The 64,686-nt window shown below is 40.9% G+C and overlaps 3 protein-coding genes across 6 annotated transcripts in view; all 3 read left to right on the forward strand.

The window, feature by feature from the left end:
- Positions 1-12,203: 12,203 nt before the first annotated feature.
- On the forward strand, positions 12,204-27,800 carry LOC115142453 (uncharacterized). The gene is made up of 8 exons (XM_029681931.2): positions 12,204-12,311; positions 19,863-19,945; positions 20,149-20,499; positions 21,229-21,549; positions 23,079-23,204; positions 23,696-23,728; positions 24,894-24,940; positions 26,484-27,800. Exons 2-8 carry the CDS (start codon positions 19,873-19,875, stop codon positions 26,487-26,489), a joined length of 957 nt encoding a protein of 318 aa, XP_029537791.1. The 5' UTR covers positions 12,204-12,311; positions 19,863-19,872; the 3' UTR covers positions 26,490-27,800.
- Positions 27,801-27,889: 89 nt separating this feature from the next.
- On the forward strand, positions 27,890-49,464 carry LOC115142454 (hemicentin-1-like). 3 transcript variants are annotated; one of them, XM_029681934.2, is made up of 8 exons: positions 27,890-30,751; positions 36,076-36,158; positions 36,394-36,723; positions 39,041-39,361; positions 40,425-40,547; positions 41,908-41,940; positions 45,805-45,869; positions 46,703-49,464. In XM_029681934.2, exons 2-8 carry the CDS (start codon positions 36,086-36,088, stop codon positions 46,706-46,708), a joined length of 951 nt encoding a protein of 316 aa, XP_029537794.1. In that variant the 5' UTR covers positions 27,890-30,751; positions 36,076-36,085; the 3' UTR covers positions 46,709-49,464. The 3 variants fall into 3 exon arrangements, with proteins under 3 accessions (XP_029537794.1, XP_029537795.1, XP_064857589.1); XM_029681935.2 differs by lacking the exon at positions 41,908-41,940; XM_065001517.1 differs by lacking the exons at positions 41,908-41,940; positions 45,805-45,869.
- A 14,384-nt stretch (positions 49,465-63,848) lies between these two features.
- The window catches only part of LOC115142455 (uncharacterized), a 7,108-nt gene continuing 6,270 nt past the window's right edge, over positions 63,849-64,686 (forward strand). The window contains exon 1 of one of the 2 annotated variants that reach the window (XM_029681937.2): positions 63,849-63,919. The gene's annotated coding sequence lies outside the window, so the exon portion shown is untranslated. The remainder of the gene's footprint in view (positions 63,920-64,686) is intronic. The other variant, XM_029681936.2, reaches the window with a different exon arrangement.

The raw sequence follows: 64,686 nt of genomic DNA on the forward strand, positions 1-64,686 counted from the left end.
TATTTCACTTGACTGATTTCTTTATATGAACTGTAACTCAGTCAAATCTTTATCCTGAACAAAAATATGAATATTTATATGGAAACTAAATTTCACACGTTTTGCCAAAATTTGGTACATTAAGTAAAGTATCCAGAGTTCTTGTTCAAACTGCTCAAAAACCTTTGGTTCACTGTCTACTCAAACGCGCCAATTACGTTAAAATGAATTCACATGTTGAAGTACTGTTCTGCAGATGTTGAACGGTCAGCTGGGCTACATGACCGTTACCTTTTCATCTGAATACATGCAGGTTTGTTTATCACTGTAAAAGTCTCCATTAATATTTGCACAAATTAAAATGAACATTAATAAAGTCAATTTTGACGATACACGGCTGTTGGGGATTAATCAGAATAGTTGGGTAACATAGATAAAACATCTTATTTTTATTGCATGCTTATGTGAGATATGTCATTAGAATGTATATTTTTGGATAATACTGTTGGCCGGTTGCAGTTATCTGTTCTCTGTCAGGGTTTCATATCCTTGGGCCTCAGATTGGAGAGGTCAAGCTTGTCTTCATGTGTAAACATATCTTTTAAACCATGTGAAGGGATGATTGAGGGGGAACCAATTATCTCTTGGCTCCACAATGTCTGTGTGCCAGTCACTGTGTCTCCGTGAGCTTGTCAAGAATGGGAGTGTCTAAAATGACAATTGATATATATCCTAATGTCTTGGTACTATGTTGTACCAAGAACGAGAAGTAGAACCTCGTTTTAGGAGAGCAAACTGAACGATAATTTATAGCTAATGCTGTCTGGCTATGGAATACTCCTCTCTCAAGTAAAGTCTTCCTTTGTAATGTTCCTAAGATCTGTTATTCGTCATGTGAGTTGAGATGGGTGTGTCTTGGCTATAAATGATACCAAGAACTGTTTTGTAAGGACTCTCAGATAATTCATTGATAGACACTGAATTGATCTGAGAGTCACAGGGTTGTGATGGAGCTCATATAATTAAAGATGGACTTTATGATAACTCTGATTTGTGTGTGGTTTGCTCTCATGATTTGGTAAATACAGGAAAAGTCGCTTTATTTTTTGCTGGGAATAAGGCAGTTGGCTGTGTAGTTAGTCGAAAACACAATACTTTACAATGACCATTTAATAATACTATGTATTAACCTTTTACTGCATTGGGCTAAATCAGGGTAACAGAGTGTTTATTGGTAATATTAAACAAATCTACTATGAAAGAAACATATACACCTCACACATGGTTATGAAATCTCTACCATGTCAGATATAGAGTTGAAATGTATTACATTTTTAGTTTACATCCCAATATTACACTTTACAGCGCATTCGAAACGTATTCAGAGCCCTTGACTTTTTCCACATTTGTTACCTTACAGCCTTATTCTAAAATGTATTAAATTGTTTTCCCCCCTTAATCTACACACCATACACCATAATGACAAAGCAAAAACAGTTTTTTTTTTAGAAATGTTTGAAAATGTATAAAAAATAAATAAAACTGACATCACATTAACATAAGTATTTAGACCCTTTACTCAGTACTTTGTTGAAGCACTTCTGGCAGTGATTACAGCCTTGAGTCTTCTTGGGTATGACGCTACAAGCTTGGCACACCTGTATTTGGGGAGGTTCTCCAATTCTTCTCTGCAGATCCTCTCAAGCTCTGTCAGGTTGGATGGGGTGCGTCGCTGCACAGATATTTTCAGGTCTCCTCAGAGATGCTCTATTGGTTTCAAGTCCGGGCTCTGGCTGGGACACTCAAGGACATTCAGAGATTTGTCCTGAAGCCACTCCTGCATTGGCTGTGTGCTTTGGGTCATTGTCCAGTTGGAATGTGAACCGTCACCCCAGTCTGTGTTCCCGAGAGCTCTGAAGCAGGTTTTCATCAAGGATTTCGTTGTTCGTCTTTCCCTCGATCCTAACTAGTCTCCCAGTCCCCGGCGCTGAAAAACATCCCCACAGCATGATGCTCCCACCACCATCTCCTGACCCCTCCAGTCTCAGCCTCCAGTATTTATGCTGCAGTAGTTTGTGTCGAGGGGCTAGGGTCAGTTTGTTATATCTAGAGTACTTCTGCTGTCTTATCCGGTGTCTTGTGTGAATTTAAGTATGCTCTCTCTAATTCTCTTTCTTTCTCTCGGAGGACCTGAGCCCTAGGACCAGGTGTTCCCAGTCCACCTGGCCGTGCTGCTGCTCCAGTTTCAACTGTTCTGCCTGCGGCTATGGAACCCTGACCTGTTCATCGGACGTGCTACCTGTCCCCGACCTGCTGTTTTCAACTCTCTAGAGACAGCAGGAGCGGTAGAGATACTCTTAATGATCGGCTATGAAAAGCCAACTGACATTTACTCCTGAGGTGCTGACTTGCTGCACCCTCGACAACTACTGTGATTATTATTATTTGACCATGCTGGTCATTTATGAACATTTGAACATCTTGGCCATGTTCTGTTATAATCTCCACCCGGCACAGCCAGAAGAGGACTGGCCACCCCTCTTAGCCTGGTTCCTCTAGGTTTCTTCCTAGGTTTTGGCCTTTCTAGGGAATTTTTCCTAGCCACAGTGCTTCTACACCTGCATTGCTTGCTGTTTGGAGTTTTAGGCTGGGTTTCTGTACAGCACTTTGAGATATCAGCTGATGTAAGAAGGGCTTTATAAATAAAAATTATTTGATTTGACCATGCTTCACCATAGGGATTGTGCCAGGTTTCCTCCAGACGTGACGCTTGGCATTCAGGCCAAAGAGTTCAATCTTGTTTTCATCAGACCAGAGAATCTTGTTTCTCATGGTCTGAGAGTCTTTAGGTGCCTTTTGGCAAACTCCAAGCAGGCTGTCATGGGCTTTTTACTGAGGAGTGGCTTCCGTCTGGCCAGTACCATAAAGGCCGGATTGGTGAAGCACTGCAGAGATGGTTGTCCTTCTGACAGGTTTTTCCATCTCCACAGTGTAACTCTAGAGCTCTGTCAGAGTGACCATCGGGTTCTTGGTCACCTCCCTTACCAAGGCCTTTCTCCCCTGACTGCTCAGTTTGGTCAAGCGGCCAGCTGTAGGAAGAGTGTTGGTGGTTTCAAACATCTTTGATTTAAGAATGACGGAGGCCACTGTGTTCTTAGGGACTTTCAATGCTGAAGAAATGTTTTGATACCCTTCCCCAGATCTATGCCTTGACACAATCACGTCTCGGAGCTCTGCAGACAATTCCTTTGACCTCATGGCTTTTTTTTTGCTCTGACATGCACTGTCAACTATGGAACCTTATATAGACAGGTATGTGCCTTTCCAAATAATGTCCAATCAATTGAATTTACCACAGGTGGACTCCAATCAAGATGTAGAAACATCTCAAGGATGATCAATGGAAACAGGATGACACCTGAGCTCAATGTCGAGTCTCATAGCAAAGGGGCTGAATACATATTTATGTTTTCATATATATAAATAAAATGTGCAACACTTTCTAAAAACCTGTTTCCACTTTGTCATTTTGGGGTATTGAGTGTAGATTGATGAGAAATTATTTATTTAACCAATCTTAGCATAAGGCTGTAAAGTAACAAAATGTGCAAAAGGGGAAGGGGTCTGAATACTTTCCAAATGCACTGTTGAGAATAACACAAATTTGAATTTCCACAAAATTTGCTGCGTCAGTGTCTTTAGATATTTTTGTCAGATGTTACTACGGAATACTTTAGCATAATTACAACCATTTCCTAAGTGTCAAAGGTTTTTATTGACAATTGCATGAAATTGATGCAAAGAGTCAATATTAGCAGTGTTGACCCTTTTTCAAGACCTCTACAATCCGCCCTGGCATGCTGTCAATTAACTTCTGGGCCACATCCTGACTGATGGCTGCCAAATTCTTGCATAATCAATGCTTGGAGTTTGTCAGAATTTGTTGGGTTTTGTTTGTCCACCCGCCTCTTGAGGATTGAGCACAAATTGTCAATGGGATTAAGGTCTGGGGAGTTTCCTGACCATGGACCCAAAATATCAATGTTTTGTTCCCAGAGCCACTTAGTTATCACTTTTGCCTTATGGCAAGGTGCTTCATCATTCTGGAAAAGGCATTGTTCGCCACCAAACTGTTCTTGGATGGTTGGGAGAAGTTGCTCTCTGAGGATGTGTTGGTACCATTCTTTATTCATGTCTGTGTTCTTAGGCAAAATTGTGAGTGAGCCCACTCCCTTGGCTGAGAAGCAACCCCACACATGAATGGTCTCAGGATGTTTTACTGTTGGCATGACAGGACTGATGGTAGCGTTCACCTTGTCTTCTCCGGACAAGCTTTTTTCCAGATGCCCCAAACAATCGTAAAGGGGATTCAGAAAAAACTACTTTACCCCAGTCCTCAGCAGTCCAATCCCTGTACCTTTTGCAGAATATCTGTCTGTCCCTGATGTTTTACCTGGAGAGAAGTGGCTTCTTTGCTGCCCTTCTTGACACCAGGCCATCCTCCAAAAGTATTCGCCTCACTGTGCATGCTGATGCACTCACACCTGCCTGCTGCCATTCCTGAGCAAGCTCTGTACTGGTGGTGCCCCGGTCCCAGAGCTGAATCAACTTTAGGAGACGGTCCTGGCGCTTGCTGGACTTTCTTGGGCACCCTGAAGCCTTCTTCACAACAATTGAACCGCTCTCCTTGAAGTTCTTGATGATCCGATAAATGGTTGATTTAGGTGCAATCTTACTGGCAGAAATATCCTTGCCTGTGAAATCCTTCTTGTGCAAAGCAATGATGACGGCATGTGTTTCCTTGCAGGTAACCATGCTTGACAGAGGAAGAACAATGATTCCAAACACCACCCTCCTTTTGAAGCTTCCAGTCTGTTATTCGAACTCAATCAGCATGACTAAGTGATCTCCAGCCTTGTCCTCGTCAACACTCACACCTGTGTTAACAAGAGAATCACTGACATGATGTCAGCTGGTCCTTTTGTGGCAGGGCTGAAATGCAGTGGAAATGGTTTTTGGGGATTCAGTTCATTTGCATGGCAAAGAGGGACTTTGAAATTATTTGCAATTCATTTGATCACTCTGCATATACTCCATAATGTTATGAAAATTGCCATCATACAAACTTGAGGCAGCAGACTTTGTGAAAATGTATATTTGGGTCATTCTTAACTTTTGGCCACGACTGTATACACACACACACATCACAGAAGACTGAAATATTTAAAAAACGTTTTGACATAAACACCAGATTTTCATTGTTTGTAATAAATTGTTTAATTATGAAATTATGAAAAATATGTATAATATTTCACCCAAGAGGTCACTAGATGGCGATTTGGTTATTTGACTGCAGGAAAGGGATTTATTAACTGCAAAATGCCCTGGGTGCGACTGAATATTTTCCATGTCGTGCAAGTGCTCCATTGGTACCAAGGGAAAGGGGTGGTGTTGCATTGCACTATTTCTTTCCAGTCAGAATGTCAATCACGGGAGCACGTGATGCCGCGGAGCTGAGCAGACGTTGACAAACCGAGCTCTTCAAAGTGATTCTATTTTTACCTAAATAACAACGTTGAAGCCGCTGGAAATCGGACGCGCCCACAGAACATCAGGGCCGAAACCCCAGCCAGATGAGCCCCCACGAGCCGTCCTGATCAGGTTCCTCCGTTTCCAAGACAGAGAGAAGATACTGCAACTCGCAAGAGCCAAAGGGGACATCACCATCGATGGAAAGAGGGTCAGCCTTTTCCCAGATATGAGCGCGGATCTCGCCAGACGCCGCAAGCAGTTCAGACTTGCCGCCAAAGCACTGAAGGAGAAGAACCTCACCGGCTACCTCATCCACCCTGCGCCGATGAAAGTTCAGTACAAAGGCCGAAGCCATCTCTTCAACACACCGGGAGAAGTGCACACTTTTCTCAAAGAACTGAGCAACGTCTGAGCCAGGATGGTCTCTCTGGGGGATAAAATGCAGTTCGTTTGTTTTCACTTATCCGGATTGAACTGCTGGTATCTCCCGGTCACTTTAATTGATTTGTACATTTTCAACTAACCGTATCTTCCCGGGGTGAGTTCTATTACATTTACAGGAGAGTATATTTTGGTTTAGTCCATATCTACTGGGCGAAGCAATAAGTGGGTTTAGGCCCACTGCTTTCCCCCTCATTTATGTTAATCTTTCGAAAAGAGACTCAAGCATCCCTTACCGTGGGCAGTAAATATTCAGCCATAAATATCTATTCACAACGTTTGTTTTCAATTTAGAGAGCTCGCAGGTTTTAGTTTACGCCAAGGTTTAGCTTGTAAGAGCAAGATGGAAAGCGAGCAGCAACGTATCTCTACAAGTGTATTCATGTTTGATTGTTGGGATTGTTGTTTTAGTCTGACAATCGGGGTGGGTGGAATTTTTATTATTTTTTTCTTCCTTTTTTCTATGTTTATTGTTTCCTTCCTACAGAGACACACAGGTCACTTTTGTGCTCAAACCAAAGTTGAAACATTTCCTAATTATCTGCATATGATAGATTTCTATTCAGTTACATATTTGAAACCCAACCTATGCTTAATCCACTAAAATATGTCACATTCAACGTAAAAGGTCTTAACAGCCCGATTAAAAAGGAAAAGAGTCTATACATACCTTAAGAAATTAAAGGCTGACATTGTGTTTTTACAAGAAACACATCTTACAGCCAGTGAACACAAGAAATTGAAGAGGGAATGGGTAGGACAAGTTTTTGCTTCCTCTTAACTCCAAAGCAAGAGGAACTGCAATTTTGATAAGTAGACACATCCCCTTCTGCGTCAACAACACCATCTCTGATCCCTCTGGCAGGTTTGTTTTGGTGCAGGGGCATATGTTTTCAGAGTCTTGGACCCTATTGAATATTTATGCTCCTAACTTCGATGACCATATGTTTATTCAGAATGTCTTCCTTCAGGTTGCTCAAACACCACCAGGATGGCTACTGGTTGGAGGAGATTTTAATTTTTGCTTAGATACAGTTCTTGATAGGTCTTCTGATAAACCCTCACTTCTTACCAAAGCCGGCAAGCTCACCATGTCATTCATGAAAGATCTCAATTTACTAGACATCTGGAGACAGTTGCACCCACAGGATAGGGACTACTCTTTTTATTCACACCCACACAAGACACACACACGCATAGATAACTTTTTACTTTCGACACAACTGTTTCATAGAGTGTTAAATGTCGAGTATCTCCCCAGATTGCTTAGTGACAATTCTCCTCTGGTATTATCAATCTTCATTCCTACCAAGGTAAATGGAGCATATAGATGGAGACTAAATTCTACACTTCTAAAGCAACCTGAATTTTGTTCATTCATCAAAGAGCAGATCAATATTTTTACTTTGACAAACAAACCCTCTGCTCCTGACAGCTTCATTCTTTGGGACACATTGAAGGCCTATCTGAGGGGACAGATTATTTCCTATACTAAAGGGCTGAAGAAAAAACACGGTGCGGAACTGAGTGCCCTTGAATCTGAAATCTATGAGCTAGAGAAAACCTACCAAAGAGGCCCGACTAAAGATCTATACAGGCTTTTGGTAAATAAAACACTTAAATATAATATTCTGAACAAATATCAAGCTGAGAGGGCCATCACTAAATCAAAACAGCGTTATTATGAGCTTGGAGAGAAAGCTCACAAAGTATTGGCATGGCAACTGAAAGCAGAGGAAAGTAAGAGGACAATTAATGCCATAGAAATATCTTTCGACCCTACTGAAATTAATAATACTTAAGAAATACTATGAAGACCTCTACACTTCACAATCAAGCGATGATCTATCAGAGATAGACTCCTTTCTCTCCTCTCTCAACCTCCCATGCCTGTCAGGGGAAGACAGTGAGCGCCTGAGTGAACACTTCTCAGTTCCTGAATTGTTGGAGGCCATTAAATCCTTACCTTCTAATAAATCTCCTGGGGAGGATGGCTTCCCTCCAGAGTTCTATAAAGAATTTAGGGAGCTGTTGGTCCCCTACCTTATGGAGGTACTTAAAAAAGCCAGAGAAGACAACTGCTTTCCAGAGTCCTTCTCTCAAGCAGTGATTACTGTAATCCACAAGAAAGGGAAAAACCCGCTAAAGTGCGCCTCCTATAGACCAATCTCTCTCCTTAACACAGATTGTAAACTGGTCACCAAGATGCTATCTAAGAGACTGGAGTCATGTCTTCCCCTGTTGGTCAACCCAGATTAGACTGGCTTCATAATTAATAGATTGTCCTCCAATAATCTCAGAAGGTTCTTTGATATAATTCACCTTGCTAACAAAAACAAAATACCTAGTGTCGCAGTCTCCCTCGACGCTGAAAAGGCCTTTGTAGGGTTGAATGGCCATACCTCTTTCGCGTCTTGGAAAAGTTCGGTTTAGGTACCGTGTTTGTAAATTTGATAAAATCACTCTACAAATCTCCTAAAGCTAGGATTGCTACCAATGGGATTACTTTCTCCCCTTTCCCTCTTTATAGGGGGAACAGACAAGGTTGTCCAATTAGCCCCCACCTCTTTGCCCTCGCCATCGAACCGTTGGCTGAGGCTATTAGACCGTGCCCTGACATACATGGCTTTGAGGTGGGCCCCCATACCCATAAATTATCACTCTTTGCGGACGACCTTATCTTATTTCTAACAAACCCAGAACACTCCCTCTCTCACTTGCAGATCCTACTACAGTGTTATAGTTCTTTCTCTGGATATAAGGTCAATCTTGATAAAAGCGAAATCTTACTGTTGTCTGTCTTTGACCATCATACCATCAAGCACAAGTTTCCTTTCAGATGGTCGCCTATGGGCTTCACATATTTGAGCATAATGGTGGATGGTAATCTGAACAACCTCTATAAACTCAATCTGGCCAGTTTGTTGCAAAAGGTGGAGGTTGATCTTTGTAAATGGATGGACTTACCTCTCACTCTACTGGGTAGAATCAATGTAATTAAAATGAATGTCCTGCCCAGGTTTCTATATCTGTTTCAATCTCTCCCTATCCCTGTTCCCGCAGCATTTTTTTCCTCTCTCGACAAGCTGACCAGACGGTTTATCTGGCACGGCAAAACCCCTAGGGTTGGCCTGGATAAACTGACCCTTGATTACAGTCAAGGGGGCTTAAACCTCCCCAATTTTAGAATGTACTACTGGGCTGCACAGTCTAGGTTTCTGGCTCAGAGGTTTGACAATGGTCCCTCTCCCTCATGGTTGAACATTGAAAAGCTTGAGGTAAATGATGACACCGGGGCAGATTTGTTTTACAAATGGGACAGAAAATCTATAAAAACCATCACAGACAACCCTTTAATCATACATTCTGTCCTGGCATGGTGCAAACTGCATGAGCTGTTTGGACGAGGGGGATTCCTTTCCCCTAAAACCCCTTTATGGAACAATAGATTGATCCCTATGTTTTTCCAGAATAGTAACTTTAGACCATGGTCTGATAAGGGGATCACTCTTCTGGAACATTGTTACGAGGAGGGAGTTCTTATGTCTTTTGATCAGCTGAAACAGAAATACCACTTGCCTAACAGGGACTTCTTTAGCTACCTACAACTACGAAACTTTATTAGGGTGACTCTCAAGGGACAATGGAACCTACCTAAGATGTCACCTATTGTACAACTCTGCCACGCAGACCAACCACTGTTCAAGACCATTTCCCGTGTTTACAATGCTCTTATGTCAGGACTAACACTGCCTGGGCTAGATAAACCCCGACTTAGATGGGAGAAAGATCTGGGTATTGATCTTGATGAGGATCTATGGAGTGACCTATGCAGGGATGGTGTTACATCCACATTGAACTCCAGATACAGACTGATCCAGTTTAATTTAATCCATCAGCTCTATATCACCCCATCTAGACTGCACAAGTTCTCCTCCCTATGTTTAAGATGTGGCTCAGATGAAGGAACATTCCTCCATTCCACTTGGCAGTGTTCAAAACTACACGGTTTCTGGCGATACCATATCCTCAATTCACGGGGTTGCATTCCCTTTAGACCCGGAGGTCTGTATGTCTGACTATATGGAGAATCTCCCCGCACATCTCATTGATTGAATCTATATATAATCCTCACATAATGTTTCACACGTAATGTATAATATGTAGCCTACGGCAGGTGATCCAATGTCTCATTATTGTTTTGTTTTGTTTATATAATTATAATTTATTTTTGTTAGGCTCGTCTGTTACTGTCACTTTGTCCTATCGTTGTCTAATATCTTTTCACTTTTGTTTTGAATGTTCTTAATTGGAAAATGCAAAAATAAAATACTTTAAAAAAAAATGTCAATCACATTTTACGCACAATTGTAGCGGTATTTATTAGAGGGGTAAAGATAAAGATTTTGTTCTGGCGCCAGGCAGGTATTAACCATGCCGAAAGGAAAATAGTAGAATAGAGAGAGTACCACTACCAGACCCACACACCTCAGCAGAAGAGACTGCCTAGAGTGTAGCCTGTTTACCAGATAGCCAGTGTAGGGAAAAGAGAATACACACCCTATAAAACCCACATCACAGCACAGGGGTAACCCCACCAAGAATACCTCATATAATAATAATAATAATAGCAGAGAAATTGAACAGCAACTTCATACAGGAAAGAACCCAGTGACCAACAGAGGATTTGCAGTAATATGTATTATCTTCCAGTAGAGGAGTGCAGAGTGCATGAATGTGGGGGATGTTCATAGACACAACAAAAGGCCTTAAAAATGTCCACAATCTTCTCGGCCACATGTCGTTAGTACACCCCACCTCAATACAGTTCAAATAACAATACACAACTTGCAAACAACCTCCCTTTTAACTAAAATGCCCAACCAAATACTTCTGGCAGGGCAATATTAGTCCAGCTCTAATGAACTTCAATGGGAAGCGCATTTGAAAAATAGAAAGTCTGTTACAGGGTAAAGCACTGGAACGATAGAGGAAAGAGAGAAAGAGAACAAGCGAGATATTAGCTGTGGTCTTCAGGCATGCCGGTGTACTGTCTGACCAACCGATGGTTTGTTGTATGTCAAAGCTTCGCAACAATGTTGCTACTAATCCATGTGATCCATAACCCGCGCGGTCCAAACGATAACAACCACGACCTAGAGCGGGCACACCGATGATTGAGTTAAATACTTTATCAACCACACACGCTGAAAATAAACAAGGACATCTGCAGCATAGCACACACAATCAAACTGTCGCGCCAACCAAGAGCTCCTCCCCAAAGAGCTGAAAGAGCTGTCTTTGTTTCCTCCTTCCTAATTTACTGCCGATGCGCTCTTAAAGTGGCAGCGCACGGTGAAGGCTCCGTGCAGGATTTCGCCACACAGTGGATAACCTTTTGAACGGGGCTATGGTCTTTATTGTAGCAGAGACTACAATTAGTTAGTTTCAACCAATGACTGGGAAAGTTTCTACCTAGATATTTGTTCAATGAATAGAAAAGGTCATATACAGTGCCTTCAGGAAGTATGCATACCCCTTACTTGTTCCACATTTTGTTGTGTTACAGCCTGATTTCAAAATCAGGTCCATTCATTGTCTTTTTGGTAAGCAACTCCAGTGTAGATTTTGCCTTGTGTTTTAGATTATTGCCATTCTGAAAGCAGAGTGAACCATGTTTTCCTCTACGATTTTGCCTGTGCTTAGCGCCAATCCATAAAAAAAATTATCCTGAAAAACTCTCCGGCCCTTAATGACTACAAACATACCCATAACATGATAAAGCCATCCCTATGCTTGAAAATATGGAGAGTGGTACTAAGTAATGTGATGTATTGGATTTGCCCAAAGATAACACTGTATTCAAGACAAAAAGTGAATTGCTTTGCCACATTTTTTGCAGTATTACTTTGGTGCCTTGTTGCAAACAGGATTCATGTTTTGGAATATTTTGTATTCTGTACAGGCTTCCTTCTTTTCACTCAGACAATTAGGTTAATATTGTGGAGATGAACTACAATGTTGTTAATCCATCCTCAGTTAAACAGTATCAGTGCACACAGAGTGAGTCCATGCAACTTATTATGTGACTTGTTAAGCACATTTTTACTCCTGGATGTATTTAAGCTTGCCTTAACAAAGGGGTTGAACACTTATTGACTCAAGACAATTCAGCTTTTCATTTTTTATTAATTTGTCAACATTTCGAAAAATATCAATAGTCATGTACAATAATTGAGACGTCACCCTAATAATAGCGAAACCGAAAGTAGCCAAACAGCCTGTTGCCGGACGAGTTTGCGATCGTTATCAGATCTTTCGACACCTTCTAAACGTCAACAGCCTGTACTGTTTGCGAGGTAAGATTTTTACGTTTTCCGTGTCTGTAGACTATGTTATGTTTTTCTGAATAAATATTATTAATTGTTGCTCATTGATCTTGTTTTATACATTTGAAAAATAAATGTTAGTGTCTTCGAGACACAATTATTTGTATGTGCAACTTTTTAAAAGTTGACCCTGAGAAAAACTAGGTTGCCTGCATGCGGGTTGTTGTGAGTTATATGCAACTGACAGTGGCTACTCAAAACCATTATGGGTAACGTTAGGCTATGTTTCACGAGGGGTAGATTTGTGAGGTACCGTTACTAGTAATGTTTCTTTGCTTAGGGCTACCCTCAAAATACATGGTGGACTTTCCCTAGTCGAACAGGCTACACCACCTCTTATCTATTTGCATAGTAAAAGAGAAAGTTCGGAGTCCCTTTGTGTTATCATACATTTTAGCGCTTTCTCCACATGTCAAGTATACTATATGGAATTGCTTGTTCGTTTTTGTCCCCAAACCACAACCAGGTGAAATGCCGAGTCCATAAACTGAATTATAGTTATAGAACTTCCTTCTCCTTTACTTCCCCTTTATCTGAGCTCTACTGGGATTCTACTGCTAAATGTATTAATTAACTGGTTGATTTACTCCAGATAAAACATGTTTTCTATTAACATTACACGCATACAATGTCTCATTTATTAAAAAAGGAATTGATAATTGCATCACAACCATCTTTTGTCTGCCGAAGAAATAGTTGAAACAGGCATGTTGACAATCCAGGTGGTAGGTGACAAATAGATAGCTTAATAGGGGACAGTTGCCTATGTGAGGCTCTTATTCACACGGAACTGAGTTAAGACCAATGGTTGACTTGGGATGGAAGAAGTGCAGGAGCTGTCTTTTTACAAGTCGGTCCATTAGACTATGTTCACTGAAATTCACAAATGACATTATGCTATAGAGACCTCTGATCATTCACTGTTCACTGTTTATACACATTTCCCATGATTTCTCCATGAATTTGAACCAAATTTCCAAGACTATTATTATAGCCTACATGAAAAAGTAAGAAATATTGACGCTGGAACGCTGCTGTGTCTGATCCCATGTAGACCTACCACCTCCTGCCGTTGTGCCCTTGATCAAGGCACTTAGCCCCCCACATAGAACTGCACTGTCAATCACATGTCAACATGTGGTTAACCCTCCATCTGGAGAGCTCCTGGCTTTTTCAACATTACACCCAAATACTTTTGTCTTTATAAAATAATTCCCTCATTCAATAAATCAGGGATCAAATGGATAAGGCAGGCTACTTCAAAGGTATCTAACTAGACATGTTTATATATACGGCATCAATATTCATGTTTCGGGGGAAATCTATGCACAGCAAGTAATTTGTCAATTAGGCTATTCTTCAAATATTGTTTTACGTTGTCGCAATTACATGTCTACTGTTTATTAATAGAGGAGAATTCCCATTTTCCAACAGTGCAGATCTATTTAGGCTCTTTAGTGCGGGTGGAAAGGCAACAACGGAATTAATGCTTAGATAGCTATAGTTAACTAGCGAGATAACTGCTACAAGTTATGTTTTAAATTGGTGATCTAGTTCATCTGTCATTATGTTATACCTGCTGCTGAAATGTCTCGCTCTCTCTCCTCGGGCAATGGACCACTCACACTGGCACACACACAGCACCATAGACATGCACTGAAGGGTCAATCCGATAATGGCTGATATGTTGTTTTTTAATTGATTGATCATATTTAAATGTGTGCTTTCATGAATTACGTTAACAACAATTATGAAACAAATTTCCATGACTTTACAAACAGTGGCGGAACTAGAGTTTTCTACATGGTGTGGCCAAGGCTGTTTCAGGAGGTCCATAGACCATGACAGAAAATGTGTGTGTAACCCTAACCTGGCGTCTAAGGAGCATGAATGAATCCTATGATTTCTGGTTAGAGGTAGAAGTAATAATTCACTTCACCCAGAGTTCTTCAATGTGGCAGATAGTGTGGTCCAAAAGGGTTACTTCACTAGAATTCTTTAACATACTATGAATAGTCAGTGTCTCTACCTCAGAACTGCAGCTCAATTTCTTTCTTTCTTTCTTTCTTTCTTTCTTTCTTTCTTTCTCTCTGTCTCTGTCTCTCTCTCTGTCTCTCTCTCTGTCTCTCTGTCTCTCTCTCTCTCTCTCTCTCTCTCTCTCTCTCTCTCTCTCTCTCTCTCTATCTCTCTCTCTCACACACACCACACACTGTACTCACATACTGGAGAGACTTGGGCCACTCTGTTTTCATTAATATATAATATGGGCTTATAAGTGTTAAAACCTCTTCGAGCTACCCCCTACTTTTTTCAATTTCTGCCTGAAGACATACCCAAATCTAACTTCCTGGAGCTCAGGCACAGAACCAAGGATATGCATATTCTTGGTACCATTTGAAAGAAAACACTCTGAAGTTTGTCTAAATGTGAATTGAATGTAGGAGAATATAACACAATAGATCTGGTTTAGATAATACAATGAAAAAAAACATGTTTTTTTATTTTTATTGTTGTATCATCATCTTTAAAATGAACAAGACAAAACAAACATTCAGATAGGATGATCGGGGCAATTTCAGTGAAAAACATAAGAGGGCAACAGTACTTGTGCAAAGTTTCAGAATGATAACTTCCAAAATGAGTGTGCAACATTTATCATGAAGTCACCCAGGTGTCCCACACAAGTAGCCCAAATGTACCCAAGTGGCCAAATTGGTGAAGTTATACATTTTGAATGGAATAACTATATACATGTTACTGTAATTTAATTATACCAATGTGTTTTCATTAATTGAATTCCCTTCATCTATTTTATGAGAATTTGTAAGATTCTTGTTTGCATAAAATAGACGGAGACCAGTCTTATCAATAATAGGTAACAGAATTTATTCTCGGAGCGCGCTGCCACGTTACCACGAGCAACAGTTTATATACAATAACATGACATCATTTCATTGCTTAACAGAATCCCCTCCTCTCGACCGGGACAAAGGGAACTTTAAAAGTTAATTCTGACCCCCCTAGCACATACACAGGACACACAACACAACTGAATTAACTTTTGACCCCTCAACATTATCGATCACCACTTAGCTGACAGAACCTAGGAATGCACTCACTGTCTTATCTAAAACAACCCAGAGCTAAGTTTCGTCGGTTCAACCATAGGTTAACTACCTTATCTGTTTACTTAATCCACAACCCATTTCTTTCTTCCTAGTTGGAATGGTGTTCATTAACTTTAATTACTCCTTGTCTGTGTCACGCAATCCCTTCTTATGAACTCATATTGTTAATCAGATATAATAAAACAGAGTATAAGTTTACTTAGTTACAGTTCCATTTAAAATGATTTGTTCAGTAATTTAATCATAATTTTCCTAACAATACAAAATACCAAAATGGTATTCTAACACCCCCCCCCCCAAAAAAAAATTTTGAGAAAAAACATGGGGAAAAAATACACATTTACAAAATAACACTTTCAATACTTGGAAGACCCTCAGTCCTCTACACAATATTATGCTGCTGATGCCAGGTGCCATAACACATCCATGCCTGAAGAAATACATTTGGGCAGATGAACACCACTTGTGGCAGGAGCTGGATGAACCAGCTTCAGTGGGGATGGACACCTTGACACTGGGGGCTCCCGTTCGGAGTCAGTGTCACTGTGAAAGAAAATAGTTTCACATATGAGCCCTGTATCAACAGGTATAATAAACAGATATATGTAGAGTACAGGGAACATAAGGTTGAATATATTATTATAGACCTGCTAGATCTACTGTCTCTATTATATTATGACAGACCAGCTGTATCTACTGTCTCCATTTCATTTTGGCCATTGTTGTGGACCTGCCATCCCCTCAACAGCCTCAAATAGGCTATTTCATTTCACAAATAATATTTTATATTATTCATTTCAAACAACGGCATTAGCATGAGAAGAACTTACCAGTCCAAAACAATGTCCTCTCCATTCAAAAAATATTCCTCCATTTGGGAATCGTTAAATTAATCGGACTCAATCAATTTCTTCCACAATTGTGTGTACATCTGTATATCTAGACTTAGATTTAGCTTTTCCTGACTTAGTCGCCATACTGAGTGATATATAAACAGCGGAATATGCGCTTTACCAAAACAATGCTTTGCGCAACATGCATTGCTCCTTCCGGTATGAATCTTCAATGGCGAATGAACCTCTTTACGCCGGAGTTTACTACATGGGTTGGTCTTCCAACACATAAACATTACATATTGCCGTTTACCTCAGCTCATTGGCTATCTACCCAGCTAGATTTCAAGACGATCAGTGGTCATTGGGTTGAAAGACAGTCAATCAACGAAACAGCGGGCAAATCATTGGTACACAATGATGTCATTACTTGTTGTTTTCAAATCGGTTTCTTTCAGTCAATACGTCCCGCGAAATTACCCATCAGGTTTGGTTGTGTTACAAACAAACCAGTTGATTGCAATGAAACCAAACATGAATGGAAAAGTCACGTTCTGTGTGTGTATTTACCTCGAATGTGTCGTCGAAAATTGAATGAGACGGAATTCACGACAAGCGGTTCACAAAATATTTCATGTTAGGCTATAAAAATGGATTTTATCAAACAAAAAAACATTCATTTTGTAACAATGAGCATTGGGATTGCAAACAGAGGAAGATCGTCAAAGATAAACAATTTATTTTATTGCCGTTTGTGATTTTGTTACGCCTGTGCTGGTTGAAATAGTTGTTTTTTTATGGGGCTCTATCCTCAGATAATCGCATCGTAATCTTTCGCAGTAAATCCTTTTTTAAATCTGACAACGCAGTTGGATTAGCAAGATTATAGGCTTTCGAAACATGTGAGACACTTGTATTTTCATGAATGTTTAATATGACTATTTATGTAGCGATCAACGTATGTTGTCGAATTTCATCCCGCTACCGGGTTCCGTGCGCAGAGAGGTTAAACATCCAAAATATTTTGAGAAAATAAAGCACCAAGGAGATAAGATAGCATTTGTGTTAAATAAATTGCATAGTTTATTTACAAAAAAACACACTGCAATTTGACATACCAGGTATCAAGCAGAAATGGACTTGAAAAATGAAAATAATTTTGGTTTCCATCAATATTACAAACGTGCAGTATCATATTTATGCTAATATATATTATGTTAACTAATATCAAAGACACGTTTTGGAATTGGCCTAATCAGGACCAAATGAAATCTCTGTGACATGATACCCTTTGGATTTATCATTTTAGAATGTCAGTGTACTAGCTAGTACACAGTGCAGGATTTAATCATGACCAGAGGGACCACCTAAGTGCCAAATTATCCTAGGTAGATTTAAAACAGCATCATTTTGCGTTTCTGGTGAGAACTGGCAAAATGTTTCACAAACTTATCCATGTTGAGGGAGCGTGCCCTCCTTGACTCAACACTGATAATTCCGAGGTTGACTTAACCCAGTGGTCACCAAACTACGGCCCGCGGGCCCAGCCCTTGCTGGGTCAAGAGAGCTTGATTGGAGCATGTCAGAAAGACATTTGGCATCACCAAGCACTTTACAAAAGGAAACCAAAAGCCCTATGACATGTAAATCGATCTGAGAAAGAAGGCCCCTTGCCTCCAGTGATCTATCATTACTATTTTCAAGTGTGATATCCTGTAGCACTCTCAGAACTGCTGGAAGCCTGTCCCTCAGATTACGGCATGTCATGTATCTGCATGCCCACCTTACATCTGTAATTATCTGTAGTTCCTTGGGCTGCTGCTGTGGATAAAGCTCTTTCTGAACTGCAAGCCACTTGAGATGAACGTACGAGCCAAATACATAGTTCTAAACTTCTGCAGGAGAGCAAAAACTAACTGCCTCAGGCACTGATTTTACAGCATTTACAAGAACCAAATGTAAACAATGTGCATTACAATGCACACAAAATGCAAATCTTGCACTGTTTTTAATCCGTGCAGACACACCAGAATGCTTTCCGCTCGTGATGGATGCACCGTCGTAGCCTTGACCCACAAGATCATTTCTGTAGTCCAGACCATGTTTTTCAAGGCAATCAATTATCATTTTTATGAGACCTGCTGCATCTAAGCTTTCAGCTGACTGAAAGTGTAAAAAGCTTTTGTGGATGGCCCCGTTGTAATAGTACCTCACAACTAAAGACATTTTTTTATTTTTTTATTCAAATCTTTGGTTTCATCTGCAGTTACACTAAAAGCGTCACTTTGTTTTACTTCTATTATTACTTCCCTTTGTACCATCTCAGCTCAGCCCTCAGGAACTTCCTTCTGGATTTGGTGGCTTGTGTATTTAGCATTGCCACATGCATTCATCCTTTTCTCTATGAGAGGGTCATGCTTTGCTATTTCTTCTAAGATTGTCAAAACATGACCCTTGTTGTGAGAGTCATCAGACTCTCGATGACCTCTCTGCGCTATGTTTTGAGTGGCAGTTAATAGGAGCACATCTGCAGTTGTTTTAATGTAAGTACAGTTTTCCTCCACTTTCTTTTTACGGCCCTCATTTATGACATCTAACATTGATGAGTTGCTGTCAATAGCCCTTTTATGCTGATTCCAAGCATACATAGCATTGATATGATGCTCTGCCTTCGAATGGAGCTTAAACCCAGGATCTTTAAACAGGGCCTTTTTCCAGTTACAAAGACCTGACTGTGATGTGAAGCCAGATTCAGGTGCATTGGGCAAAGAAAAACTGCCTACAGGCAAAACGATAAATAAAATCTTGATTTACAGAATATTCAATCCACGAATTGTCCTAAAACCAGGAGCTGTTGAAAGCCCTTTTCCTAGTACCATGCTGAGTTCTGGGAAATGTTTTCAAACACGACTGTACAGGACCCTCTTCTCTGGATCTTGAAATGTCTGAAATACACGTTAAATAATGTCTCATGTCTCGATGGAAATGTATAATTAAGGGAGCCACAAGATGAGATACTAACAGCTGCTAGCTAAAATGCGTAGTTTAAAGTATAGGCCTGGTCTACCGTTGGATCCTTTTTTGGGACAACATATCTGGTGTTTGATGCAGTAGGGAGGGGCTCGATGACACCTCCTAGCAGCTCTGGTTCACTGTCCTGCTCAGAGCCAGAGGTCTCTGTGTCATCCCTTGATACATCTATTACATTAAAAGAACACAAGATAAATGCCACAGCCATCAAAACAAGAACACATATGAATCAACAACCAACATTTTAAAGTCAGGCTTAATCTGACAAAATTATCTATTACAAGCTGAATTTAAACTTACATTCTGATGACTGACTGCCTGGTAGATGCTCTGCCCTGGTGGTGGTATGCTGGGTCCTTGTGAAGACTCTGACTAGCCTCAGCGAGGGAGCTGCTTCCTTTTGCTTTTTTTGCAGTCCGGGGTCATGTTATGTGATAGACAGTGTATAAAGCTACCTCATGCGGTCTATAGACTTACCCCATACTGTTGTGACAAGTTTTGTCATTGTACATTTCTCTCTTCCTACTCAGGAATCCAAAGATGACTTCAGCTACGTCCTTGCTGTTTTTTGCGATCCATTTAGCCTGTATCAGCACTGGAAATTCCTCTGAGTGTAAGTAGTGCCATGAATGCCATAATAATGTTTATATACAAAAATAGCTTTCAGCTGGTTACCTTTCTCTGTGGTTTGGGAGAACTGTATATTGTTTTTTTCCAAAAATTCAATAAGATTGGCCACATGATAAAACTGACTACTATAACATTAATTCTCTCTTGTATTAATGTCATTTTTTTTCTCTGGTATTTTACTAACAGCATTTGTCAAACTGGAGTGTAAAACAGAATACCATGGGGTTTATGGTCAGCAGTTAATTCTAGGGTGCATTGTCAAAACTGTGGTGGATGTGGTGGATGTGACCATCATAACGGTGACCTGGAAGAGAATGGGAGCTGCTGCGAAAGCTGATGCTAATTTGTTGGAATACCATAAAGAGAAAAGGGAGCTAACCCCTGGGTTTAAATTTGCTGAGCCATCCTGGAACAAGACGAATATGAATGTGTCCTTGTTGTTGACAAATACCAAGATGGCCGACAAGGGGGAGTATGAATGCATGGTGACCACAGATGTTGGGATTGCCACAGCTACAATCAGCCTCAGTGTCACAGGTGAGTCGTAGACTGTCAACAGTTCAACCAAGTGTGATTTTAGGAAAATATACACATTTTTCAACACAGGTTCATGAAAGGAGCAAACTAAATATGTGAGATATTCAGCCAAGCTTGGAGGGCAATAGAAGAATAGACAACATGTTTTTTAAATGTGTCTCGGCTCATAGGTTATGATGCCCATACACTGAAAATGCTTTGGAAGGAAGTTCTATTCAACTTTCAATGTTGTCACACACACACACACACACACACACACACACACACACACACACACACACACACACACACACACACACACACACACACACACACACAAACAAACAGGCAAGGATGTACTAGAGGAGTTCAGATCTATTTGTAAGTGTGTGATTGGACAGCACAGCAGGAGCTTTGTTAACTTTTTGTTTTTGTTTCCACTGGTGCTCAAATGGCACCAGTGGAAATTTCCACAACTAGCCTCCACATTTTCTTTCTGCCCATGGTATGTAATCACAGTGTACACAGACCAAATTAGAACATGTCATAGAGATAGAAGAAAGGTAATTCCAGTTTATTAAAATCACTCCTACGGTAATCTCATTCCAAGTTATAACCATTGGATTGACGTTGAAAAGGTGCAAAGTCCGTCTAGACAATGTTTACCTACTGACGTTGTTTAACTAACTACTAGCGTATATCAACCGCATGTATAATATATTTTTCCCTTCCTCTCTCTCTCTCTTCCAGCTAAGTACAAGACTCCAACCATGAGCTCCCTCCCTGAGACCAACATCAAAGAGAACACAGATGTGACCATTTTCTGCAACTCTACAGGCGGGCACCAGACAGGGTTGATCTGGTGGTTTGACGAGTTCGGCAGCAATTGGACGCGCAGTGCTGAACTGGTGGCCAAAGAGACAGACGATGGACTGTTCAGCCTCTCCAGTAAATTCACAGTGCTGAAGGCCACATCCAGTTACACAAACTACACGTGCAAAGTGCTCAATGTCAATGGTGCCGAGGAGGGGATGGCATCATTTGTGATCCAGTTTGCGTCGCGAGACTTAGGTACGTGCTGCCGTGCCTGCTACCTATGGGTATGAATATGTTGGTGATGTCACCCTTTGTAAAAGCAGGGTCAAGTCCAAAACCTGCCAGTCTCTCGTAATTCCCTCATCCTGACCCTGATAATTGTAAAACAATTCAGCCTTAATCTAGTCTACTTTATCAACATAGGCCTTTTAACGACATCTTTATCACATTTCTGAACGCAATAAAAGTCAGCCTTATAATGAGAGAACAACATGTCACTGAGGAGTGGAGTACATCAGGCCGTAACATGCTCCCAAATCTGACTGAACATCTTCCTTGAAAATGGAAAAAATAAAAATGCTTGTCTTGATTTGGGTAAGAAACGATAGATCGCAATAGTAATGGCATCTTTTTGTAGGCACTAACTCCCCCAATGGTTTGTTGGACGAAACCTATGGGGAAATGAATGGAGTTTTTGTAGAGTTTTTGGATAAACGCCAAAAATAAGGTCTGTGATAAGCATAGGCTTAGGAGATCTTATATGTTTTGTTCTACGAGAGAATCTTCATCAGTTAGCATAACTTTTTGTGAATTTTGAAGCCTTTATGTAATTTAATAAAGCACATAAAGGCTTCATAAATCATAAAGGTCATGTTAACTGACTGATAGTATCTCATAGAACAAAATGTATAAAATCTCCAAAACCTTTGTTAACCTCTGACCTTATTTTCGGCATTTATCTCAAAACCATATTCTTTCCCCATTCTTTTTCACCATAGGAATGGCTGAACGAACCAAGAGTAACTCCTTTTACGGTCCTCCAGCTGTTGTTCTTGCATCTAATGCCAAAACAAATTGTTCTTAGCAATGGGAAGTAAAGTAGCCCATTCTTGCACTCAATGACCAAAAGGGCCCTCTCTGGCCTCATGGGTGGAATGTTATTTTCCTTTCTTTCTTTGTTTTTTAAATAAATCCGGTGTCTCTATGTCAAAAGGGTTTTGTTATATTTCAGTCTTCAAGATTTGTTTAAGACTAATAATCTCTCTGTGTGACCTTGATTTAGCCCACTGCAGTAAAAGGTTATTAAGATGCATGCAGATTTGAACAGAGCTCAAGTCTGTGTGTGTGAAATGCCCTGATACTGACATTGACCCAAGCACAACTAACCTTTTTGTCAGCGATTGGGTGCAGAGTGAAAGTGGAGTCAGGCGCAGGACACAGGTATGGAGTAATCCAACTGAATTTACTCAAAGAATAAAGCAAAATTCCTAAATGGAACATAAAACAAAACTCTAACACGAACACAACCACTAACGACATAAACAATCACGGACAGAACAGAAGGAGGGAATGTAAAACAGGTGTGTATGTAATCAGACAAAACAAAACGAAACAGAAAAATGGATCGGTAGTGACTAGAAAGCCGGTGACGTCGACCGCCGAACACCACCCGAACAAGGGGAAGGGCCGACTTCGGCGGAAGTCGTGACACTTTTTCTCTTGACTTCATATGAATTGCCTATTTATTTTGTAACTCCTAATTTCTGTCCATTTTGTCTGTCCAGGTATTAAAAGTGACCACTTGGATATGGTCTCCACCACCAAATGGCTAGCCCCGGTTGCAGTCATAGGCTCTCTGATCATTGGACTCCTTGCTGCACTGCTGTTCTTTAAGAGGCACTCTGCCCAACGTAAGTGCATTAATTGTCATACTCATGTATCTGATCATGTACTTGTTTGTCATGCTAGCTGGTGCTAGATTAACCTGTACAGTGGCCCTGCCTCTGCCAAGCCTGCATGCTCTGGCAGTCATCCATTTTGGCCTTGCATGGGGGATTACACAGCCTGTAATGTTGTCTGGTAACTCAGCCAATCAATTAATAAGGGATCATAGCTTTCACCTGGATTCACCTGGTCAGTCTATTTCATGGAAAGAGCAGGTGTCCTTGATGTTTTGTATACTCAGTGTATAATATTGTAATAAAACTATAATCTGTTAATGGATTAAGCATTAACCTCACTTGTAGGCTATTTATTGTTCATCTATTAATGGATTAAGCATTAACCTCACTTGTAGGCTATTTATTGTTCATCAGCATCGCTTTTGGTTTAATGATGATCTTTTTGATTTAATTTGTTTTAAGCTAAATTGTAATAGTAGGTTTTATGTCCATTTTGACAGGAGCTCGAAGACAGTCCACCTTCCCATTAATGAGTATGTCCTTCAATATTCAGTATATGTCATTTTAATTTGTCACTTTGAGTTTATGGTTTCCCATCTTTCCTAGACAGTTCACAGAAGTCACTGTAAAAGCAATACATATACTTTATAATGACCTACATCATATTTTGAATATTTGATCCAAATTTGAACTCAACAAGTGAAAATGATTACATTTTCCAAGGCAAAAACAACACTCCGTAATGCATTCACATAGCCTGAGTGCCAGTCTGTTTGGGCTATCATGCCAACCCCTTGTCACTCATTGTTATGCCTAACATCTTTGTCTTGACAATGAGATATGGAGTTGGCAAGAGTAGTACAAACAGATATTTGACCAGGCTAGCATTCACATGATTTTGGTTTGTGAAACTAGCCACTCAGCCTTGGACAGTAAAACTGTGAAACTGTGGCCACTCACCCGGGAACACGTCTGTCTGTTCTCACCCTTCCAAATCTCCTCACTAACCACATCCTCTATCAGTTCCTCTTTACTGTTGCTTCAGAGGGAGATACTTTCTTTACATTGTCTGATATGCTGTACATACAGTATCTGTCCTATCAGTCCAGGGCATGTGTTGGGGCCTCCAGGGGCAAAAATGGGCCTGTGTGTTAGACATTATTGCCTGAACTGGTCCCAGTTCGTCCCGGTATCTGTCCCTGTATAATATCTGATATGCTGTACACACAGTATCTGACTTAGCTATCCTATTAAACATGATTACTAGGGTGATTGAATTTAGGTCAAAGGGTAGTGTTTCTTCCCTCACAAGTGGAGTAGAAAATGGAGGCCGGATGATTACTAATTGTTTACCAAACCACTGGGCGATGATGATGGCTCTGCTTTACCATTGTTCTCATGGGGAAATCTTAAGAATTGAGTTACCCCTTTTCAAATTAAGGTAGTTAAGCTGCATGGCTATAGTGAAGGAAGATTATTTCTTTGGGTCATACTATTATGTAATGCTGGGTGAAATATGGGCCTACCTGCACTGAGAGGAAAGACTTGCTGTCTTGACTAACTTTTCTCTTTCTGCCCAACTCTTAATTCTACTGAACTTTGGAGAAGACAATGCTCCTCTGGAGATTTAAACGTTAGATGACATTCCTCCACAATATGTCACAGATTAGCTTCTCACTTAGTATTTTTCTTTTTTAGGTGGCCACCAACAGATACCAGGCATGATCAATATGTTGAGGCAGGAGGTACTGTATCCACGTGTTCAATCTACAATTAATATATTTATATTGTAAATCTAATGAATATACAGTGGGGCAAAAAAAGATTTAGTCAGCCACCAATTGTGCAAGTTCTCCCACTTAAAAAGATGAGAGAGGCCTGTAATTTTCATCATAGGTACACTTAAACTATGACAGACAAAATGAGAAAAAAAATCCAGAAAATCACATTGTAGGATTTTTTAATGAATTTATTCGCAAATTATGGTGGAAAATTAAGTATTTGGTCACCTACAAACAAGCAAGATTTCTGTCTCTCACAGACCTGTAACTTCTTCTTTAAGAGGCTCCTCTGTCCTCCACTCGTTACCTGTAATAATGGCACCTGTTTGAACTTGTTATCAGTATAAAAGACACCTGTCCACAACCTCAAACAGTCACACTCCAAACTCCACTATGGCCAAGACCAAAGAGCTGTCAATGGACACCAGAAACAAATTTGTAGACCTGCACCAGACTGGGAAGACTGAATTGGTTTGAAGAAATCAACTGTGGGAGCAATTATTAGGAAATGGTAGACCTACAAGACCACTGATAATCTCCCTCGTTCTGGGGCGTCACGCAAGATCTCACCCCGTGGGGTCAAAATGATCACAAGAACGGTGAGCAAAAATCCCAGAACCACACGGGGGGACCTAGTGAATGACCTGCAGAGAGCTGGGACCAAAGTAACAAAGCCTACCATCAGCAAGGGCATTGAAGATGAAACGTGGCTGGGTCTTTCAGCATGACAATGATCCCAAACACACCGCCCGGGCAACGAAGGAGTGGCTTCGTAAGAAGCATTTCAAGGTCCTGGAGTGGCCTAGCCAGTCTCCAGATCTCAACCCCATAGAAAATCTTTGGAGGGAGTTGAAAGTCCATGTTGCCCAGCAACAGCCCCAAAACATCACTGCTCTAGAGGAGATCTGCATGGAGGAATCGGCCAAAATACCAGCAACAGTGTGTGAAAACCTTGTGAAGACTTACAGAAAACGTTTGACCTCTGTCATTGCCAACAAAGGGTATATAACAAAGTATTGAGATATTGACCAAATACTTATTTTCCACCATAATTTGGAAATAAATTCATTAAAAATCCTACAATGTGATTTTCTGGATTTTTTTTCTCATTTTGTCTGTCATAGTTCAAGTGTACCTATGATGAAAATTACAGGCCTCTCTCATCTTTTTAAGTGGGGGAACTTGCACAATTGGTGGCTGACTAAATACTTTTTTGCCCCACTGTATCTATCTAAAACATATTGTATCAACATCTACTGTATTTATAATAGCTCTCTTGCTATTCAGCATCATAGCTTCATAGGGGACATGTTTTTAATTTTTTATGATTGATTATCTTTTAGTTAACCTTGTAGTTATCTTGTAGTTTACATGCTGCTCGTGCTCCTTGTAATGATTAGTGAAGTGTCTCCTGTTTTTACTTTCTATTATTTTGTAACAATATTCTCCTTCTCTCTCTCTCGCCTTCTCTCTTTTGCTCTCTCTCCCTCTGTCTCCCTGTTGCCAGGTCTAAACAGCGACAGGAGCTGATTAGTTAACTGGCAGTCTCTGGAAGGGGCTGTTTCCTTGACGATCAATAAGGAGCTTGTCACCTTCACTGTCCTTTGATGGACTGTTTCCTGTTAAGTGTTCGGTGACAGTCACTTTGGCACTCAGGTCATTCTGATTTGAGGCATTTGTTTCTTCCTAATCTACTGAGGATGCCAGCCTTTAAGCACTGTGGTTGATTACAAATGGTATAACTCTTTAACAGCCTATGTTTAAAAGCCTAACATAAATGGTTATATACAGAGTTGCCATGGTGTAGGTAAACTGTAGATTCTACCAGCATGATTGTTAAAACTCAGGTCTGCTAAGAGCAAATTTGAATACTGTGAAAATTCTTTGCAACTTCTGGTGCAGGTTTACAGGCTGTTCCTGCTTTAAGTTAGTTTTAACAGTGGTCAAGTAGGCTACTGTGGCTATTTGATCATAATGTAGGCCTACCAGAGTGGCCTACCATAATAAACAATGGAGAAAATGCATCCCATAACATTATAACATGGAAATAGCTGTTCTGTCATTCAGCCAACAGTAGCAGCCAATGTGCGGTGTTCAATGTAAGTCTACATTCCATGAGACTTTTGAAAAAAACATGTAGGACTTGACATGAACCTGTTTATCCACTTGTCCTTCAAACAAGGAGGTGATTGAAAATGTTGTTGTGTTGTTTGATGCAAGAAACCACTTGCATCATTATTCCCATACCATACCCCCCCCCCCCCATTTCTGACTACAAATGATCAATAACTGGGCTAATAACTCACTAACTAGTGAACAAATGTGCACAAGTCGCTACATATAGTTCTTGCTTTGATCTACTCACAACCGCTCATGCTGTAAAAACAGTCCAGTTCAAAGTGAATGGCACAGATCTATATATGGCAATGGTCTATTTGTATATAGGCCTACTGCAGCTCTGATTGGTTATGGCACACTGGTCTGTGTAGAGTACAAGTCTGCTAAACTAAACTAAAACTAAATTCGCCTCTGAGGTTTCGCAAGACTGTACAGTGCAATACGACATGTTTCATTTGACCAAAGATGTGTTGATCATCAGGTTTCAATAGATACTGCTGTGCCTGCCACTGTCCTCCCTGGGCTTTCATTCTGCTACAATGTGTATGAGAAGAAATGTTATGCTAAATAGTACATTACTTTTGACTAGAAGGAATAGGGTGCCATTTTGAATTCATCCTTTGACTTGACTTTGTGTAATATCTGGAACTTATTGTAACATTAAAGCAACCTTGTTACCAACAGCCAGCCTGTTGCTTCAACAGTGCTACCGCAGCAGTTTCTTTTGTTTTGTCCTTCCTCTTTCTGCTGCTGGAAAATGCAGATCTATGTCTATGTCTTGCCCAGGCCCGCCTCCATGAAGTCAGTTTAATGGAACGTAACAGTAAACATGAAAACCGATGGACTAGAGTCAATTATTAATCAGAGAGAATTGGTATCAGTTTCAAGGTAACGTAGACATCTTCACCTGGTGGTTGATTATGATCATTTTGGAAAAACATTTCAAAACATTTTGTGTTTTGCAAGGGGCAGCAATTGTCTTATATTTACATAGTGATCGTTTCAGTTCACATTTTTACTGCTATCATGTTGCTGGTGATGGCGTTACATATCGACTGAGAAATCTGTTGTTGTATTGAGGTAACTTGAGGTGAATGCCGTCCACAGCAAGACTACACCTCCCACAATTCCTTCCAACCCTTCTGCAGTATCTGTTCCTTCTTGCTTAAGTGCATACTTGGCAGTTGGCACTGTAGATACAGATATGATTGACCTATCTCTATGCCAGCCTGCATGGAACTAGTCAGGGCTCTTTCATCTTTTTTTGTTGTTGTTGATTTTTGCTCAGCTCTACTATGGTGGCTTGAGATGTTTGTGTGTAAATAAATAAATATATATTTGCCAATTCTAACAAAATGAAGACATGTTCAGCTCTACTATGGTGGCTTGAGATGTTTGTGTGTAAATAAATAAATATATATTTGCCAATTCTAACAAAATGAAGACATGTTCAGCTCTACTATGGTGGCTTGAGATGTTTGTGTGTAAATAAATAAATATATATTTGCCAATTCTAACAAAATGAAGACATGTTCAGCTCTACTATGGTGGCTTGAGATGTTTGTGTGTAAATAAATAAATACATATTTGCCAATTCTAACAAAATTAAGACATGTTCAGCTCTACTATGGTGGCTTGAGATGTTTGTGTGTAAATAAATAAATATATATTTGCCAATTCTAACAAAATGAAGACATGTTATTTCGTAGTGTAAGAGGCCAAGATGAGAGAGGACTCCTGTCTGTATATGAAGTGATTGTCAAGTGATTTGATAATAGGTACAAAAAAAAGACAATATAATATTGTAATAAAACTATAATCTATTAATGCATCAACTGCACTTGTAGGCTATTTATTGTTCATCTATTAATGGATTAAGCATTAACCTCACTTGTAGGCTATTTATTGTTCATCAGCATCGCTTTTGGTTTAATGATGATCTTTTTGATTTAATTTGTTTTAAGCTAAATTGTAATAGTAGGTTTTGTGTCCATTTTGACAGGAGCTCGAAGGCAGTCCTGTATGTCCTTCAATATTCAGTATATGTCATTTTAATTTGTCACTTTGAGTTTATGGTTTCCCATCTTTCCTAGACAGTTCACAGAAGTCACTGTAAAAGCAATACAATACATGTCTGCTTGAGGCCTATGTACCTTACCCCATATGTACCTTACCCCATATGTACCTCACCCCATATGTACCTTACCCCATATGTACCTTACCCCATATGTAACTTAATCCATATGTACCTTACCCCATATGTAACTTACCCCATATGTAACTTACCCCATATGTACCTTACCCCATATGTACCTTACCCCATATGTACCTTGCCCCATATGTACCTTGCCCCATATGTACCTTACCCCATATGTACCTTACCCCATATGTACCTTACCCCATATGTAACTTACCCCATATGTAACTTACCCCATATGTACCTTACCCCATATGTAACTTACCCCATATGTACCTTACCCCATATGTACCTTCCCATATGTACCTTACCCCATATGTACCTTACCCCATATGTACCTTACCCTGTTTTGTATGTTTTTATATGTGACTTTGTTTATTATTAATGATATCATTGCGATGAAAGCTTTTTTACTTTGTCCAGATAAAACATGTATCTGGGTATATTTCGCACTGTGAAATTCCTGTTCAAATGGCGCACCTTGATACTGTTCATTAAACACAGGGCAGTGAGAAAGATGTTACACAGAAGGTTTTGTAAATATTTTCAATTGTTGTTTTTAAATACTACAATCTTTAAACAAATGAAAATCATAATTGATGGGGAGGCTAATCTGCATTCTTTCATGTTCTAAGATGTAAACTGTTTTCATAAGTTTTAAGGAACCAAAAGCTGGAAACCCATTGTGAGGAAAATGTATGTAATTACTGCACAAAGAAAGAAAAGAATCTTCATCATTATTTATTACATAAGTAGTTACAGTACCTGAAGACTGTATTTTTTTGCCCAGCGACAGTTCATTAGTACACAGTAGCAAAACAATTCCCAATCGGCTTTCATTTGGTCCCTTGTGAATACAACCCTGGATTGATTGAATTGAAGTTAGACATGTGACACTGAACAGAAGCAACATGTCCACTAGAGGGAATTCTCTCCTCTCATTCAAATTCTGATGCAAAGCGTGAGAAGAGATAATGGCTGAGTTTGATTAACATTGAGAAAAATCGACATCTGGAAGGTGAATAACATGAACACAACATGATGTAACTTTGATATGCTTTTTTAACATGCCTGTTGTAATGTGAATGCAGTGAAGTTAATTTACAGTTGGATATGTTGTTGTGGTTCTATAACAATACAATCCATCTAAACTCTCCACTCTACTCTCAACTCTCCACTTACCATATTTTTTGACTAACACAATAAACCATTGCAATTATAATAACATATATATAGCATTTGATTCGATTAAGAATTCTAAATTAGACTGCAGTAATACATGAAGGTGTGGTTGACTGTGAGGGACTGTGATGTCAGATGTATCGTATTTCCTGTTCTTTATAAGTAGATGTCAGACAGAGACAGACAGCAGTACACAGCCAGCTGTGGTGATATGATGTCACTGCTGAGGAGTTTGCTGTTGTTCTACTTCTCATTCAACGAATTGACCGCAGCAGCAGGTAAGGCAAGCTGTTTATTCCCAGCCAATCAAGATTGATTCTGTGTTAAATCATGTTAACTCATTAAAGTGAGGGTTCTGAGTCCTGCAAATGTTTCCTTTTGTGTGTCCAACATTTTGGAGTTTTCTCCACATGTCAAGTATACTATATGGATTTTTGTTGTTGTCTCAAACCACAACCAAGTTAGCGTGGTACTACATCCTATCCCTTGATCATTGCCTGCAGTTTTGCATCTGTAAGCCTATTTCATGCATCTTTCTGTAAAAGGTCCTTTCAGTAGTCCTCACAAGGGAGGAAAAAATGGCTTATTCTCCCATTGCAGCTGTTTATCCCTATTCTTCAGCTACATTGACTCCAGAAGCAACAAGTACAGTGCCTTGCGAAAGTATTCGGCCCCCTTGAACTTTGCGACCTTTTGCCACATTTCAGGCTTTAAACATAAAGATATAAAACTGTATTTTTTTGTGAAGAATCAACAACAAGTGGGACACAATCATGAAGTGGAACGATATTTATTGGATATTTAAACTTTTTTAACAAATCAAAAACTGAAAAATTGGGCGTGCAAAATTATTCAGCCCCCTTAAGTTAATACTTTGTAGCGCCACCTTTTGCTGCGATTACAGCTGTAAGTCACTTGGGGTATGTCTCTATCAGTTTTGCACATCGAGAGACTGAACATTTTTCCCAATCCTCCTTGCAAAACAGCTCGAGCTCAGTGAGGTTGGATGGAGAACATTTGTGAACAGCAGTTTTCAGTTCTTTCCACAGATTCTCGATTGGGATTCAGGTCTGGACTTTGACTTGGCCATTCTAACACCCGGATATGTTTATTTTTGAAACATTCCATTGTAGATTTTGCTTTATGTTTTGGATCATTGTCTTGTTGGAAGACAAATCTCCGTCCCAGTCTCAGGTCTTTTGCAGACTCCATCAGGTTTTCTTCCAGAATGGTCCTGTATTTGGCTCCATCCATCTTCCCATCACTTTTAACCATCTTCCCTGTCCCTGCTGAAGAAAAGCAGGCCCAAACCATGATGCTGCCACCACCATGTTTGACAGTGGGGATGGTGTGTTCAGGGTGATGAGCTGTGTTGCTTTTACGCCAAACATAACGTTTTGCATTGTTACCAAATTTCAATTTTGGTTTCATCTGACCAGAGCACCTTCTTCCACATGTTTGGTGTGTCTCCCAGGTGGCTTGTGGCAAACTTTAAACAACACTTTTTATGGATATCTTTAAGAAATGGCTTTCTTCTTGCCACTCTTCCATAAAGGCCAGATTTGTGCAATATACGACTGATTGTTGTCCTATGGACAGAGTCTCCCACCTCAGCTGTAGATCTCTGCAGTTCATCCAGAGTGATCATGGGCCTCTTGGCTGCATCTCTGATCAGTCTTCTCCTTGTATGAGCTGAAAGTTTAGAGGGACGACCAGGTCTTGGTAGATTTGCAGTGGTCTGATACTCCTTCCATTTCAATATTATCGCTTGCACAGTGCTCCTTGGGATGTTTAAAGCTTGGGAAATCTTTTTGTATCCAAATCCGGCTTTAAACTTCTTCACAACAGTATCTCGGACCTGCCTAGTGTGTTCCTTATTCTTCATGATGCTCTCTGCGCTTTTAACGGACCTCTGAGACTATCACAGTGCAGGTGCATTTATACGGAGACTTGATTACACACAGGTGGATTGTATTTATCATCATTAGTCATTTAGGTCAACATTGGATCATTCAGAGATCCTCACTGAACTTCTGGAGAGAGTTTGCTGCACTGAAAGTAAAGGGGCTGAATAATTTTGCACGCCCAATTTTTCAGTTTTTGATTTGTTAAAAAAGTTTGAAATATCCAATAAATGTCGTTCCACTTCATGCTTGTGTCCCACTTGTTGTTGATTCTTCACAAAAAAATACAGTTTTATATCTTTATGTTTGAAGCCTGAAATGTGGCAAAAGGTCGCAAAGTTCAAGGGGGCCGAATACTTTCGCAAGGCACTGTATATTGTGGGTGAGAATAACTCCAACAGCTTTAGTGGCCACTTGAATTAATTTAACAGTGCTGTCATCTCCCACACATGGTTTCCTTAAAAACAGAGTTTCCTTCAGTGTGAAAAAAAAGCCTTTCACACTTGACTTCTCCCTCCCTTACTAGCTCTAACTTTGCTGATAGCGATATGCGATATGTGGTTGACCCACCTAGCTAGAATACATTACCAAAGTATGTGGACGCCTGCTCGTCAAACATCTCATTCCAAAATCATGAGCATTAATATGGAGTTGGTCCCCCCTTTGCAGCTATAACAGCCTCCACTCTTCTGGGAAGGCTCTCCAGCAATATTGGAACATTGTTGTGGGGACTTGCTTCCATTCAGCCACAAGAGCATTAGTGAGGTCGGGCACTGATGTTGGGCGATTAGGCATTGCTTGCAGTCGACATTCCAATTCATCCCAAAGGTGTTCAATGGGGTTGACGTCAGGGCTCTGTGCAGGCCAGTCAAGTTCTTCCACACCGATCTCAACAAACCATTTCTGTTATGACCTCGCTTTGTGTATGGGGGCATTGTCATGCTGAAACAGGAAAAGACCTTCCGCAAACTGTTGCCACAAAGTTGGAAGCACAGAATCGTCTAGAATGTCATTGTGTGCTGTAGCATTAAGATTTCCCTTCACTGGAACTAAGGGGCCTATCCCGAACCATGAAAAACAACCCCAGAACATTATTCCTCCTCCAACAAACGTCATAGTTGGCACTATGCATTAATTCAGGTAGCGTTCTCCTGGCATTCGCCAAACCCAGATTCGTCCGTCAGACTGCCAGATTGTGAAGCATGATTTATCACTCCAGAGAGCGCGTTTCCACTGCTCCAGAGTCCAATGCCGGTGAGCTTTACACCACTCCAGCCACAGCTTGGCATTGTGCATGGTGATCTTAGGCTTGTGTGCGGCTGCTTGGCCATGGAAACCCATTTCATGAAGTTCCTGACAAACAGTTATTGTGCTGACGTTGCTTCCAGATGCAGTTTGGAACTCGGTAGTGAGTGTTGCAACCAAGGACAGACGATTTTGTGTGTCCTACCACTTCGCGGCTGAGCCGTTGCTGCTCCTAGACGTTTCCACTTCACAATAACAGCACTTACAGTTGACCGGTGCAGCTGTAGCAGGGCAGAAATTGGATGAACTGACTTATTGGAAAGGTGGCATTCTATGACGGTGCCAAGTTGAAAGTCACTGGGTTCTTCAGTAAGGTCATTCTACTGCCAATGTTTGTCTATGGAGATTGCATGGGTGTGTGTTAAATTTTATACACCTGTCTTCAACGGGTGTGGCTGAAATAGCCGAATCCACTCATTTGAAGGAGTGTCCACATACTTTTGTACATGTAGTGCATCTTAAGATGAACACTTAAGTCGCTTTGGATAAGTGTGTCTGCTAAATGACTCAAATGTAAATGCTCTTTTGTCTATTTGCATAATGTTCACATTTTATTGTGTTTGCCTGCCAAAGAAATAGTTAAAATGGGTATTTTGACAATCCAGGTGGGAGGTGACAAATAGATAGGCAACTGCCCCCTATTAAGCTATGTTAGGCCCTCATTCACTATGCACTTACACTGAACAAAAATATAAATGCAACATGTAAAGTGTTGGTCCCATGTCTCATGAGCTGAAATAAAGATCCCAGAAATGTTCCATGCGCACAATATTTTCTCAAATGTGCACAAATTTGTTTACATCCCTGTTAATGAGTATTTCTCTTTTGCCAAGATAATCCATCCACCTGAGAGGTGTGGCATATCAAGAAGCTGGTTAAACAGCATGATCATTACACAGGTGCACCTTGTGATGGGTACACTAAAAGGCCACTTTAAAATGTGCAGTTTTGTCATACCACACAATGCCACAGATGTCTCAAGTTTTGAGGGAGCGTGCAATTGGCATGCTGCCTGCAGGAATGTCCACCAGAGCTGTTGCCAGAGAATTTATTGTTAATTTCTATACCATATTTTTATTTTATTTCACCTTTATTTAACCAGGTAGGCTAGTTGAGAACAAGTTCTCATTTACAACTGTGACCTGGCCAAGATAAAGCATAGCAGTGTGAACAGACAACAACACAGAGTTACACATGGAGTAAACAATAAACAAGTCTATAACACAGTGGAAAGAAAAAAATAGTCTATATACATTGTGTGCAAAAGGCATGAGGAGGTAGGCGGATAATTACAATTTTGCAGATTAACACTGGAGTGATAAATGATCAGATGGTCATGTGCAGGTAGAGATACTGGTGTGCAAAAGAGCAGAAAAGGAAATAAATATAAACAGTATGGGGATGAGGTAGGTAAATTGGGTGGGCTATTTACCGATGGACTATGTACAGCTGCAGCGATCGGTTAGCTGCTCAGATAGCAGATGTTTGAAGTTGGTGAGGGAGATGAAAGTCTCCAACTTCAACGATTTTTGCAATTCGTTCCAGTCACAGGCAGCAGAGAACTGGAAGGAAAGGCGGCCAAATGAGGTGTTGGCTTTAGGGATGATCAGTGAGATACACCTGCAGGAGTGCGTGCTACAGGTGGGTGTTGCCATCGTGACCAGTGAACTGAGATAAGGCGGAGCTTTACCTAGCATGGACTTGTAGATGACCTGGAGCCAGTGGGTCTGGCGACGAATATGTAGCGAGGGCCAGCCGACTAGAGCATACAAGTCGCAGTGGTGGGTGGTATAAGGTGCTTTAGTAACAAAACGGATGGCACTGTGATAAACTGCATCCAGTTTGCTGAGTAGAGTATTGCAAGCTATTTTGTAGATGACATTGCCGAAGTCGAGGATCGGTAGGATAGTCAGTTTTACTAGGGTAAGTTTGGCGGCTTGAGTGAAGGAGGCTTTGTTGCGGAATAGAAAGCTGACTCTAGATTTGATTTTAGATTGGAGATGTTTGATATGAGTCTGGAAGGAGAGTTTAGCCAGACACCCAGGTACTTATAGATGTCCACATAAACCACCTCCAGCGTCCTTTTAGGGAATTTGGCAGTACGTCCAATAGTGGCGGTGGGGTTATGGTATGGGCAGGCATAAGCTACGGACAATGAACACAATTGCATTTTAACGATGGCAATTTGAATGCACAGAAATACTGTGAGGCCCTTTTATTTTTAAATGTATCTGTGACCAACAGATGCATCTGTATTACCAGTCATGTTAAATCCATAGATTAGGGCCTAATGAGTGATAGGCAGTCTATAGACCTACCTCACGCAGTCTAGAGACTTATCTCAAACTGCTGTGACAAGTGTTGTCATTGTACATTTCTCTCTTCCTACTCAGGAATCCAAAGATGACTTCAGCTACCAGTTTTCTGTTTTTTGCGATCCATTTAGCCTATATCAGCACTGGAAATTCTTCTGAGAGTATGTTGTGCCATAAATTCCATAATAATTATTACAAAATGTTATATACATAAATACAACAATTTATTTATTGTTTTCAGCAGATTATTAACATTGTGGTTTGGAAGAACTGTATATTATTTTTTACTAAAAGTTCAATAAGATTGGTGACATTATGATAAACCTGACTACTATAACAGTAATTATCTTCTGTATTTATGTGGTCTTTTTCTCTGAAATGATATTTTACTTACAGCATTTGTCAAACTGGAGTGTGAAGAAGAATACCATGGGGTTTATGGTCAGCAGTCATTGCTGGAGTGTATTGTCAAAGCTGTTCAGAACGTGACCATCTTGACGGTGACCTGGAAGAGGGTGGGAGGTGATGCACCTTTGTTGGAATACCATAAACATGCAAATGCCTCAACCCTCGGGTTTAAATTTGCTGAGCCATCCTGGAACAAGGATAATATGAATGTGTCCTTGTGGTTGACAAATACCAAGATGGCCGACAAGGGGGAGTATGAATGCATGGTGAGAACAGACAGTGGTGATGCTACAGCTACAATCAGCCTCAGTGTCACAGGTGAGTCCTATACTGTCTACAGTTCAACCAAATGTGATTATAAAAGCACCTTTCAACACAGGTCCATGAAAGGAAAAAACTGGAACATGTGAGATATTCAGCCACACTTTAAGGGCAATAGAAGAATACAATACAATACAACACTTAATTTTTTAAAATGCGTCTCAGCTCATAGCCTTCATCAGGGTGTTATGATGCCCACATGTTGAAATTAAGTTCTATTCAACTTCCATTGTTGTCACACACACACACACACACACACCTGCCCATACAGGTATGATAAAAGGTTGATAAGGATGTTTAATCTGAAATGTGTTCAGGGGGAGTTCAGATCTATTGTGAGGGAGAGAGAGATTGGACAGCACAGCAGGAGCCAGAGTTACTTGACAGTGCTCAAATGGCACAGAGTAGTACCAGTGGGAATGTCCACAACTAGCCTCCATAATGCCATTCTACCCACATCACGCAATCAATGTTTACAAATAATGTACACAGACTCAATTAGAACATGTGAGTGAAGAAAGGTAATTCCAGTTGATTAAAATCACTCCTCCAGTAATCTCATTCCAAGTTATAACCCTTTGATGGGTGTTGAAAAGGTGCCAAGTCTGTCTTAAGGATGTTTACCCGCTGACGTTGTTGCGAACTGCACCCACATGTACAGTTGAAGTCAGATGTTTACATACACTTAGGGTGGAGTCATTAAAAATAGTTTTCAACCACTCCACACATTTCTTGTTAACAAACTATAGTTTTGGCAAGTTGGTTACGACATCTACTTTGTGCATGACACAAGTCATTTTTCCAACAATTGTTTACAGACAGATTATTTCACTTATAATTCACTGTATCACAATTCCAGTGGGTCAGACGTTTACATACACTAAGTTGACTGTGCCTTTAAACAGCTTGGAAAATTCCAGGAAATGATGTCATGGCATTAGAAGCTTCTGATAGGCTCAAATTGACATCATTTGAGTCAATTAGAGGTGTACCTGTGGATGCATTTCAAGGCCTACCTTCAAACTCAGTGCCTCTTTGCTTGACATCATAGGAAAATCAAAAGAAATCAGCCAAGACCTCAGACCTCCACAAGTCTGGTTCATCCTTGGGAGCAATTTCCAAACACTTGACGGTACCACGATCATCTGTACAAACAATCGTACTCAAGTATAAACACAATGGGACCATGCAGCCGTCATACCGCTCAGGAAGGAGACTCGTTCTGTCTCCTAGAGATGAATGTATTTTGGTGCGAAAAGTGAAAATCAATCCCAGAACAACAGTAAAGGACCTTGTGAAGATGCTGGAGGAAACAGGTACAAAAGTATCTATATCCACAGTAAAACGAGTCCTATCTCAACATAACCTGAAAGGCCGCTCAGCAAGGAAGATGCCACTGCTCCAAAACCGCCATTAAAAAAGCCAGACTACGGTTTGCAACTGCACATGGGGACAAAGATCAATATTTTTGGAGAAATGTCCTCTGGTCTGATGAAACATAAATAGAACTGTTTGGCCATAATGACCATTGTTATGTTTGGAGGAAAAAGGTGGTGGCTTGCAAGCCGAAGAACACCATCCCAACCGTGAAGCACGGGGGTGGCAGCATCATGTTGTGAGGGTGCATTGCTGCAGGAGGGACTGGTGCACTTCACAAAATAGATGGCTTCATGAGGATGGAATATTATGTGGATAGATTGAAGTAATATCTCAAGACATCAGTCAGGAAGTTAAAGCTTGGTTGCCAATGGGTCTTCCAAATGAACAATGACCCCAAGCATACTTCCAAAGTTGTTGCAAAATGGCTTAAGGACAACAAAGTCAAGGTATTGGAGTGGCCATCACAAAGCCCTGACCTCAATCCTATAGAAAATGTGTGGGCAGGACTGAAAAAGTGTGTGCGAGCAAGGAGGCCGACAAACCTGACTCAGTTACACCAGCTCTGTCAGAAGGAATAGGCCAGAATTCACCCAACTTATTGTGGGAAGTTTGTGGAAGGCTTCCTGAAATGTTTGACCCAAGTTAAACAATTTAAAGGCAATGCTACCAAATACTAATTGAGGGTATGTAAACTTCTGACCCACTGGGAATGTGATGATAGAAATAAAAGCTGAAATGAATCATTCTCTCTACTATTATTCTGACATTTCACATAATAAAGTGGTGATCCTAACAGACATAAGATAGGTAATTTCTACTATTATTAAATGTCAGGAATTGTGAAAAACTGAGTTTTAAATGTATTTGGCTAAGGTGTATGAACTTTCAACTTCAACTGTATGTAATATAATGTATCTTTCTCTCTCTCGTCCAGCTATGTACAAATCACCAACCATGAGTTCCAGTCCTGAGAACTGCATAAAACAGAACACAGACGTGACCATTTTCTGCAACTCTACAGGCGGGCACCAGAAAGGGTTGATCTGGTGGTTTGACGAGTTTGGCGCAAACTGCACAGGCAGTGCTGAACTCGTGGCCAAAAAGACAGACGACACACTGTTTAGCCTCTCCAGTAAACTGACAGTTCTGAAGGCTACATACAGTGGTTCCACAAACTACTCATGCACAGTGCACAACACCAATGGAGTCCAGGAGGGGAAGGCATCATTTGAGATCCCGTTTGTATGTTCAGCAGGTATGTTCTGCCATCGTGGTCGGTATACACAGTGTCTATGAATGTTTGTGATGTCATCCTTTTTGAAAGCTGGGCCAAATCCAAAACATGCCAGTCTCCCTTATTCGCTCATCCTAACCCTGATCATTGTAAACAGTTCAGCCTCAATCTAGCCTACTTTTATTAGCATAGGCCTTTTTAACAACGTCTTTATCATGTGTGAGCACAATAAATCAGCCTCATAATGAGAGAACATGTCACTGAGGGGTGGAGTACATCAGGCCATAACATGCTCCCAAATCTGACTGAACATCTTCCTTGAAATTGAAAAAAAGAAAATGAATGTCTTGGTTTGGCTAAGAAACATTCCATTGCATGTTTCAGTATGATCCCAGAAGATCTTCAATGTTTGCTTAACCCAGTCTGCGTGTCATCTGGTGAGCCTAGAAGAAATAGTGGAGTTGTAAAATACCTGCACTAGTTGCAAATTAGAGCTCATCGTCTCCAAAATGTCTCTAATGCTCCATCTTATCACGATTCAGTGCAGTCATAATACCTTCTTACCAGAACATTCCTTCTCTGCAGTTGTTTCTCACATCTTGCAGCCATTTTGAATGTTTTTTCTGACCTGCCTGGCTGGGAATTTCCAAACACAAATTATCCATCTGATGCGAAAACGAATTAGTCTTAGCAATTGGGAGTAAATTAAGATTATATTTAGATTAGAAAAGAGCTCTAGTCTGTTTATTTTAAGATATATCAAAATAATCAAATATTACTCTGCAGGAAATTAAGTTGACCTGATGCTGACTTTGACCAATCATAATTGCCCTTTTCCTCTGGATTTGATATTTTAGAATAATATTGGAACTTCTTTTTAGTTGAAATGACATTGAACTTCGGTTGCCTGAATCCAGGTCTGCTGGATTAGATTTGTAAAAAATAATCTGATTTAATTTGTTCTCAATCATGGACTTTGTGCATCTATGTCTGGTCACAGAGTAGCACTACCTGTATTTAATTCAAATATCTGTGAATTTCCTATTTAATTTGCTAATTGTTTATTTTCCACCTGCATTTGAAGGTTCAAAAGATGATTTTGCTTCTGACTCCACTACCCAGTGGCTTGCCCCAGTTGTGGTCATAGGATCTCTGGTCATTGGACTCCTTGCTGCGCTGCTGATATTTAAGAGGCGCTCTGTCCAACGTAAGTACATGAATTGTCATACAGTACAGACTGATGACAGCTCTCAGACGGTGCTTACATGGGCCTGGCTGATATGTGTGATCTCTCTGTGTGTGTAACTCCTCCATGGACAGATATCATTGCATGAAGCTTTGTTGAGTATCATGGATCTCTGCTTGGCGTGCTAAATTAACCTGTATAGTGGGTCTGCATGTTTTAGCAGTTGGCAGCCACCCATTTTGGCTCTGAATAGGGATGATTACCTTAAAGTTACACTGCCAAGAACCTCAGTAGTCAAACAACATAGTGAAAATACCCCAGGCTCAGCCAGTCGTCATGTACAGTAGTTAAACATCAGACATCTTTACTATATGATCAGTGGCTTTCAGCCATGTGTGGCATAGGCTTATATTAACCATGAAAAACAGTGTATTTGATGCTCGAAGTCAATATTAATGGATTCAGCATGAACTGCACTAGTAGGCTATTTATTGTTCATCAACATCACTTTTGATTGACTTATTAGCTTTTTTATGTATACTGTACAAAAATATAAACGCAACATGCAACAATTTCAACCATTTTACTGAGTTACAGTTCATATAAGGAAATCAGTCAACTTAAATAAATAAATTAGACCCTAATCTATGGATTTCACATGACTGGGCAGGGGTGCATCAATGGGTGAGCCTGGGAGGGCATAGGTCCACCCACTTTGGAGCCAGGATAGGCTAATTCATTTTTCCCCACGAAAGGGCTTTATTACAGACAGAAATACTTCTCAGTTTCATCAGCTGTCCGGTTGGTTGGTCTCAAATGATCCCGCAGGTGAAGATGCCGGATGTGGAGGTCCTGGGCTGGCGTGGTCACATGTGGTCTGCGGTTGTGTGGCCGGTTGGACGTAATTCTCTAAAACGACATTGGAGGCGGGTTATGGTAGAGAAGTGAACATTAAATTATATGGCAACACCTCTGATGGACGTTCCTGCAGTGAACATGCCAAATGCACACTCACTCAAAACTTGAGACATCTGTGGCATTGTGATGTGTGACAAAATTGCACATTTTCGTGGCCTTTTATTGTCCCCGGCACAAGATGCACCTGTGTAACGATGCTGTTTAATCAGCTTCTTGACAAGCCACACATCTCAGGTGGATGGATTATTTTTGCAAAGTATAAATGCTCACTAACAGGGATGCATTTGTGCACAAAATTTGAGAGAAATATGTTTTTTGTGCATGTGGAACATTTCTGGGATTTTTAATTCAGGACATTAAACATAGGACCAAGACTTTACATGTTGCATTTGTATTTTTGTTCAGTATAGTTTGTTTTAAGCTAAATTGTAATAGTAGGTTTTATGTCATTTATTTTTCACAGGGGCTCGAAGGCAGTCCACCTTCCCATTAATGAGTAAGTCCTTCAATATTCAGTATTTATAAAAAATGGTTTCCCATCTTTCCTAGACAGTTCACATAATTCCCTGTAAAAGCAATACACATACTTTATAATGACCAGCATCTTCATTTGGAAAACTTGATAATTATAACTCAACAAATAAAAATGATTACATTTTCCAAGGCAAAAACAACACTCCGTAATGCATTCACATAGCCTGAGTGCCAGTCTGTTTGGGCTATCATGCCAACCCCTTGTCACTCATTGTTATGCCTAACATCTTTGTCTTGACAATGAGATATGGAGTTGGCAAGAGTAGTACAAACAGATATTTGACCAGGCTAGCATTCACATGCTTTTGGTTTGTGAAACTAGCCACTCAGCCGGAACACTGTTCTCTCCCTTTGAATTGAATGACTTATTTGATTGAATGTAGGTCAAAGGGTAGTGTTTCTTCCGTCACAAGTGGAGTAGAAAATAGAGGCCGGATGATTACTAATTGTTTACCAAACCAGTTGGCGATGATGATGGCTCCGCTTTTGTATTGTTCTCATGGGGAAATCTTAAGAAATGACTCACCCCTGTTCTAATTTCGGTAGTTTAGCTGCATGGCTGTGGTGAAGGGAGATGATTTATTTGGGTCATACTAAACTCAGCAAAAAAAGAAAACGCCCTCTCACTGTCAACTGTTTATTTTCAGCAAACCTAACATGTGTAAATATTTGTATGAACATAAGATTTAACAACTGAGAAATAAACTGAACGAATTCCACAGACATGTGACTAACATACATTTAATAATGTGTCCCTGAACAAAAAGGGCGTCAAAATCAAAAGTAACAGTCAGTATCTGGTGTGGCCACCAGCTGCATGAAGTACTGCAGTGCATGGCCTTCTCATGGACTGAACCAGATTTGCCAGTTCTTGCTGTGAGATGTTACCCCATTCTTCCACCAAGGCACCTGCAAGTTCCCGGACATTTCTGGGGGGAATGGCCCTAGCCCTCAATGTCCGATCCAACAGGTCCCAGATGTGCTCAATGGGATTGAGATCCGGGCTCTTTGCTGGCCATGGCAGAACACTGACATTCCTGTCTTGCAGGAAATCACGTACAGAATGAGCAGTATGGCTGGTGGCATTGTCATGCTGGAGGGTCATGTCAGGATGAGCCTGCAGGAAGGGTACCACATGAGGGAGGAGGATGTCTTCCCTGTAACGCACAGCGCTGAGATTTCCTGCAATGACGAGCTCAGTCCGAAGATGCTGTGACATGATGGACCCTCCACCTCCAAATCGATCCCGCTCCAGAGTACAGGCCTCGGTGTAACGCTCATTCCTTCAACGATAACCGCGAATCCGACCATCACTCCTGGTGAGACAAAACTGTGATTCGTCAGTGAAGCGCACTTTTTGCCAGTCCTGTCTGGTCCAGGGACGGTGGGTTTGTGCCCGTAGGCAACGATGTTGCCGGTGATGTCTGGTGAGGACCTGCCTTACAACAGGCCTACAAGCCCTCAGTCCAGCCTCTTTCAGCCTATTGCGGACAGTCTGAGCACTGATGGAGGGATTGTGTGTTCCTGGTGTAACGTAGGCAGTTGTTGCCATCCTGTACTTGTCCCGCAGGTGCGATGTTTGGATGTACCGATCCTGTGCAGGTGTTTTTACACGTGGTCTGCCACTGTTAGAACGATCAGCTGTCCGTCCTGTCTCCCTGTACTGCTGTCTCACGGTACGGACATTGCACTTTATTGCCCTGGCCACATCTGCAGTCCTCATACCTCCTTGCAGCATGCCTAAGGCACGTTCACGCAGATGAGCAGGGACCCTGGGCATCTTTTTTTGGTGTTTTTCAGATTCAGTAGAAAGGCCTCTTTAGTGTCCTAGGATTTCATAACTGTGACCTTAATTGCCTACCGTCTGTAAGCTGTTAGTGTCTTTGCCACCGTTCTACAGGTGCATGTTTATTGTTTATGGTTCATTGAACAAGCATGGGAAACAGTGTTTAAACCCTTAACAATGAAGATCTGTGAAGTTATTTGAATTTTACAAATTATCTTTGAATTACAGTTTTTTTTTTGCAGAGTTTATTTTGTACTGCTGGGTGAAATATGGGCCTGTCTGCACTGTGAGGGAAGACCTTCTGTCTTGCAAGTAGGGCTGGGCGATCAAGTTTTTTCGATATATTCGAGTTTGTTTTAACGTGATATGGAAATTGTCTATCGCAAGAATTGAGGTTCTGTTATAATGTTGTAACGTTTGACAAATGCAGCTTCTCACTGTCTCTTCGCTGTCAGGCCAATGTCGAATCATGTGCCAACGCGTGCACAGAGGTTATCCACCAATCACAACTGTAGACAGCCTTTCACAAATTGTAACCACGCTGACAAAGTGTAGCGGCGGTAAGAGTTCCACCAAAATGGAAAGTGGGGAAACCAACTCAGCCTCTCGTGAGGATGAAATCATCCCCGAAAAAGGCTGCAATGTTTTTTCAATAATATGGAAGTGGTTTGGGTTGAAGAGGTCTGTTGTTCAGCAAACGAATGTCTTGTGCAAAATGTGTCGAAAGACAATTGCTACGAAAAGCAGCAGTACAACCAACCCCTTCCATCACCTGCAACTGAAACACGCGGTGGAATGGGAGGAATTCGTGAGACTATGCAATGGCGATTCCAGTCGCCCAATTTCCAAAATGTCAGCTAAAAGACAAACTACCATAGTCGCTTCCTTTTCAAACGTAATCCCTTATGACAAAAGTTTGAGGTGGAAGGAGATAACGGATGCAGTGACCTATTACATAGCGAAAGATATGGTCCCAATCTTTACAGTAGAAAAGCCAGCATTTAAAAATCTGCTAGGTACAGGTGACCACAAATCAGCTGCCAAGCCGCAAGTATTTCACAGAAGAAGCCCTGCGGCGATTATACACTGCTACCCACGAAAGAGTCGCAGAGAACTTGGCTAGTGTTTCTTATTTTTCCTCCACAGCCGATCTATGGTCGAGCAGAACGTCAGAGCCATGCCTAAATTTGACAGTCGACTACATAAATGAAGACTGGAAATTGTAAAACGTCTGCCTACAGACGTCTTACATTCCCGATGATCATACGGGTGAAGTACTAGCCCAGGATCTCAAAGACTCTGGCATTGTGGAAGATGAGTGAAGACCAACATGTGTGCATGACAACTGACAGCGGGAGCAACATGATAAAAGCATTGTGCTTGAACAACTGGACCCGCCTGCAGTGCTTTGGGCACAGGCTTCACCTCACCATTGGTAAGTGTGACATTGGATAATTAAAGTGCATTCAAAAAAAGTTATGTTCAGGCCAACTGTAGGCTAATGTGTTAGTAGTTGTCATTCTGCCAATCCAATAGCAAATTAACCACAGGCTGTTCTAATTATAACAGCAAATTAACTCAATTAATGCATTTTCAATCAAAATGATTATATAAATGACATATTCAAACAGCGAGCGGTCAAACATTCCTAAACGATAGAATAGACGTGTGGATGTGTGTTCATTTGTTTTGCACAAGTAGGCCTTGAGGCCTTGTATATTTTTTATTTTAATAAAGAAAATTCTGTTTAGAATTAAGTCTTGTCCTTTTTTAATTTGTTTATAGAAAAACAAGAAATCGAGGTGTGTGTGTGTATATATATATATCGTGAATCGTCCAAACCTGGAGCCATTACTTTTAGGCCATATCGCCCAACCCTACTTGGAAGTCTCTTGACTAACTTTAAAAAACAATTCTGCCCTGCTGTTATTTTCACTGAAATTTGAAGGAGGCAATGCTCCTCTGGAGATTGAAACGTTACATGACATTCGTCCACCATATGTCACAGATCAGCTTCTGACTTGTCCTTGTCGGTTATAGGTCACAGTGGCCACCCAACTGACAGGCACCGCGATGATGAGGCAGAAGGAAACGCTATCCTTACTGTATGTTGTATCTACATCTAATATGTCTATATCTCTATTGTACATCTAAAATGAATACATCTAAAACATATTGTATCTACTTGTATTTATAATAGCTCTCTTTCTATTCAGCATCATAGCTTCATAGGGGACATGTGTTTTTTTATGACTGTAGTTTACATGTGTTTTTTATGACTGTAGTTTACATGTGTTTTTATGACTGTAGTTTACATGTGTTTTTTATGACTGTAGTTTACATGTGTTTTTTTATGACTGTAGTTTACATGTGTTTTTTTATAGTTTACATGTGTTTTTATGACTGTTTACATGTGTTTTTATGACTGTAGTTTTGGGTTTTTATGACTGTTTATGGGTTTTTATGACTTAGTTTACATGGGTTTTTATGACTGTAGTTTACATGTGTTTTTTATGACTGTAGTTTACATGTGTTTTTATGACTGTAGTTTACATGTGTTTTTTATGACTGTAGTTTACATGTGTTTTTTATGACTGTAGTTTACATGTGTTTTTTATGACTGTAGTTTACATGTGTTTTTTATGACTGTAGTTTACATGTGTTTTTTTATGACTGTAGTTTACATGTGTTTTTTATGACTGTAGTTTACATGTGTTTTTTATGACTGTAGTTTACATGTGTTTTTTATGACTGTAGTTTACATGTGTTTTTTATGACTGTAGTTTACATGTGTTTTTTATGACTGTAGTTTACATGCTGGCCGTGTTCCTTATAATGATTATTGAAAAGTCTCTCCTGTTTTTTACTTTCTATTATTGTTAACAATATGCTCTTTCTCGTTTTCTCTCTTTCTCTCTCCCTCTCTCTGTCTCTCCAGGTCTAAATAGTGACAGTACACATGACCAGCATTCCAGTCTTTAGTAACTGATTCGTTAACTGGCAGTCTCTGGAAGGGACTGTTTCCTTGACGATCAATAAGGGGCTTGTCACTATCCTTTGATGGACTGTTTCCTGTTAAGTGTCCAATGACAGTCACTTTGGCACTCGGGTCGTTCTAATGGAGGCATTTGTTTCTTCACAATCTACTGCTGATGGCAGCCTTTAAAGTCTGTGGTTGATTACAAATGATATGTTTCTATACAGGGTTGCCATGGTGTCACTATACTCTAGATTCTACCACTGTAGAACATTGGTATACTGTAATACCAGGTAATCTAATCACTGTACACAATATACTACAAGATGCATGGTTTAACATTCCACATTTCCTCTACTGTAGATTCTACCATATTGGTTGTTATTACTATACTGTAACACCATACCATCTAATCACTGTTACACGCCGTTCTATACTAAGGTTGTGCAAACATTCAATTTGAACACTGCACTTTTCTGAAAACATGTAGTTAAACTGGTTACACTTCTGAAAGAGGGTTTCACAAGACTGCACAACAACCACTCTTATAACCAAAAGCCAGCCGGTTGCTCCTACCACAGATTTATTTTTAGGCCTTCCTTTTTCCTTGTCTTGCTCGATCTGCTAGTGTAAAATGCAGATTTATATCTTGCTCAGAGCACACGTCCAGGAAATGCAATGGAATGAAACTGTAAACATGTTGATCATCAGGTTTCAAGAGATACTCCTGCATCTGCCAGTATTCTCCCTGGGCTTTGATTCTGCTACAATATCTCTGGGGAGAATGTGGCGCCCAATTTCCTATATAGTGCACTACTTTTGACCAGAGGGAATAGGGTGCCATTTGGAATGCAACCTTTGACTTGACTTTGTGTTTGATCATTTTTGGCACTGAATGTAATTTATAACCATTATCAGAAGTCAGCCTGTCACTCCTCCCACAGCTGTTTGTTTGTGGCCTCTAAATAGTGACAGTACACATGACCAGCATTCCAGTCTTTAGTAACTTCCTCTGTCTCCTTTCTTGTCTGGCGCCATCTGCTGGTGTAAAAAAGAGGCTGCTACTGTCTTAATACTGTAGTTATAGAATGACTGTTTCAATTCCCATTATGTTTTACTGCTATCATGTTGCTGATGGCATTACGTATAGACTGACTAATCTGTTGTATTGTGGCAGCTTGAGGTGAATGGTGTCCACGACAAGACTCCACCTCCTATAATTCCTGGCAAATCTTGTATCAGTTCCTTCTTACTTCAGTACATGATTGGAAGTTGGCACTATAGATACAGTTAGAATAATTCATCAATTTATATGCTACCCTGCTTGGCACTGGTCAGGGCTCTTCCAAAGAAGCTTGGGCTTTTGGTTTAGCTCGACTATAGTGGTTTGAGATGTTCATGTGTAAAGTTTTGTTTATTTTGCAGTTCAACGAAATGTTTTCTTCTCTGTATGAAGTGTATATCAAGCGATTTGTTGATGTGCCAGCTTGAGGCCTACTCCACTTACGATTTTGTTGTCCCCGTTTTTTTGTATATTTCACACTTTGAAATTCCTTTTCAAATCCCACTCCTTGACACTGTTCAGGTTTTGTAAATAGGATGAAGATTTTAATTGTAGTTTTTAATTACTACAATCTTTTTTAATGAAAATCATAATTGATGGGGAGGCTAATCTGAAATGTTCTAAGGTCTAAACTGTTTTAATATGTTTTAAGGAACCAAAAGCAGTAAACCATTGTGAGAAAAATGTGTAATTACTGCACAAAGATTTTTTATTATTTTTTATCCATCATTATGCATTATATAAGTAGTTACAGTACCTTTTTTGCCCAGCGACAGTACATCGTTGCATTCATTAGTGCACACCGTAGCAAAACCATTTGCAACGGAAAACAAATGTTTCTTATTGGACAAGTTCAGGTGGTCCCCCCACATTTTGGTCAATCTATCATTTCATTCCTTGTGAATACAACCCTGGTTTGATTGAATCCAGAGATGTGACACTGAACAGAAGACAACTTGTCCATTAGATCAGGGTTCCCCAAATGGCGGCCCACCAAAAATATACAGTTATATTTTTTACTACTTTTACTCAACTACACTACTGTTCAAAAGTTTGGGGTCACTTAGAAATGTCCTTGTTTTTGAAAGAAAAGCACTCAAAAAATTGACCATTAAAACATCAAATTGATCAGAACTACAGTGTAGACATTGTTAATGTTGTAAATGACTATTGTAGCTGGAAACTGCTTTTTGTTAGAATATCTACATAGGTGTACAGAGGCCCATTATCAGCAACCATCACTCCTGTGTTCCAATGGCACGTTGTGTTAGCTAATCCAAGTTAATCATTTTAAAAGGCTAATTGATCATTAGAAAATCATTTTGCAATTATGTTAGCACAGCTGAAAACTGTTCTGATGTCACACCCTGACCATAGTTTGCTTTGTATGTTTCTATGTTTTGTTTGGTCAGGGTGTGATCTGAGTGGGCATTCTATGTTGTGTGTCTAGTTTGTCTGTTTCTGTGTTTGGCCTGATATGGTTCTCAATCAGAGGCAGGTGTTAGTCATTGTCTCTGATTGGGAACCATATTTAGGTAGCCTGTTTGTTGTTGGGTTTTGTGGGTGATTGTTCCTGTCTCTGTGTTTGCACCAGATAGGGCTGTTTTCGTGTTCACATTTCTTGTTTTGTATATTGTTCATTAAAGATGTATCACAATAACCACGCTGCGTTTTGGTCCGCCTCTCCTTCGACACAAGAAAACCGTTACATCTGATTAAAGAAGCAATAAAACTGTCCGCCTTTAGACTAGTTGAGTATCTGGAGCATCAGCATTTGTGGGTTTAAATGGGGCGGCAGGGTAGCCTAGTGGTTAGTGATGGACTAGTAACCGAAAGGTTGGAAGTTCAAATCCCCAAGCTGACAAGGTACAAATCTGTCGTTCTGCCCCTGAACAGGCAGTTAACCCACTGTTCCTAGGCCGTCATTGAAAATGAGAATTTGTTCTTAACTGACTTGCCTAGTAAAATAAAGGTAAATAATAATAATAAATAAATGGCCCGAAACAAATAACTTTCTTCTGAAACTCTACAGCCTTTATTTCTCAGAACAAGAATAGACTATTCCAGGCTAGAAATTGCCAAGAAACTGAAGATCTCGTACAGTGCTGTGTACTACTCACTTCACAGAACAGAGCAAACTGTCTCTAACCAGAATAGAAAGGAGTGGGAGGCCCCGGTGCACAACTGAGCAAGAGGAGAAGTACATTAGAGTATCTAGTTTGAGAAACAGACTCCTCACAAAAAAAATGTTTTAGTTGCATGCCAGCAAAGCCACAACACAATACATAAATGGCACTAGAACGGTGGCAAACGGTGCCCACAAACTCTTAGGGCCTACATAAAATGTACATGCTAAAATCGCCACTGGAATGCAATAGTTGATTTACAGGTGGGTATTTTGTGTTTTTATAACAATGCAATCCATCTAAATTCTCCACTTAACATATTTTATTTGTCTAACACAATAAACCGTTTAAATTATAATAATTTAATATGTAACATATACAATTAAATGACAAAATCTGAATTAGATTGTATATATTATTCAGTAATACATGCAGGTGTGGTTGACTGTGGGACTGTGATATCAGCTGTATCCTATTTCCTGTGTCGTTATAAGCAGATATAAGACAGAGACAGCAGTACACAGCCAGCTGTGGTGATGCCACTTCTGAGGTGTTTTCTGTTGTCCCACTTGTCACTCAATGAATTGACCTCGGCAGCAGGTAAGGCAAGCTGTTTCTTCCCACGTTTAGGTTCTATATATCAGATTAAGAACTCGACGGACACTATGAAAGCTTAAACCAAGTATCTTCACCCCAAAGGATCGAACAGCTGGACAGACAAGACATATTCACACAAGCTCTGATATTTAACCCTTTCTCCTATGCTGAGTCTCCTCCTACACATCTGAACAGCCAATGCATCTCTGTTGCTAGACAGAACCTTAGTGATATCTGTTCTTCCTCACTTTATCTGACCTGACCTCTGCCCCAAAGTGCTCACTCCTCCCCAATCACGGCGCCCTCAGAGCATGCGCAGACCAGCTGGCCGGTGTGTTTACGGACATATTCAATCAATCCCTATACCAGTCTGCTGTTCCCACATGCTTTAAGAGGGCCACCATTGTTCCTGTTCCCAAGAAAGCTAAGGTAACTGAGCTAAACGACTACCGCCCCGTAGCACTCACTTCCGTCATCATGAAGTGCTTTGAGAGACTAGTCAAGGACCATATCACCTCCACCCTACCTGACACCCTAGACCCACTCCAATTTGCTTACCGCCCAAATAGGTCCACAGACGATGCAATCTCAACCACACTGCACACTGCCCTAACCCACCTGGACAAGAGGAATACCTATGTGAGAATGCTGTTCATCGACTACAGCTCGGGATTCAATACCATAGTACCCTCCAAGCTCGTCATCAAGCTCGAGACCCTGGGTCTCGACCCCGCCCTGTGCAACTGGGTACTGGACTTCCTTACGGGCCGCCCACAGGTGGTGAGGGTAGGCAACAACATCTCCTCCCCGCTGATCCTCAACACGGGGCCCCACAAGGGTGCGTTCTGAGCCCTCTCCTGTACTCCCTGTTCACCCACGACTGCGTGGCCATGCACGCCTCCAACTCAATCATCAAGTTTGCGGACGACACAACAGTGGTAGGCTTGATTACCAACAACGACGAGACGGCCTACAGGGAGGAGGTGAGGGCCCTCGGAGTGTGGTGTCAGGAAAATAACCTCACACTCAACGTCAACAAAACTAAGGAGATGATTGTGGACTTCAGGAAACAGCAGAGGGAACACCCCCTATCCACATCGATGGATCAGTAGTGGAGAGGGTAGCAAGTTTTAAGTTCCTCGGCATACACATCACAGACAAACTGAATTGGTCCACTCACACTGACAGCGTCGTGAAGAAGGCGCAGCAGCGCCTCTTCAACCTCAGGAGGCTGAAGAAATTCGGCTTGTCACCAAAAGCACTCACAAACTTCTACAGATGCACAATCGAGAGCATCCTGGCGGGCTGTATCACCGCCTGGTACGGCAACTGCTCCGCCCTCAACCGTAAGGCTCTCCAGAGGGTAGTGAGGTCTGCACAACGCATCACCGGGGGCAAACTACCTGCCCTCCAGGACACCTACACCACCCGATGTTACAGGAAGGCCATAAAGATCATCAAGGACATCAACCACCCGAACCACTGCCTGTTCACCCCGCTATCATCCAGAAGGCGAGGTCAGTACAGGTGCATCAAAGCTGGGACCGAGAGACTGAAAAACAGCTTCTATCTCAAGGCCATCAGACTGTTAAACAGCAATCACTAACATTGAGTGGCTGCTGCCAACACACTGTCATTGACACTGACCCAACTCCAGCCACTTTAATAATGGGAATTGATGGGAAATGATGTAAATATATCACTAGCCACTTTAAACAATGCTACCTTATATAATGTTACTTACCCTACATTATTCATCTCATATGCATATGTATATACTGTACTCTAGATCATCGACTGCATTCTTATGTCACTAGCCACTTTAACTATGCCACTTTGTTTACTTTGTCTACATACTCATCTCATATGTATATACTGTACTCGATACCATCTACTGTATGCTGCTCTGTACCATCACTCATTCATATATCCTTATGTACATATTCCTTATCCCCTTGCACTGTTTATAAGACAGTAGTTTTGGAATTGTTAGTTAGATTACTTGTTGGTTATCACTGCATTGTCGGAACTAGAAGCACAAGCATTTCGCTACACTCGCATTAACATCTGCTAACCATGTGTATGTGACAAATAAAATTTGATTTGATTTGATTTGATTTGTCATGGTGACTCGAACCAGACCGTGTCTCTTCTCCTCCCATAGGATCCCTGATGGCTAACGATAACATATCCAGACAGAATGTGAACATCATACATTCCCCTCTCCCTCAGTGACATGAATAAGTATACTTAATATTCTCAGAATCCAAATCCACCAATCAAGCTTGACTCTGTATTAAATCATCAGTATGGGACATATGTATCCTCTTTGACTCTAACAACCATGGTTCCTCTTTCTTCCCAGTCTTTTCTATAGAAGCCATTCTCTGGGTGAAGACGGGGGAGAAGTTTACCATGAAGTGCTCCACTTTTTTAAAAGAACAAGAAGGAATATACCTGTATGTCAGAGGCTGGTGGGAGGAGCTATAGGAGGAAGTGCTCATTGTAATAGTTGGAATCCATGGTACGGTATCAAACATATAGAAACTACTTGTTTGACTCCGTTCCATTTATTGTTTCCAGCCATTACAATGAGCCCGTCCTCCTATAGCTCCTCCCACCTGCCGCCAATGCTCTGTTGGGCTGGACAGGGGCGTAGAGGTGCGATATTTTTACCAGCGTAACACCTAGCTGACCCACAGTTGGCTGGACCATTTTTGATATTCACAGGAAACAGTTTAGCGTGAAACTCAGCAGCATTGCATTTCTTGACAGAAACCGGTCCGCATGTCACCTACCCCGTTCAAAGGCACTTAAATATTTTTTCTTGCCCATTCACCTTCTAAATGGCACACATACAAAATCCATGTCTCAATTGTCTCAAGGCCTAAAACTCCTTATTTAACCTGTCTCCTCCCCTTCATCTACACAGATGTAAGTGGATTTAACAAGTGACATCATTAAGGGATCATAGCTTTCACCTGGATTCACCTTGTCAGTTTATGTAATGGAAAGAGCAGGTGTTAATGTTTTGTATACTCAGTGTATAGTCTTCACCAGGGTGTTATGATGGCCACATGTTGAAATGCATTGGAATGCAGTTCTATTCAATTTCCATTGTCCTCCAAGAGTGGCTGAATATCCTGCATTGTGATTGAACAGCACAGCATGAGCCAGAATTACTTTGTTTTAGAATGACAGTGACAGATGGCTGAGCCATCCTGGAAAAACAAGAATATGAAGGTCTTCATGTTGTTGACAAATACCAAGATGGCAGACACCGGGGAGTATGAATTCTGTCTTACTATCCAGGTCTGTGCCCAAACAATTTGAGCGTATACTTTTAAAAATCCGCCTCTCCAGAAACAAGTCTCTCACCGTTGCCGCTTGCTATAAACCACCTTCTGCCCACAGCAGTGCCCTGGACACCATATGCAAATTGATTGAAAGAGCTGCAAAATCTGAACCCCTACAAATCAGCAGGGCTAGACAATCTGGAGCCTCTCTTCCTAAAAGTATCCGCCAAAATTGTTGCAACCCCTATTACTAGCTTGTTCAACCTCTTTCGTATCGTCTGAGATCCCCAAAGATTGGAATGCTGCAGCGGTCATCCCCCTCTTCAAAGGGGGAGACTCTCTAGACACAAACTGCTACAGACCTATATCTATCCTACCCTGTCTTTCTAAGGTCTTCGCAAGACAAGTTAACAAACAGATCACCGGCCATTTCGAATCCCACCGTAACTTCTCCACAATGCAATCAGGTTTCCGAGCTGGTCACGCTCAAGGTCCTAAATGATATCATAACCCCCATCGATAAGACACAATACTGTGCAGCTGTATTCATTGGACTCTTATCGGCAGACTCAACAGCCTTAGTTTCTCAATTGACTGCCTCGACTGGTTCACCAACTACTTCTCTGACAGACTTCAGTGTGTCAAATCGGAGGGCCTGTTGTCCGGACCTCTGGCAGTCTCTATGGGGGTGCCACAGGGTTCAATCCTCAGGCTGACTCTTTTCTCTGTATACATCAATGATGTTGCTCTTGCTGCTGGTGATTCTCTGATCCACCTCTATGCAGACGACACCATTCTGTATACTCCTGGTCCTTCTTTGGACACTGTGTTAACAAACCTCCAGACGAGCTTCAATGCCATACAACTCTCCTTCCGTGGCCTCCAACTGCTCTTAAATGCAAGCAAAACTAAATGCATGCTCTTCAACCGATCCCTGTCCACACCTGTCCATCATCACTACTCTGGTTCTTACTTAGAATATGTGGACAACTACAAATACCTAGGTGTCTGGCTAGACTGTAAACTCTCCTTCCAGACTCACATTTAAGCATCTCCAATCCAAAATGAAATCTAGAATCGTCTTTCTCTTTCGCAACAAGGCATCCTTCACTCATGCTGCCAAACATACCCTAGTAAAACTGACTATCCTACCAATCCTTGACTTTGGCGATGTCATTTACAAAATAGTCTCTACTCAGCAAATTGGATGCAGTCGATCAGTGTCATCTGTTTTGTCACCAAAGCCCCATATACTACCCACCACTGCGACCTGTATGCTCTCGTTGGCTGGCCCTTGCTTCATATCCGTCGCCAAACCCACTGGCTCCAGGTCATCTATAAGTCGTTGCTAGGTAAAGCCCCGCCTTATCTCAGCTCACTGGTCACCATAGCAGCACATGCTCCAGCAGGTATATTTCACTGGTCACCCCCAAAGCCAGTTCCTCCTTCGGCCACCTTTCCTTCCAGTTCTCTGCTGCCAATGACTGGAACGAACTGCAAAAATCACTGAAGCTGGAGACTCATATCTCCCTCACTAGCTTTAAGCACCAGCTGTCCGAGCAGATCACTGCACCTGTACATAGCCAATCTGTAAATAGCCCATCCAACTACCTCATCATTGTTATTTATTTTGCTCCTTTGCACCCCAGTATCTCTACTTGCACACTCATCTTCTGCACATCTATCACCCCAGTGTTTAATTTGCCATATTGTATTTCATTTTGCCACTATGGCCTATTTATTGCCTCACCACCCTTATCCTACCGCAGACCAAGGTGATGCCATAGTCACAGGTGAGTTCATCCAAGGGGTAAACAACAGAATGGTGAAATTGGATTGGCTGTATGCAACCTCCGGAAGTAGCATTAACCACCCTAGCATGGTGTTAGCACATTTTATTTTGTTTCGGACGATACCGGTATTTTCCTTGGTTTAGGAGGAAACCAATGCCTTTACAGCCTGAATGGAGGATGTTTTATGTACCTGCTCGTCGCGGGGAAGCACGAGTGTATCACCCGCTGGGCTGACTGCCTTGGGACACCTGGGATCAGACAACGTCTGGAATAATAGAGCCCTCTGGCGGTCCTTGGGGCTGGACTTGACTATAGTTTTACACGTACAACAGGGATTTATTTAAACTCCATAGCAGTCAGAGTTTAATCTGACTGCTATGGAAAATGATATAGCGAGTTTAATTTGGTTGAATACATTTTTATCTTGTGACGTATGAAAATTCCTTTCATTAGGCTACATCATGCAACGTCATTTCAGCTTGCAAGAATAATTCTCACTCGTCACTCCATATTAGGTCAACATTCTTTGTTAATTCACTATGTGGGGAATCGTAGATTACTTATTTCTTGATACAATCTCTCTTGTTTTGATGTGTTTTGACTCTTTTCACATCTATGTTTAATATGGCAAAAAATTACTAGCTAACCAGCAAATGGAACATATACAGTGAGATCAAAAAAGTATTTGGTCAGCCACCAATTGTGCAAGTTCTCCCACTTAAAAAAATGAGAGAGGCCTGTAATTTTCATCATAGGTACACTTCAACTATGACAGACAAAATGAGAATAAAAATCCAGAAAATCACATTGTAGGATTTTTAATGAATTTATTTGCAAAATATGATGGAAAATAAGTATTTGGTCACCTACAAACAAGCAAGATTTCTGGCTCTCACAGACCTGTAACTTCTTCTTTAAGAGGCTCCTCTGTCCTCCACTCGTTACCTGTATTAATGGCACCTGTTTGAACTTGTTATTAGTATAAAAGACACCTGTCCACAACCTCAAACAGTCACACTCCAAACTCCACTATGGCCAAGACCAAAGAGCTGTCAAAGGACACCAGAAACAAAATTGTAGACCTGCACCAGGCTGGGAAGACTGAATCTGCAATAGGTAAGCAGCTTGGTTTGAAGAAATCAACTGTGGGAGCAATTATTAGGAAATGGAAGACATACAAGACCACTGATAATCTCCCTCGATCTGGGGCTCCACGCAAGATCTCACCCCGTGGGGTCAAAATGATCACAAGAACGGTGAGCAAAAATCCCAGAACCACACGGGGGGACCTAGTGAATGACCTGCAGAGAGCACTACACCGCCAGGGACTCAAATCCTGCAGTGCCAGACGTGTCCCCCTGCTTAAGCAAGTACATGTCCAGGCCCGTCTGAAGTTTGCTAGAGAGCATTTGGATGATCCATAAAAAATTGGGAGAATGTCATATGGTCAGATGAAACCAAAATAGAACTTTTTGGTAAAAACTCAACTCGTCGTGTTTGGAGGACTAAGAATGCTGAGTTGCATCCAAAGAACATCATACCTACTGTGAAGCATGGGGGTGGAAACATGCTTTGGGGCTGTTTTTCTGCAAAGTGACCAGGACGACTGATCCATGTAAAGAAAAGAATGAACGGGGCCATGTATCGTGAGATTTTGAGTGAAAACCATCTTTTTAAGTGGGAGAACTGGCAAAATTGGTGGCTGACTAAATACTTTTTTTGCCCCACTGTAAGCCTCTCTACCAGACAAATCCAATGCATCTTATGCACTTTTCTACTAAAAACAACACTGAGCCATTCACAAGGGCCCCTGCAGTCAAAGAGGGCTGGGTGTTCTCGCTCTCTGAGGCCGATGTAAGGTTTTTTAAATCTGGTCAACACTCGCAATGCCGGAAGTATTCCAGGGTGAGTACTCAGAGCATGCACAGCCCAGCTGGCAGTGTAGGAGTGGCTTTGGGACAAGTCTCTGAATGTCCTTGAGTGGCCCAACCAGAGCCAGTACTTGAACCCGATCGAACATCTCTGGAGAGACCTGAAAATAGCTGCGCAGTGACACTCCCTATCCAAGCTTGTAGTGTCATACCCAAGAAGACTCCAGGCTGTAATCGCTGCCAAAGGTGCTTCAACAAAGTACTGAGTGAAGGATCTAAATACTTATGTAAATGCAATATTTCAGTTAGTTTTATATATATAAAAATGTTTAAAAACCTGTTTTTGTTTTGTCGTTATGGTGTATTGTGTGTAGATTGATGAGGGGGTAAAAACAGTGTAATCTGTTAGAATAAAGCTGTAATGTAATAAAATGTGGAAAAAGTCATGGGGTCTGAATACTTTCCGAATGCACTGTGTGTATATATACTGCATTTATTTTCTTTTTAATTCTCAAAACTTGGGGGGCCAAATAAAACCACCCGCATGCCAAAATCATCCCGCGGACCACCAGTTGGGGAACCGTGCCCTAGACCCACTCCAATTTTCATACCGCCCCAACAGATCTACAGACTACAAGTTTGGGACCCTTGGACTGAACAACTCCCTCTGCAACTGGATCCTGGCTGACCCCAGGTGGTGATAGTAGGCAACAACACCTAGGCCATGCTGACTATCAACACAAATGTTATTCTGCAACAACAACAAACAAAAAATACTGTAACACTTCAAAAAGAAAAAAATGTTTTATTTGAACCATGAAGTATCAATTTAGTTGAACATCTTTTTTTCGGAAAGTGATTAGCTCAATTAAAAGTGCCAGTCACATATGACTTCCCAACCAAAGTAAAAATATATAATAGTCCTTGCTTTTAGAAGGTATTTAAACCTTTCTGGGGGGAAACGGGTGCAGGAATTAAAGTTAAACTATGAAGTTTTGTTTTTAGTAAGAAGTCTGTGTTATATTGCACCATATCATGGTTTCTGTTTCTTCCACCTATTTTCAATAGAAACCATTCTCCAGGTAAAGACAGGTTACCATGAAGTGCTCCACCACTCTAAACGACCAGGAAGGAATGTACCTGTATGTTGGGCTGGACAGGGACAGGGAGGTGCTGTATTACTACCAGCGTGACTCCAAGCTGACCCCCAGGAAACGCAACTGGGACAGAGTGAAGACTGAGGGACCAACTGACCATTACCATCACAGGTATCTGCTGGTGTGTTTACGCAAAAGTCAATGGAAATTATATCAACCAAGGAAGAAGCTCCACTCTGGTAGTAGTGAATGGTAGGTGTATGTTTATAATAGTAGATAGAACTATTTACCTCAAAGGTTTAAGGAAAGGGGGCACAAAGACAATTGGGTAAAACATGCCAATGATCGTTTTGAAGGACTAACACATTTGGAAAGCCTTCAACCAAAAGTTAAAGAAAAAGCAGAACATGTCCCCTCATGCATCACCCAATACTCACCATTGGGGACGGCATTTAAAAACATTCTCAGGAAGCACTGGTACATTATTGATAGTGACCCACAATTAAAACCCATTTTTAAATATCCCCCACATAAGGACTTTAAAAGACCCCCAAACATAAGACATTGTGGTTAAAACTGATTACCCACCAGAGAAAAGGGGAACTTTCTTGGACAAGGTTCCGGAGGGTAATTACAAATGTGGCCAATGTGCTCAATGCACATACAAATGCAACTCACTTACCCACCAACCGCACAGGACAAAGATTTGAGAGCAAAGGCCTGATTACCTGCATGTCCACCAATGTTATGTACATGTTGAAATGTCCCCGCGGTCTGTCTTACACAGGGAAAACCTGTAGGAGCCTTAAGACACGGATCAGTGAGCACCGCAGCAACACACGGACAGGTGAGACAATCTGGTTGCTGCTCATTTTGTACAGGCTGTGGACATCCTATTAGTTCTCTGAGATGCACTGGAATAGAACTGATCAAGATGTCACGCAGGGGAGGGGACATTGAGAGGAAACTTCATCAAAGGGAATCTTTCTGGATTCACCGGCTCATCATACTGTCTCCTCTTGGCCTTAACAAGCAGTTTGACTTGTTACCGTTTATATAGTTTCAAAATGTTCAAATTGTGTTTTTTTAATTCTAATTGATCATTGTATGTGTATGTATATTCCTGTAAATATTGATCACATTCCTTGTGTATGATCATATATTTTGATACATTGAATGTTAATACTGTGAACATATGTTATACATTTTTACCTCCTGTTTCAGGAAGTGATGTCACTGAGTACTGCCCCTATATATAGGACCTTCCACCCCCACTATATATAGGACCTTCCACCCCCACTATATATAGGACCTTCCACGCCCACCTGGGATATGGATGTCTGACAAAGACCTAAGGGTAGAAACGTTGTTACAAATAAATATCACCTGGGAACATGAGCAGGAGCATCTGGCGTTTTCCTTTCTGTTTTCCATGAGTTTCAAATAAGCAACCATATAGCCTGCTGGTCCTGGATAAAAAACTGTTTATAAATACTGTTCTTTAGTGGTTATTTTTGGTACAATTGTGTGTCTGATAGTTATCTTGTAGGAGTACCAAAGCGCACTGATCGGATACTTATTTTCCACCATAATTTGCAAATAAATTCATAAAAAATCCTACAATGTGATTTTCTGGATTTTTTTCTCATTTTGTCTGACATAGTTGAAGTGTACCTATGATGAAAATTACAGGCCTCTCTCATCTTTTTAAGTGGGAGAACTGCATGGTGTTGGGCTGTAAGCACAACCCCCACCTGTGGACGCCGGGCCCTCATACCACCTTCATGGAGTCTGTTTCTGACCGTTTGAGCAGACACATGCACATTTGTGGCCTGCTGGAGGTAATTTTGCATGGCTCTGGCAGTGCTCCTCCTGCTCCTCCTTGCACAAAGGCGGGGGTAGCGGTCCTGCTGCTGGGTTGTTGCCCTCCTACGGCCTCCTCCACATCTCCTGATGTACTGGCCTGTCTCCTGGTAGCGCCTCCATGCTCTGGACACTACGCTGACAGACACAGCAAACCTTCTTGCCACAGCTCGCATTGATGTGCCATCCTGGATGAGCTGCACTCCCTGAGCCACTTGTGTGGGTTGTAGACTCCGTCTCATGCTACCACTAGAGTGAAAGCACCGCCAGCATTCAAAAGTGACCAAAACATCAGCCAGGAAGCATAGGAACTGAGAAGTGGTCTGTGGTCACCACCTGCAGAACCACTCCTTTATTGGGGGTGTCTTGCTAATTGCCTTTAATTTCCACCTGTTGTCTATTGCATTTGCACAACAGCATGTGAAATTTATTGTCAATCAGTGTTGCTTCCTAAGAGGACAGTTTCATTTCACAGAAGTGTGATTGACTTGGGAGTGACATTGTGTTGTTTAAGTGTTCCATAAATTTTTTTTGAGCAGTGTATATATATATATATATGTGTGTTTGTGTATATATATTTGCATTCAAGTTGAGCTGCATCCCTCAAGCTTGTAAATGTCTTTGGTGAAATTAAGATTAAACTGAGGCCTACATTTTGCAATGTACAACTTATTATAATTATTTTCCGACCCCACTGACATTATCTCCGACAAACATCGCCCTGCAGCTGAGTCTATTTGCCTACCCCTGACGTATGTGTTAATACAGTCAAAGTATGTTTATATCAACTGTGTGAAAAGTGTGGTGAAGCAGCTCTGTCTTTTGTGAGACTATACCTCTCTATTCTTAGCTGTTGTTTTCCTGTTAATTCTGTTGTCTTGCAAATATGGCCTGTACACCTTTTCTTATTCTAGGTTGAAGATACCCATTAACTTCAACCTATATGTAAATAGTGAGAAACTTAAAAGGCAGGTTTGCTATTTAGAATGCACTGGGTAAGGTAGGCGGAGATACTTGGATCAGGTGTTCCATCCGGTAAGAGGACAGGAAAGATGGGGCAGGAATCCAGTTAGAGAGTTTGTGCTCCCATTTCCTTTCCACTTTCAAGGCATAGAAGAAAAATTATACAAATATTTCCCATTCCTCTGAATAAACAGTACACCTGCACAAAAACACAGTACTAATGAACTCATTGCAGATTTCATAATACATGGCTTGACTTGAAAAACAGTTGTCTGTAGCAGTAACATTCAGGATACAAAAAATGCACACGAATGGCAGTGAGACTAAAGGTCAGCCCCTCAACAGGGTTCCTATTACAGCTAAGACTATGCCTAAATCATTCCATGGAAGGCCTAGTGTCTGCAGTTTTAAAAAAACTAGACTACCAGGTGAGGGAAGTTATTTACTAATTAGTGAACTTAATTCATCAAGTTAAGAGAGGGGGGAGGTCCCAAACTCAACCCTGGGATTCCCCACAGGATCGGCAAGGCAATACTATGAAACACAAATTCACTTAATTACATTCATTTGTTTAAATTACCATAATTAGTCATGTAGACTTTAGTTTTAAAGACATAGAGCTGCATCAAGTAGAACATGATTAAAACTACTCCTCAGAGACTGAAAGCATGCGTGAGATGCTTGCTAATTACACAGCTCACCACACCTGGTTTCAACCTGAGCATTCAACTTGGTGGCAAACAATTAAGGTCAGGCACACCTAAAACGGCAGCTAGCTATGCATGGCAATGGACTAGTTCACTTTTATCCAAACCACACATGCATATACTTTCAAGCATTTTAGATATTAACTTAATGAAATACCTTTTAAAATGGTGATGAGGCCAGGCTAATGCTGCCTCATCACACAGGTATAAGATGTGTTTAAAGTTTACAGTGATAGATGCTCTGCTGTGGCCTCTCCCTTGTAAACCAGAAAAGATGGGACCAGACAGTACCAGAAACTGTAGTTGATAAATGCATGTTCACTAGAGGGCAGCAAAACCATGATAATGTAGGCCTATATGGGGTATGAGGAGATGCCATTTGCTATGTCCGAGAGCATCAAATCCATGAGGCATTGTGGGTAAATGGTGACTGACTGACTGATCTGCAAATATTGATGAGTAATTATTTAAGATGCAAGGTGATTTGTAGATCAGTCCTTCGGCAGTCGCCAACAATGTCGAACAAGCCCAATGGTCGCATTCCCCCGCTCTGACGTTGCTTGAATTAACCAATGGATGCATGCCTTGTCATCAACTGACAAATTGCTAACAGAAGCCTACACACTGGGCACACACTGATTGAATCAACGTTGTTCCACTTATTTCAATGAAATGACGTTGAACCAAAGTTGAATAGACGTCTGTGCCCAGTGGATATTTTGTCACAGCCTTTTGTTTTAAACATTCGGCAGCTGTTTTACGTTTAAAACCAGCAGCCTAATCAAATCTGATTGGCTGCTTGAGGCCTGTATGGCATTTTGTTTTGTACAATCAGGAGCCTAGTGGTTAGAGCGTTGAACTAGTAACCGGAAGGTTGCAAGTTCAAACCCCCGAGCTGACAAGGTACAAATCTGTCATTATGCCCCTGAACAGGCAGTTAACCCACTGTTCCTAGGCCGTCATTGAAAATAAGAATTTGTTCTTAACTGACTTGCCTGGTTAAATAAAGGTAAAATAAATTTAAAAAATAGGTCAATATCATTCATATTTTAAAAAAAAGGACTACCAGAGGAGGCTGGTGGGAGGAGCTATAGGAGGATGGGCTAACTGTAATGCTTGGAAGGGAATAAGTGGAATCGTATCAAACACAAACATATGGAAACCACATTTGACTCTGTTCCATAAACTCCATTCCAGCCACTAAAATGAGCCCGTCCTCCTATTACTCCGTCCACCAGCCTTCTCTGCAGACCAAGTATGGGCAGCCTGGATCAAAATGTTGTTGTTTTAAAAGGTCAGAGTTGGAACTAACCATATTAAATGAATAAGTACTGTATTTCATCAAGGCAAGTTTATTTTAGGCTTCACAAGAGGAGCCCAAATCATGTCTTAACCTAAAGCTAGTGTGGATTTAGCCATTATCATGACTCCAATTCAATTGCGCTACATTTGGGTCATTGGACGTCCCCTTTAGCCTTGTCAGGGAAATGCCCCGACTCTTAGACGCTGCCCAAATCCTCTATCTAATCGCAAATACGCCTCGCACGCAAAACAGGTTTGGAAACATTTGTAACTTAACTTTAATATGAATGACAACATTTTTCAAACACAAAAGATACACTTACTGTATACATGACACAGTATAGCAAAGTTGCAGCCAGCTGTGTTTTGATTAACACCTGCTTCTGACCGGAAATGTGGAATGGAAGGGTCCAATGGAAATGTGAGTGCAGGGTGAGAGGATGTGTCATTCCATGGCTGAAGGCTGCTACAGCTGGGTGCAACTTTCTAAACTGCTTACAGTAAGAGTATCTTATATTCTTACTCACTGGTATAAAAGTTCAGTTCCAAACATTTCCAAAACCGTATTGCAAGCTAGGATTATGAACGTTTCTAAACGTTAAAACAGAGTGTTGGGATTGTAGTTCACATAGAGCAAACTGTGGTCCATACCTTCAGCTGACAACCCAAAAGGCTATATATATATGCCCCCTTTGATTCTTGAGAGCTAGTGTGGATATAGATAAGGCCCAGACAATAGGAGCTCACCTGCCTATTTCAAGTGAAATGTGAAACTTAAGCTATAAGTATAAAATATTAAGCGAGTGACTAATCTCATCCATATCAAATTCTCATTTTTCATGTGCTATAATAAAAAGTTTGGAGCTAAAGTTTTTGTCAGTGGCCTAAAGAAATTAACACATTGTATTTGGGGAGGAAATACATTTCAGCAAGACAAAGGCCAACATTTTTAGGTCTATGCCCTCACTGAATTAGTTTCATTATTGCTACAACTTTACTGAACAAAAATATAAACGCAACTTGTAAAGCTTTGGTCCCATGTTTCATGAGCTGAAATAAAATATCCCAGAATTGTTCCATACCCTCAAAAAGCTTATTTATCTAAAATGTTGTGTACAAATTTGGTAACATCCCTGTTAGTGAACATTTCTCCTTTGCCAAGATAATCCATCCACCTGACAGGTGTGGCACATAAAGAAGCTGATTAAACAGCATGATCATTACACAGGTGCACCTTGTGCTGGAGACAATAAAAGGCCACTAACGT

The sequence above is a fragment of the Oncorhynchus nerka genome, linkage group LG15, assembly GCF_034236695.1.
Source record: "Oncorhynchus nerka isolate Pitt River linkage group LG15, Oner_Uvic_2.0, whole genome shotgun sequence".
Classification (NCBI taxonomy): Eukaryota; Metazoa; Chordata; class Actinopteri; order Salmoniformes; family Salmonidae; genus Oncorhynchus; species Oncorhynchus nerka.

Coding starts and splice junctions, on each gene's coding strand:
- LOC115142453 (XM_029681931.2), top strand. CDS start 19,873: ATGACTTCAGCTACGTCCTTGCTGTTTTTTGCGATCCATTTAGCCTGT. Junction 19,946..20,148: donor CACTGGAAATTCCTCTGAGT/GTAAGTAGTGCC, acceptor TTTTACTAACAG/CATTTGTCAAACTGGAGTGT. Junction 20,500..21,228: donor AATCAGCCTCAGTGTCACAG/GTGAGTCGTAGA, acceptor TCTCTCTTCCAG/CTAAGTACAAGACTCCAACC.
- LOC115142454 (XM_029681934.2), top strand. CDS start 36,086: ATGACTTCAGCTACCAGTTTTCTGTTTTTTGCGATCCATTTAGCCTAT. Junction 39,362..40,424: donor CCCGTTTGTATGTTCAGCAG/GTATGTTCTGCC, acceptor CTGCATTTGAAG/GTTCAAAAGATGATTTTGCT. Junction 40,548..41,907: donor TAAGAGGCGCTCTGTCCAAC/GTAAGTACATGA, acceptor TATTTTTCACAG/GGGCTCGAAGGCAGTCCACC.